This window comes from Grus americana, chromosome 7 (assembly GCF_028858705.1).
Source record: "Grus americana isolate bGruAme1 chromosome 7, bGruAme1.mat, whole genome shotgun sequence".
Classification (NCBI taxonomy): domain Eukaryota; kingdom Metazoa; phylum Chordata; class Aves; order Gruiformes; family Gruidae; genus Grus; species Grus americana.
Window position 1 is genome coordinate 6,128,257 of NC_072858.1, and position 72,089 is coordinate 6,200,345.

The 72,089-nt window shown below is 37.4% G+C and overlaps 1 protein-coding gene across 5 annotated transcripts; it reads right to left on the reverse strand.

Moving 5' to 3' along the window:
• Positions 1–4,816: 4,816 nt before the first annotated feature.
• WDR11 (WD repeat domain 11) lies at positions 4,817–49,618 on the reverse strand. 5 transcript variants are annotated; one of them, XM_054831923.1, is made up of 29 exons: positions 49,392–49,618; positions 47,887–47,998; positions 43,387–43,540; positions 39,456–39,629; positions 38,128–38,314; positions 36,034–36,199; positions 35,224–35,338; positions 34,076–34,271; positions 32,165–32,265; positions 30,923–31,099; positions 29,327–29,411; positions 24,616–24,722; positions 23,270–23,345; positions 21,676–21,784; positions 21,237–21,361; positions 20,681–20,828; positions 19,730–19,836; positions 19,134–19,248; positions 17,225–17,396; positions 15,557–15,665; positions 14,722–14,784; positions 13,382–13,447; positions 12,456–12,627; positions 12,094–12,189; positions 10,570–10,735; positions 9,699–9,796; positions 8,955–9,100; positions 8,062–8,144; positions 4,817–7,014 (listed from the first exon to the last, which is right to left on the reverse strand). In XM_054831923.1, the coding sequence occupies exons 1-29, from the start codon at positions 49,475–49,477 to the stop codon at positions 6,860–6,862; spliced, it is 3,666 nt and encodes a 1,221-aa protein (XP_054687898.1). In that variant the 5' UTR covers positions 49,478–49,618; the 3' UTR covers positions 4,817–6,859. The 5 variants fall into 5 exon arrangements, with proteins under 5 accessions (XP_054687898.1, XP_054687897.1, XP_054687896.1 ...); XM_054831922.1 differs by having other exon boundaries at positions 30,923–31,102; XM_054831921.1 differs by having other exon boundaries at positions 32,165–32,268.
• Between the last annotated feature and the right edge of the window lie 22,471 nt (positions 49,619–72,089).

The window sequence follows — 72,089 nt, forward strand, 5'->3', positions numbered from 1 at the left end:
ACTCTGTTATCTCCTGCTACTGTAAGGTGAAAAGTAACGTGAAAAACACTGCCTTTTTTTTAAAGCACCTGTTGGCATCTGGTTTGAACGGTACGTAACGCCGTCACTCAGTAACCCTCTGGAAACAGTCGCCAACAGGGAGTCTGTCCGCGGGAACCGCACTGAACTACAGTCGTTATTTGCCAGATGAAGTAGGGGTGACAATGGCATGGAAAAAAAGAAAAAAAGGATTTTCATCTTATGGACCTGAATCCCAGAAACAAAACCATTAAGTTGGGCCAATAAAGTCACTCTGAAGAAGTATTTAAGTGTCCTTGCCTTTACCACCTGCTGGGTTTGGAGTCTAACAGACAACCTGCAGCTTCTGCTGCCCTGCTCGTGAGCCGTTCCGTGACACGGGGCTATCGCAATCCCCTCCCGTCGCCCACGGTTCCTCCTGCTGCTGCTGATGAATGGCTAAGGAGGAGAAAATAGGGCGGTGGAGGGGAGAGTTCAACCTAGGAAAGAGGTCCAACAATTTCAATGAATACCATGGAAATAAACTTGGTATCACGCAACTGATTCTCTCAGGTTTTCAAGCCTGAAATTAAACTCCAGGTTCCCTTCCTCCAGCAGTCATAGGGGGGCACCACTTACCTTCTGCAATTGCATTTTGAATATGTTAGTTGGCTCCCTGCTCTGGGTAAACATGCTTTTCCTTTTCTTCCAGAATTATTGTGTCCAAGCTGGAAAGCCATCTAACACAAACAAAACCAACTAATAGCGAGTTAAACACAAATAAATCTAGAAAAGGCAAGGAATTTAAAAAAAAAAATCTAGATGGTCTAACTGAGATATATTTCCATATTTTCTATTGCTATTCTGCCAGAGCAGATGGAATCAGACAGATGATACACCAGCTGTAATCCCTCAGAAGGTGTACCTACAACCTACACCAACCCATTACTTTTTACCCTTTTCAGTATTTCACATTTTAGATGTCTGGACATTCCGTTGCCAACTCATCGCAACTTAATTTGTTCAGATGGACTGAGGAGACAGCAAAATACCAGAGCTCTGAAAAGGTCAATGTTCTTTATTTCAGAAGGTTGGAAGCCTTCTGGTAGCCGATTCTTTAAAACAGACTGTACCTATGCATTTCCAGTCGCTCTTCATCGTTCGTTATTGTTAAAATTTGCAGGAAGTAAATTAGTGTTTCCATGTAAATTGTCAGCACGTACTTTCATAGGATCCCTTAATTCACTACACATCATAAAGACTTGCCAGAAGCCAGGCGTTTTTAAAAAGGTAGAGCTTGTCTTTGATCGAAGGAGAAAAACATGATACTCAGCGCATGGACAGCAAAGTTTAACTGTATGTATTGCCAACATCTGCCCATCCTTTAGGGGAGGTAGGTTTCAGACTTACAAAGAAAGTTTGTACATGGGTTCCAGGGAAAATAACTTCAGCATGTACAATACCACCAGTCTGCTTAAAAAAAAAAAAAAAAAATTAATTTTAGATCTTATAAGGATCCCTCTTCTCCCTTTGAATCAACAGGTATGGGTAAACCACATTTTGCCTGTGGGGTAACTTAACTATTTCTATGAGATCCCACCTACACAAAGCAACATGCGACAAGCCAGCAACTCCTGCAAGTAGGTATCAAGTTGGAAAAGACTCTGAATTAGTTTTGTAGCTTCTTTTTGGGAAATGAACACATACGGACTTTGCTATTTACTTTTTTAGTGCTACAACCTTTGGAGACGTAAGTACACAGTTCCGCTGAATCTCTTTATGAATAATCCTGTATGAAATCTGTCACTTTTAAGCAAAATGTTTATGCCTTGAGTATCTGCAAATACATTAGTGTCCATCCTGATCTTGTTTTGCTGTTCTCCCATTCCTACGTTTTAACAGAAACCTTTTAAACACTTTTCCCCAGACATTAAGAAAAAGGACTTTCAAAGACTTTTCCTCTCTAGTTCAGTTTAAGAATTGTCAAGTTGTCTTCCCTTCCCAATTTCTGTTGGTTTTTATCATTCCTCTTGGAAACTTAGGCTGAGCTTTGATATCTGTTGCCACCTGCCTTTATGGAACAAGGAGGCAGAGACGGTTCTGTCGACAGCGTTGTCTCCGCACAGGAAATTGCTGCGATACCCTCTCACTGACGAATACAGCTCCATGGATAAATTTGGATAAGGCCTAAGCACAACCAATTCAAGCTTATTTGGTTTTCTCCTCTCTGATTTTTCTGACTTAATACAGGAATTTTCGGTGCCAGTTTTCACTAGATGAAACACGAAGACCATCAATGCCATCTTAAGGAAACTATGTTACATGCCACCACCTTCTAATCTCGACTCTTGCCTTTTTAATTCTGCTTAACATCGCTGCCTTCCAGCAAAAGCCCATGAGATACCGAGAAACTCTCTCAGCTGTGGCTCTTATCTTCAGTGTTTAAGTAGAAACTGAACAACTTACTGTCAAGAAGTCCCAGAAATACTAATGGGTCAGTATCAGCATCATTCAAGAATTTTAGGTCACTACTTAGGTCAATGGATGCAACATTTTTTCTCTGAACTCATTAATGAATTCTCTTTCTAGGTTCACATTAATATCAAAGTTGTGCTGAATTCTTCTTGGAAAGTAATAAATAATTATTTTTTAAAAACCCAACAAAACAAGCCCTTACTCTTTGCCAAGCTGTTTTTATTTCACTGCTCACCAGCAATTAAATTTTTGGTTGAGCTTTTAGAATACAATTTTGGGCAGCTAGTGATACCCAAATCAAAGCCATTTCCCCATTAAAGAATCTGTGATCGTCCTCGTTTTGTGTCTCTAGGGTCAACTGCTGCAAAATATTGTCTCTTAGATTATTTAGTCAGACAATTCAACATTCTGGGCCAGGTTTCCTTGATGTATAATATATGCCTCTATCTGGCTGCGAAGTCTCTAAATTGGCAGACTGTTTGCATTTTAATGAAAGTAAATTATAAATAATTTGCAATATAGTACTGATCATTTTTACACCGCAATAAAACAATTCGTTTAGTCATTTTCCATAGATTATTCCCTCAATCAAATATATGTGTCTATATAGACACACACACAATCATATAACTAAATTTTTGGAGAAGTATTTCAGGAACTGATCCAAGTTAGGCAATTTTAGACACCTTTAATCAGTATGATTAATTTACAGAGACTGCCTTTATTGTGAGGCACACCATGCACCAATTAAAAGTCTAATTAGAGCTTGCTTATACTTTAACTAAGCTGCTAGACTGTTTTCTAGACTTAATTACAGCTAAAACAAGTACATCTATTATCATAAAGTAAGTCCCAATTATTTCAGTTTTAAGAATCACATCAGGAATGGAAAAAAAATAACCTGATTTTTATAATTAAGTACTACCCCAAAAGTCCCACGATAATATTTACCAAAAGCTTCTCTCAGGTTGTAGAGCCACTAGTTGAATGTGAGCAGACAGCTCTAGAACAAAAACGTCTGCAGGACTGAACGAGCTTCACACAGCAGTTGTACAAATTTTGGAATGCTTGACTGAAACGAAGACAACTTGTGCATCCCTGTGGGCTCAATCACATGTATGTTTTTTTGTTGCTCATACAAGTCCAAAATGATTCATATAATATAATACAGTGAAAGGGGTAATCATCACTAGTAATGCTACAAGATGTTCTCCATCTAGGAGTTCTCCATCTAGACAACCCAAATGTCCCAAAACCTCCTTATTTATGGACAAAAGTCCTGGCCTTTGCAAATGAATCTTAAAAGAGCTACTACATAATCTACTCTGATAATCAAACATCACAATTAATTAATATAAGACTCATGTTCAAAGACAGATGAAGAAAGAATTGCTATACTTTGGCAATTCCTCTACCTCTTCTTCGTTGCCAAGAACGGTCAAACACCGGTTCCAGAATTATGGCTGCGTTACAGACTTTGCTGTTGACAGAAGCTTTAATATGCAAAACCTGGCAAATCCAGATTATAAATTTCAGCTGCTACTTGAACTATTCACAGTTGTTTGAGGAAGGTATTCTCCAAGGGATTTAAAGGAGTTAAAATCATATTTATTGGGAACTTTTTCAAATTCATTCAGTTCACTTTTTTTTGTTCCAAACTCTCAGGCTTGTCTTTCAAACATACAAGTCAGAAGCGTCTCACGTTTCATTCTGTACAAGCCAATTATAGATCAGATGTTTATCTGTACTTTTTTTTTTTTAAACAACTTGTAAGCCAAATGACAAAAGCATCCTAAGAGCCAAGAGGAAAGCTACGTGAACTAGGAAGGAGAAAAATGAGACTTCACTGACATGAACGTCAGCATTGCTGAATGCATTTCCTATTTTTGAGGAGCTGATGTTCCACACTGATGTAAGCCTACCTGCCTCCTAGACAAAACCAAGATGTGCAAAGCTCGCTGGCACCAGCTGAGAAGCAAGGAAAAGTCTTGTATTATTGTCTGCGGGGTAGCATCAAAACAGAAAGGAAGTGTTTTTCTTTCATCACTTATTTCTATGCTTTTAAAAAATCAGAAAGTGCAGACAATGTCCTGCTCTAATTCGACCTGTACAAATTTTATGTTTGTTTGCTAGTAATGGTTGGGAATACTACTACTCAAACCCAACATTTCATTAGTATTAATACGGAAAATGTGACCAATATGCACCAGGATAATCACTTCCGCTACTAAAACCAGCCCTGAGCATTGTGTCAGTCCAGAAGGCAAAATGAAAGCAATTACACAATCAGCATTCAATCCCAGTGCAACAGATGACATGTTTGTATTAAATAAAGACACACAGAGATTTTAAAAGTTTGGTTTTATTATTGTAGTGTGACAGCATTATTATCTAAATAAACTTTTCAATCACTTTTACAGTCTATTTTCATCAGAAACATTTCAATAGGGAATGTCACACAGTATTCTGCAACCTTCACACTTAAAAGTATATAGAAACATTCAGTATTTAAAGGCCTTTGCAATGTGTTTCTTTTAAAAACATGAGATTTATAAATCCAAGTGTATATTAAAGCAGATTTTTTTTCCAGAGACCCATTGACAAACAATTGTATGTGATCTGTCAAAGAACAAGTTTGCATCTGCTTACATTAACTCTGCAGTAACCCTGTCCATGAGTACTGCTACCAAAAACAAGAGTAGGAATTGAGGAGTGCTGTAGCAGTGAACGGGAGCCAGAATTTAGCCCACTGTTAATGACAGTTAATTTTGCTCAACTCTGTTGCTCACCAGTAAATACTTAAGGCAAATTTCATTGTATACTTATTTTTCCAAGCCAAAGTAACTATATAAGCATTGTTTGTAATACATTGAACAGAAAATATTTTATGGTGTATGCAAGATGTGGCAAGAAGAAATAAGGTACATTGCAGTTAAACCACTCTTCTATTTAGAGCAATGAAACTCACATTTTCAATTTGTATAAAAACCATCATTATTTAAAAGCCTAGCCTTTCAAATTTTATCAGAAATGCTACTATAGATCTGAACTAAAAGGTTTATGGACTTAAAGAGATGTCCCAAAGCTGGTGCTCCTCTAGGAAGGAGTATAGAACAGGTATCCACAAATTTTTGAACATACAGAGAATTCAATGGACTATTACTTTAAGTAGACAAGCCATGAATTACATTCAAATGAGAGACCTTTTACATGACGTGATCCTCTCCACCACTGGGCACTAAACTTCAGTAGCTCCAACAACTTGGTAAAAAGAATAATTTTATTTTTTAGCCAAGACTAATTTTCACATGCCACAGTCTTCAATCTGCAAGGTCAATTTAACATCAGCATCCATTCCTCAGCTGTAAAATTTCTCAATCAGTAATAAATAGAAAAGATATATCTGACATAAGAAACAATAATGAAAACAAGTAGTTAAACACTGAAATACTGGCACAAAAATAAGCAAAGATGTCACTGGTGGCATCCTTGAGTATCTGGACCGTAAGATGTGTTAGCATAAGAAGTATCTAATTAAAAAGCCAGCATTTTGGCTTTGCACAATGCCTTTTTTACCTATTGAAATTACACATTCAAATAACAAACAAAACAATAACTGTGGAGACAGCGTTAGCAGTCTCCTGAACGTTCTGCAGGAGCCTACCTTGCTGCTTTTGAGGTAGGATCTTCTCCCATCCTTTGATCCCATGAACCAGTCAACACAAGGCAAAACTTAGTCCCTAAGGTGTGCAGGGAGTGCACACTTAAGAATAACAGAGACTATAACAATACCTTAATTGAAAAAAAGGACCTTCTGTGGATTTTTGTAATGTTAGGAGACTTTCATAAGTAAAGCTGTTAAAGATTCCATTCCAGACAGTTATGAAAATGACAATACAGTAAACTGATTTAAAATAACAGTAATTTTAAACAGAAAAATTAGATTGAGAAAACACAGTGTTCCAGGAAGAACCATGTGTTATGTGATCTATATTTATTCTTTAAATATATTTCTATTTTTATAGTACAGATTGAATCATTTAAGCATATAAATACAACAGTAGTGAAGAACTATAAAGATTTGATTTTCAGAAGTAAATGGAGTAGACTTTTACACAGGTAAAGAACCCTTTCAGCACATTTTTATATTTGATTTCTGCTATAGTTGAGAAAGTTGGAAATATTCTTGTGTAATTTTATCATAGGCTTCTTTCCCCTCTCGTGAAAATGAAGACAATTTTAACATAAACAGAAAACAGTTCTTAATCTTGCCTCTGCACACATTTAACAACATTTGCTCAAATCACACATATCAGCTATTACAGTGATTCAAGAGAAAAATGTATTTTCACACAGTGGAATCTCAGTGGAACTAAACTGAAAATTCTTACTCTTGTGTCATTTCCTCTTTAGGCTGTTTGAGCTCAATCAGTAACTCTTTACCAGTTTCTCCTGCCTTTGATGCAAAAAGAATAGCTCCCTGTTTAAAGCCCAGGAGCTTCAAGCTTCTGGCATAATCTGCATATACAGCATGGATCAATTTATGTAAATGAAGCATTAAGGAAAACACAAATGAATAGCAAAATGAAAAAAACCTCAGAGTCTTTTTTTCCTTCTCCTCACTCCTTAGGTGTCCCAAGCTGAAAATGCTGAACATTGCTGCCAGTTGTGCTAATCCAATATTTTTCGGCACAAATAAAGACAGAAAAGTTGCTTTAAATTCTACTATTGGATGTATATTAGCATTTATCAGGCAACTTGCAGAGTGCTATAAACTAAACCAGATACAGTTCAGATACGCAGAAGTACCTACCATAATGCCATGCCATAACTTGCAAAAGAAATTAAGAAATCGTAAGGTCATACTACAAGATTTGTTCATTAATTAGATCTGGAGTTATCTACATGACTTATTAGTGGCTTTTTTACTTACAAGCTGACATGAGTCATGATTGCATAAAACACAATCAGGTTTCATTTACATATGCATTATTATTTATTGCATATAATAAAAAAGTTAGACCACCTCTAGAGTTTCCAGAACACCAGGTTAGATGTGCAGACTGTACCAAGCCATACTTTAGATACCTTTTAAAATACTTACTATATTTTCAGCTCATCTGATCTTGACCTTTAATTTTCTTTGTTTTCACTGTCTCAAAACTGACTCCTTCATAAAGGGCTTCAATCAGTACAACAGTATGCTGGTCTACAGAGGGGTTCAACATAGGATTTTTTTTTTTTCTTGAGATACAGTGTCTAAAAGATAACTGAACCACTGATTTCACTACACAGTCTGCAGTAATAATTTCCAAGTTCTGCAAAGAATATTTTATCTTCTGTTCTTTTCTCTCCTATGTTTATTTTTTTCACTTTTAGTTTGTTTTCTAGTGCCACTGGCCTCACAGAGCATCAGGAAGATTTAATGTTATGGATTTATGCAAATGACTCCTTTTCACTTGTTTCCTCATAGTTCCTTCAAACTACACGACCTGGAAAATATAAATAGAAATTCCTATTCCTGTGCAGGCTAGTTCATCTAGATGCACATCTAGTTGCAGATGCAACACCAGGATTTCAGAAAAAGGATATTTGTATCATCATTAACTTCAAATGCCCCGTACTTCAGACAAGCTTCAACAAATAAAGCTGCTCTATCGAAGTACCTCATACTGTTAAATGGAGAAAAAAAACAAAAAGAAAAAAAATCATTTGTTAGGGCAGGAAAACAGAGAAGTATTCGAGGACATTGCATCAAAACACTTGCACACAGGCGTTCCAAAATTTTGCACCTAGGTCTGGAGTTGCAAATCTCTTCTGCCCTGAGGGCTGAACAAGGCTTCCAATTATCCCCGAGGTCAATCAGTATTCACCATCTAGCTGCCACCATGGCACATATTCACAGTCCCACATCACACACTGTTCTCCATTTCCATTGTTGCTCCACTTTGCTCTCTACACCTTCACGCTTTGTAGGCCTCCAGAACTCACTACATCATGATAGTGCCGAATGCTCTCCTCGTGGAAAGTATGTAGGAACAGGTCACACTGTTTCACGTGCTGCCTCGTGCTCCCCTCACACTCAGTAGTCTGGCACTGCCCTCTCCCCAACCTTCTTACGTCCCCTCTTCCTCCCTGCATGCAAGGAACTGACATCTGATGCAAAATTTTTAAAAGGTCAAGATTCAACTTACTCAGAAATAATCATAGCTACTATAAATTGTTACTGCTTGGTTAATGGGTGCTAGCAATCTTAAAGCCTGCAGTAAATTAAATTGCAACAAAAAAATCAGTTCAAGCTCACAGAAATGAGGTATGACTGAGGTTAAAGTTAATTAAAGAAAAACACATTAAAATAGAAACAAATGTCAGAAGTCAAACTGCAGACCCCCTCCTTTCCTCCTCCTTGATTTCTGAGTCACAAATGCTTAAATAACATTTTTGGACAAGACAAAATACAGATTGTGCTGTTTCGTCTTTACCTGTGCAACATCTCTGCAACTTTTGTAAAGCATCCAAGTGACAAGAGGACAAGAATGGCTTTGGACTTCTGGTTGACTTGTGGAGAGCAAAGGTGATCCACCCAACGCTTTAACACATCAGCACACTCCTCTGAGTTCAAACGAACCTTTAAGATACAGGAAAGACAGTTACGAATTCTCAGCTGCTAACTAAAGAGACCATTGTGCTTCTGTTTCATTTTTTTTTCAGTGAAATACTTTGGGCAGAAGTAAGAGCATCTGAAAGTAGCAGTTTTATGACAAAACGTACACTTACCCCTTGAATGAATACAATGTAAAAGAAAATTAGAAATATATAGGTACAAAAATAGTCCACTTGGGTCACTCCGCGTTTACACGTGATTAACATTGTTTTTACCACAAAGCTTTTCTAAAACCTCAAGTATCAAGAGGTTAGAAATCTTTATCCTTTTCTAAAGACTTAAGGACAAAACATCTTTACTTTTCTTAAGAGCAGGATTCACTCATTTAGAAAATCTGGGTATGACTTTTTCCATACTTTGTGCTGCAGAAGAATCTGTCAACACTGAATGAATGGACTGGCTTGTTACAGCTTAACACATGGAAAGAACTGATCATGATACTTCAAGCTGATGTTTTAGATTTTTAACTTTGGAGAACTTCAGCACCCTCTTCAGCCTTCATACCTACATATACTAAGTAGTTCATTTATGTTAGCAAACTGAAAATTGAGAAATTACATACCTTTGCAAGCCATGCTGCACGATTCCACTCGCCGTAAGTTTGCAAGTAGCGACAGGCATCAGCAGCCTTATCGATCAGACACAGTAACTGTACACCCTCTGGAAAATAAAAAGCACACTATATAATAAGTTAAGGGAACAAAGAGTTGCTATACACGAGTGAGCAGATCATTCTTCCCCAGAAAAAGGATCTCTCCAATAACCTTCTTAGCACATGAAAATGTTGAAAAACAGTTCATTGGACTTCTCATCATAAAGAGATAATGATCTTTTTATGTTAAATAAACAGATTTCATAAATAATCCTTTATTTTAATGTTGTCCATAGTGTAATTATTAAGAGTGAATTGCTAATTGCCCACAGAGTGGAAAGTATTTTTTCCAGGCAAGTACAGACATTTGTACTTTCTCTGCATCTCTTTGAATATTTCAGTCAATCATCATATTGTGAACATCTCTTGCATTAGGCAAAATTAACCTGTACACGTAAGAAAATACACTTTTTGAAACAAGTTCCGAACTGGAAAGGAAACTAAGTCTGTCTTTCAAATTCAGTAATAAGAAATCATTTTTTAATTAATTCTTTAATTAGGAGTGGAAAATATGTAGCTTAATGTGCTCAACCTCTTTTAGAGCAAACAGTCACTAAGAGAATTATTCCAGAAATACGTTATCCAATGAAAATGGATCAAAACAAGTTGAGCTTTATAACTCAGTAACTGTTCATTTTTGTGTTAATGACTGTAGTCTACTATAACATATACAACATATAAGATCTATTACAACTTTCTGCTCCTCCATCTCCATCAGCAGCCTTCATAAGATCAGAATTACTAGTTTATAAGCAACCATAAAATTAAAGTCACAGTTTACCTGCGAGCTTCCCATTGGCTATCATGTTGGTGGCTACCAGTTTAATGGTACTTTGAGACGGACCTGATGAGGTGACAGTTGTGACCAAGCAAGCTTTGAGTGAATCGCAGTAATAATGTGCATTCTCTGAACTCGTTTCTAACAATAGCTGTACTGCTCTGTCAGTCTGGCAAGAGAAAACAACACAAATACAAAAAACCAACTTTGATCACAAAATACTCACTTTTAAACAAAAGTCCTTATATTTTTACCCTTTTTAAGACATGGAACAAGTAACAATGGAAGTTATTCTAAATCAGACTACAAAAATATCTACCAGCATAGTAATAATTAAGATTCTATTTCAATAAAGCATCCTAGTAAGGACAGCACTTAAACACCTATCATGAATATAATGTTTAATCACAAACTAACATTTCTGGAAGAGACCAAAGAAAAATTTAATTCAAAATATTTATTTCCTTGTTTACATAATCTTTTGCAGAGTTATAAAAAGAAGAGAAGCATTTAAAATAAGCAGAGAAGAAATAAAATTGTAAAGATGCAGAAACTGGCCAGGATCTCAAGGACTGATTCAATACTTGATATTTTAAAACAAAGGTAGAATTCATCCATTTAAAATGTTAGTTACAGCTTAGCACCTAACCAGTGGAGCTCACTGCACCAGCTGCAGACACCTCTCTCCGAATCGACGGAATCACTGTAGGCACGGCATCTCTGCCTGTTACTAAAATGAGGTGCCTAACTTTGAGAGAGGTCAATTTGGTGAGGTCAGTCAAGCTGATGGCTTAGATAATTACAGAAATAATGAAAAGCCACATTAAATACATATTAAAATACAGTGATTCAATAAACTGACATTTTTTAACTTCTATAAACTGGCATTTTAAACAGACTATCTACAGACTAAATATTTCTGGCATCTTGTACTGGTAACATTTGTTGACATGCTCAAATGCACAGTGGCACAGAAATCATTTAAGTTCGAGCTAGTAATACCAAAGCTATTTTTGGAGATGGATGCAGCACAGCTGCATTAGGAGGGAACAGCTCATGATATATACTGCACAAATGCAACAATATTCTTATCAGGGTCTCTCAGTGAGCAGCTCTGTACAGTGTCTCACTGCTCAGTATAGATCTGCCAAAAGCTTAGGTACATCCTTTGTTACCTAAAATTAGAGTACTAAGTGCAGACTGAGTTATCCCAAAGTTGTCAAGTTTTAGTTATTTCTGGGAAACTCAAGATGTGATTTTATTTTTCTAGTCACAAGATGGAAAGAAAGATTTTTAGAGGGTTCCCATGAAAATGGGATAGTGTGAAGCAGGTAACACCAAATATTACCATATACCATGTCATTACACAGAGTCTGCAGTGTGATAACACATTAAGGCAGCAAAAACTACGCACTGGGTAAAAGTATGAAACAATACATATGAGTTAGACAAAACTTTATTTGAATAGGATAAGTACATAAAATGGACAGCGAAGAAGAATAAAAAATTCAAATATTACCCACAAACCTGGCCCAAGAGAAGAAGTTGATCAGCACATTTCCTGGTATGATCATACGTCGATCTCTTCACTTCCTGGAGATTTACCCTTTCAAGTTGGAATTTCTGCACAAAGAAGGAAAAATATTCAAAATGTGAGACTACCATAGGAAATAAACAAGCCTTTAAAAGATATGGAAGTATTTTCAGAGTTTTTGGAACACCTCTTATGTTTAAACAACAGGGAGTGATTTAATCCAGAGTGGTTATGTTACTAATAAAAGTGAAATATGTATAGTCAAAAACTAAAGATAATAAGAAGATTACAATGCTGAACGTTTATTGTGCTGACGACAGTCTTATTAAATATATTTTTGAACTCCTTGAAATACCTGGAAGTAATAATTTTCACACAGTATGTCATAGCATATATCCAAGGGATTAACCAACTGTTCTTGAAGGATAGCTGTGTCCGCTGGTTTTGCAGGCTTGTCCTGGGATAAGCTGTGCAAATAGTGGGCAGCAATAGTCCAGAAATGCAGTTCAGATTCATCTCCATACAGTCTGAGAAGATAAATATCAGGATATGAAATATGTTTGCATTTTTTCATATGCCACATAAAAATATTATATATTTAAAATATCTTTTTATAAAGGCCATGCATTCTTGTGGGCACCAGAAGTACTTTGCATTATCAGTGGGACAAGTTGTAAGAAAAGATTAAGGAATGACATTCAGCAAGCTAAGGTAAGTAAAAGGTTGGCCAGAAGACTCTTACAAAGCAATTAAACTCAGTGAACCTTCAGCAGATAATTATGTGAAAACTGATATTTTATTATCATTTTACATTCAATTACTAATATCCTCTTTCAACTACAAGAAAGTTTGAAAAACAAACTAAAATTAACTAAAGTTTAGGTAGAAGAACAACACAGAACAAATACATTTCAAATAAAAAAACAGGCCTTCTCCTGTTTGCATATAATCTACTGTGTGTTGTGACTTTCTGACTCACATTTTTGGGCTCTGTACAGCTAAATGTAATGTAGTAAGCAGAACTGCATTTATGAAAGTACCACCAAGGCTGAAGGAAGTTCTCTACATCCAGTAAGCAAATAAAACTAAGTGTTTCAAGTAAGGTAACACTTCCATTCTTAGTCCTGAAAACACTAATCCGTCAGTAACAAAGTACTTTAGGAATTGCACTGAGTTAAAGGAGAGTTAATTGAGTACTTAAACTTCAGCACATTCGTATGCATTAATAGGATCACGATTTTATTAGGAAACATTTAATATAATTATCTGAATCTCTACTACCTGGCAACTAGGAGACATCTTTGCAAGACAGTAAAATCTGGATCAAGCAAAAGTTTCTTTATGTCACTGCAAAAAGAGAAAGCCATAAATAATCTGCAAAATACTGCACAAGTTTTTTATTTGGTTTTGAACATGAATAGGATATCTCACCTAATAATTGAAAAAAAAGCAAAACCAAAAATACACAATTTCTTTTCTGAAATGAAAAAAATGTATCAAAACAATTACAACAGGAAGTATACATAATTTGAAATATAATTGATCTCAAGGAGCAAGTCACTCTCCCAGTTTAAACAGAAAGTGAGTCTGTCAAGAACTCCTTGTGCTTGTAATAAGGAGAACAACCACAAGGGTGTATACAAAGCTATAAATTAGTCTGCAGTGATTCTACAAATTACAAGATTAATTCAATTACAAATAAGTTTGCAACTATGTAGTGCTACAGCATAAGAGATCCACATGTATGAATTTAGGTTTTCTACATATGTTTCAGACTGGGTAAAACTACGCTAAGTTATCTTTTCCATCTTACTAAATGGAAGGACAAAAGGAAAATGAACAAACTTCTGTTTACTAGCTTTAAATATTATTTTCATAGTTGAAATGGAATGTCAAAATCTGTTTTCTGTGTAAGCAGAGTAATGTGCATGAACATTACTCTGGAAGTATATCTTCTATACAATATACATATATAATATATATATAAAAAAATATACTCTGGAAGTGTATCTTCTATACAATATTTTTTCTTCCTCAGAGCTTAAGTATCTTAAACCTCAGAGCATTTAAGTAGCAGTGTCCAGCACGGTCTGGACCAAGATCAAAGAACCATACATCACCAAGAAGTACTACCTAAAAAATTACAAATGCTCAGTGGTCAGTTACAAGTTACATACTAACCCTAATCAGTATCTTTAAAGCTCTTGTTGTCAGCCACTACTATGATAAGTCAATGTTAAAAACTCAATACTGACTTCCATCACATTTTATATATCAGAATAGTACATTTTGACTGCTGAGTCAATATTTAACAAACTACTTTGAGACAGTTTGCTTATTTAAAAAAAACATTTTTGCGACTGTATTATGGTTTTTTTATTAGAAAAAATAGAAATAAAAATTTAAAATCTTCAATAAAATTAATAAAGCATCACCATTAAGAGTTACATAAAAATAAAAATTAACTGTGTTTAAAATAAAAGCTGTCATTACTCAAGCTTATCTTTAGAGAGGTAAAAAGCATTCTTTCTTCATTCAGTTGTGAATTGCCACAAATTTCAGGGGTTTTTGCCTCCTTTCAATTCTCTAGCTTACTCAAATATTAAAAGGAAAATTCTTACTTGGACAATGAATTCAACTGCTCTTGAAGAAGGTTTTTAATATTTTCATTCTCTGGATAATCACTGGATTAAAAACAGAAAAAAAAAGGGGGGGTGTTTATGTATTACCACCAAAATGACAGAATTATCTGAAATGGAAAAGTATTACTGGTAGTAGAAAAAGAAGATATATGGAAACAATCTTTCATGTTCCTATGGTAAGTCATTCATGAAGATTCTTTGTCTAGTTACTATTTCCAAAATGGAAATGAAAGACTGGTTTTGCTTTCTCTCAACCTCAGAATCAGTGCCACCAGTCTTTCTCTTCGACTTTTCTTCATTAACCTTGAAGTTCATGAAAATGACAATGCCTCGCCCATTATTACGTGACCACGAACACAATAAAGGATACAGAAAGGTGCTCCTACTATGATGTGAAGCATGGCTCACTAAAAATAAAGACAGGCATATTAGACTATGAGTTGGACTATCATTTTCAACTACACTTTAGGAACCAGCTCTGACTATTCTGATATTAACTTCTTGAACAAAGAGAACGCACAGTAGCTCTCTGAAGTAATATAACCTTGTAAATGACACAAAAACATTGCCAGTATCTTAGACAGTAGTTTTCAATAACCAAGGGCTACTGAAAGTCAAAAGAAATAAAATACTTGACTTTAAAGCCTTTTCTACTCATTATTAGAGTAATAAATAGTGAAGCTATTATCTTTTCGACTGTCCCAAAGAGTGAGGAAACTTATACATCTAACAGTTATATGCACAGAAAGACTAATAAAAGATGTAGGATTTAGTAATAATAATATCTTATATATAGACATATATTTCTTCTTACATGTTGATAATATCTAGAGAATATTTCTCATTCCACGGCTGATGCAACAAGAATGCTTTTAAAGCTAATGAAGCCCTTGGAACAAGCAGATAGGGACACCATGCAGGTTCTGAAATAAAAGGAAAAGATTCATTGTTGAGTGGCTAATGTGCAATAACACTGTGTTCAGCAACCGTAAAATGTACCACCTTGTTTGCAAGCACCAGAAGAAAATCATAAATCACAGTCTTTTCATATACACAGCATGGGTTACTAGACATAAAAGTTTACCTTTACACTCAAGCAAAAAACATTTCATAGAAGGTACACAGTTATTAACCATGCTCAAATGAGAATTTCAGGACATTCCATATTGAATTTAGCCATAGACTCCTGGAAAACCTTACGCTGGCATTAAGCAGAACTGTACATGATGATTATTGCTACTACAAGGACACGCTGGAAAATAAGTACAGCTATACCAAAATGTACCATAATGTATGTTTTAGTTTTACTTTGCAATTGTAGTTTCTACAGTATAATACAAGGATTAATACCCATCATCCCAAAAGGGTGTTTTGAAGGTTAATACGTGTCTATATTAGCAAAGGAATAAGATGAAAACTCTATTACTATCTGTTGTCATATAAATTTAAAAGTCATTAAGTCTGTATCCAGTACAAGGTTTGGATGATATGTAGTAAATGGCATCCAGTGACTTCAGAGTAAAACAAGTACCAGTCAGCTACATTATTAAAGATTCAGCAATTCCCTGTACTTCACATGCACTGAATGATGTAGGAATCTTATAAATGGGATTTTGTAATTGAAAGATTATTACAGTGTAGAGGCAGGAGGACAGCTAAATCACAGGCAACCTTAACCCAGGCGTATCCTAATTTCAGTGTGCTTGGCTTTAGAACGGTAACTTTTACAGCTTAATATTACAGAACATTCATTTGATAGTAAAAATAGCTGTGATAAATTATGCATTTCCTCAAACATCCCACACGACAGGTCCCCACATCACAATTTTGGTTATTACATGTGTCTTAAAAACATGTGGATTCTGACTAAGAAAATTCTATGAGTAAATACAGAGCAAAAAGACCAAAACAAAAGCTGTTATTTGGAACACCAGTAATAAAAAACCCAAAAAATGTAGCTTAGTTAACTACATAAATAGTTAAATATTTAAATTCCCTTCTTAAGTATATGGCACTACTATTGCTATTTTAGAGTTCAGTGGGACAATCTACGTTGAAAAGCAGTGAAGCCGTCTACAAACTGCCTTTGCTATCTGGAAATATCAGAAAAGGTTTTCACACATTAACAAATGTTTCCAAATGATGTAATGAATAGCAGTGATGTAGGTACTGATACCTAATTGATGTGCTAATGCTTTTAACTCAACTTGCTAGACATCATACAAAAAGCCCTTATTTTGTTAATTTATTTTCCGATTAAGATATGAAAAATTATAGCTTATTTAGGAGATTAAACTTGTATGAAAAAACCATCCATATGCTCCAAGCCTAAAAAAAATTTGCATGTATGAAAACCACTATAGGGACACCTAATCCTCTACATACGACCATCCTCTGTTCGAACAGAAGTGCTGAAGATTTTTATGGTCTGCTTTCAAAATGGAACATCTAGCAGCCCATAGCAAAAAAGAAATCAACGTACCTATCGAGTCCTGTTCATCCATTCTAAAACATGACGGTTTCATGGACAAGTCTAGAACTCTAATGCACCCATCATCCGATGCCAAGACCACTTTGTCTGACGTGCACCAGTCCACATCCAGGATTCGGAAATTAATGTTTCTTCCACTTCTTAAACTGCTCACCATTTGTACCTTGAAAAGTTGAGTTATTTTTCATTTTTAGTAGGCTCTCCATCACACAGTGTAAGACACTGTCACGTGCCCAAGAAGCATACCACAAAATTTGCAATAAAAGGCGAAGTTAGTCATAAATCATTTTAATGATGGTCTCTTCTGGAGAGTATAGAATTTAGAAACCTTGGAGTAGGGCACGTGGTTGCCCCAAGAACAATGCTTTTTCCCAATTGAGAGCTGAGAAAACATCCTTTTGAGCACAGCTGTACAGCTGCCTTTTAGTTATCTTTTCTAACATAAAATTTCCGTAGTAAACTGGTGGAAATTTACATTTCCTCTTTAATTCCAGTCCCTGATCTAGCATACATGCATCAAGGTGCAAGTGAGGTTCTCATTAACTCATGCTCTTCTTAAATATATACTTTCTTGATAAATACTGAACTTGTCTTGAAATACATTTAGATATATTATTAACATAACATTATGGGAATAGGATGATTTATTGTCCACAAACAATAACTGTCCACAGATAAACAAAACCTTCTAAACTGCACTTTTAACCACAGGTCAGTATTTAGATATTTTGTAACCTTTCTGTAGCATCACAGAACACTGCAACTGTTAATATAAGGAAATATTAACAAAGCCTCCGCTGCAATCAACATTCTGCTGTTCCCTTTCACTTGTTCTAGAGCAAAGCATAGAGTTAAAGAGACGTAAGGTACAACAGCTCTACAGCATGGTTAGTCTGAGCACTGAGAGAATTAGGAAGAAAATGTGGAAATATCAGATAACTGGTCGTAGGCAAAGGTGAAGTTTTAAGGAGAGATTATATGGATAACAGGACTGAGACTATAAAATATTTCTACAGATATTCTGAAAGATTTTCAGCTGAAAATGTGAATTAATTTTAAATGCCTTCATTTAGGAAACTCTTTCCCTTTTCCCAGAAAATGAGAGGGAAGAGCTATAGGAGGAATATCCCATGGCACCAAAACCACTCAAAAGTTCTTCAAGGGACAATACTCTACTCTGCCTACATAAGTCACAGTTGTTGGTCATATCTGCTGTCCAACATCAGAGAGTTTCATATTGCTCAAATTAAGTGTCTCATTTTGGATCTGGTGCTCACTACAAAGCAAACAGAAAAAAAATTAAAACTCCTGTTTCATAACCTCATAAGATGAACTTACTCCATGGGGCTATGTTAAAACAGTACAATTATCTTTCCTTCCCCATGGTACTATAATCCCTTGAAAGATCTATAAGCAAACCCCAGAAGATTTCTGAACATTACTACAGAATTTTTTAATAAGATGAGAAGCTAGACAACGTTAATGAACAAGTGTCTAGCTTTCTGGTATTCCCTAACAAAATAAATCCATGCACTGAAGAATACATACTCTTGAATATGCACAGAAGTTAAGAAACCTGTAGTAAAAAAATACTCTTTTGTCCATAGATTAAATTCTAAGATGGAGGACTCCCTCTTAAATTTTCAATGTCTGCCTCAGAAACATTAGAGTATCTCAGACACATTGTCAGCTTTATGAGTGAAAGGTACTTTTCATTGATGACAGCTTAAAAATGCTTTATAGGAACTAAAAGTCTTCTGAGAACAGCCATACAAATTTATTATACAACTGTCAGCAAGAAATCATGACTAAGTAAAACTTAATGCCTGACTCGTCCTCATTTTCAGAAGTAATATGTGCATTTTGCAAAGAAGCACATATCAAAACAACAGACACTTACCTCCTTTGAATCCCAAATTTCTGCTCCATCATTGTACATTGCAAGAAGTTTTTGATTTCCTTTCCCTGGGGCAAACCGTATCTTTTTCACCCAGCTTCGGTGTGTAGGAATACCCCTAAGAAAAGCTCAAGATTAGTATCAATCATTCTATACCTAATATTGTGGGTAGTTAAATCCCTTCCATGAATGTTGCAGATCATATTGTACAGACTGAGATACACACACACGCGCGCACGCATATACACACACACAAATGGCTATCCAAATTATCATGAAAATGAAAAAGATTAAATACTTGAATTAAATACTATAATATTTCACATTTTATCAAAAGCCATTGCAGATTTAACATAAGAAAGATATCTAGCTGTTTTAAAAACTTTGATAAAATGTTACTCCATCTGAAAACACAAAAGATGAAATGTAGAGAACTGTAACACAGTAGGCATTTTCTGAAATTTTATTTCAAAATACTTGCATTTTTGGCCTCAAACAGCACAGATGACCTGCTACAGTGAAGAACAAAAATGCAGGGGGAGAAAAAACATTCTAATACTCACTATCTCATGTTTATCAGACTTAGTTTGCATTCATACCTGGATACTCTAGCTTTCAAATCCCAAAAGTTTAAGTTTCCGTCAATGTCTCCAAGAACCAGGATATCCCCCTTCCAGGCAATAGATGTGATGCTACCCATACTTCCCTGGAAATATATAAGAAACAGAATAAAATCTTGTGATTAATAGAGCCAAACATAGAAACAAACATTTCAACATTAATATTTCATTTTCTTAAATATTATATGACATGATAGATCAAATTCTGCTCAGTTAAAACACAAATAATTCTGTGGAATATAAGCATTTATCAAGTCATATTTGCTTCAATAGACTTCAAAAGACATTTCATTGTAAGAAATTTTGAATTTAAAGCAATGGAAATCCCTTCTCTGTCCCTCGTTGCAAGGAAACACCAACATGACAGACCTCATTAAACACAATGCTAGCATAAACTAAAGAAGGAAACAAAAATAAAAGAATTCCTATTCATAAGTTCAATTTATCAAATCCATCAAGAACAACCAAAAAAAAAAAAAAAAAGATTGTTCTTCAGAGTAACTGGGGAAAAAACAAACTTAAAATTCACAAAGAGTGCTGTGGTACACTCAAGTCCTCCTTATGATGCAAGGCAAAAATCCATTAACAGCGCATAAACATGTTTCAATAACACTCTCTGTTATTCAAGCTTTTTGCATATGCTTTTCTAAAATTCTTAAAAATATGTCATGTAATTTATTCAGAAAGCAAGTCAGGGCCTATGAAGATTCTAGCTTGTAAAAAAATCATTTACTTCAGCATTGTTTTCAGTAGAAAAGGAACATGAAAAGAGAATTGCTATCATTTTTGAAGTTGGAACTTTTATTTCATATTTCAAACTATTGCATTAATGACCACGTGCCAGTACCATGCGTATCCCTGATTTTTTTTCTGGCAATCATAGCTAAGAAAAAAATTAAAGCATCAATGATACAGAAAATTGGAACTCACATCAGGAGGAATTCTTGCACTGTCTTTTACTGAGTTTCCTTCTACTGTGAGATGATAAACCTGCCCATCGGCAGCTGCAAACACAAAGTGCTCTCTGGCAGAAATGTTCTGACTCAGCTCCGATTTACTTTCAGCTTCCTGTAGCAAGCTTGAAAGAGAACACAATGAGACACAAGTATTTCTTTCTTTAAGTGAGAATTGCAATCCCTAACTATTGCACAGAAGCAGCACAAAAATGCATGTTTCCTTCAAAACAATTTACCAGAAGCAACAGTTAACTCATACGCTTACAGGAACGTTCAGGGGCCAAATAAGAGTTTTACTTCAAGAACCAGGTAATGAATGGACTGCTACATACACACCTGAGAGAAACAGGTACCCTGTTTCCCTCATTTACAGTAAACTTTGACATCTAAAAGCTAAAGGGAGGCTCATAAAGTTGTTTGCCTGGTGTGTACTCAAGAATCAGTTCCAAAATAATTCTGTTCTGTACAACAATGGCACATGGTGGGAAAACAACTGACACAGAATAGCATTAAATCAGAATCAGAAATACCTGATGACAGAAGATTCAACGCTGCTAACTTCTGTATCTGATGCAACCGTCTGTCGGGCCATGGCCTCACGGGCTGCTAACTGCTTCTTCCTCAGGCTTTTTAAGTTATGAGAAGGTGACCACTCCTGGGAAAAATTGTCCAGGAAAAAATAGAAAAGACAAATATTTAGTCCCTGAATTTACTGGGGATTTTTCTGTCAATTATGATGATTTCAATGAAGATACCTCCCCCCATCACCCAAGAAGCAGACCAAATTTTTCCACTAGTACCTCCTTTGTTCTTGCCTCTATTTGATGAAAGATGAAAACAGAAGAGTGAAAGCACTTATCTTTATGTTACAGAAATAGTAACATTTTGCTGCAAAACTGTTCATAGATTGTTATACTATATCAACATATTACATTTAATAAACAGTAAGTAACAGATTTTATTCCTTACCAAAGCAGTTGCTACAGGGAAGTTTTTAGACATTTCTCGGAGCAGAGTGCATGTCCTGACATCCCAGATCTCCAGTGGTTTATCTTTAAATAGTACAGCTAGATACTGCCTGAAACAAATTAGAATTTACTAAATCAAAAGTAATCATTGCATTCTAATTTGAGCATTTTACTTCATACTTGTTGTTCATATCAGCACTCTGGAAACCCTCAAAAACTAAGAGGAAGCAGAGTAAATTAATTTGACTCAAATCACACTCTGAAGCTTGTGATTTCCTTGAGTTACTGAGGTGCAAAAGAGTGTCTGAAAGAGAGTCCTCCTTCAAAGCTAAAAGAATGAGAAATTTCTGTCAGGTGGTACTGCTCAATTACTGTAAAAGAGACAAAGGAAGTAATTCGGAGAAAGCAGCAGCACCTCTAACTTCAACATATTATGCCCAAGCTGATGACTGCACAAGATATCAGAAAGACATACCAAGATGGTAGGTTGGACAATTTTTTTCTCTACACATGCCACTTCCCTAATCCAATGATGAACGAACATAAAATCCTCTTACACTAAACTACTCGTCAGTCATGTCTTCAGACCTTTCATCTGTGGAGCTAGATGAGTAGAACACCTTCAATCTACCACTTTTCACATGTAACTGGAAAATACAGAGAGGCTTTGTATCTATATGTACTCAACTGTACTAATCTCTATTCAAATGAGCTACCCTTTCTTGTTATCTCTTAACATGCTAGTCTCTTCATCTAAGCCCATGGCTATTCCTAATTTTTAATGTATTAAGATGACCATTATATGGTTGAACTCCTCCAAATTCTCTGGAACACAAACATACTTCTGAAAATATTCCTTTGCAAGCCAGAGAGCATTCATTTTTTTCCTCCTCCATAAAGAAAAAACACTTTTAAAATTTAGAGATAATGCCTCATTAAATCCAACACTATTTTAATTTCATTTACAGAGGAAAGTAAAGTAATCTCACAGAGTACTACTGTTATTCTTTTTGATACTATAAAAACCAGGGCCTCCCATCACACGCCTGATCTCAAAATAAGCAGGATTTGATGGTAAAAAATGCAGTCGCTTAATCAGCTGTTTTCTCAAACAACTATACCTCACATCTGGTTTTCCAGTAGACGATTTTATAAAGATGTGAAATACATACTTAGAAAAATTAATAAACCCATGAAAAATCATCCCGCCTTTAATGCCAATCTTCTAGTTTTAAGTAAGGCTTAACTTCTGGAAAAGGGAATTAACTAATAATCAACGTTGACAAAAATTGTTCAGCACTTATTCTCCTTATCAAAATGTCCATCCAGTGAACACAATTCTTAACAGAACTAAAATATTAACGAGTGGTCTTGCAATGTGATTGGGTCCTGAAGTGACAAAGTCAACCACAGAAACATTTGCAGCATTTGCACTTTGAACTAATATTCTGAAGTATTTTTCTCTTGATGCTGTTGCACATTTTTCTACACTCTCTGGAGTCTTTTTTCCTGGAATTTCTATTATAGCTATTAAGTCATCAGGATCTTCATGCAGTACAGTAAAATTTATAAACTTCACAAGGCTAATTACTTACTTCAAATGAGACACCTTTATCATTTCAATTGCTGGCTCATCATTGCCTCGCTCCCCACGAAATGTGATGCTCCTGCCTGGAGCACAAAAACCACACCGAGGAAAACAGAAATAGTTACTAAACTAAATACAAATACAGAAATAGTTTAAACACTATTCTGTTTGTAAACAGAAATCATTTACAAACTAAACTGGAACATCTCCAAGTAACCTGCCATATCTCACATTACTCTTGTCATTGTCAAAGTCTTACTGTGTTTCAAAGGACTAAATATAATGTAAACTCTACTAATCTAAGACCTGACTCACTCCCAGAGCACAAGTACTGAAACTGATGCACCATGAGCATTACATAAATATTGAGAAAGAGTTCAAAGAGTTATTCTTTTCCACTCAAAGCCAGTGAGATATACTCTCAATTCCCCAAGTAGGAAATTCATGGGTAGATTTCAAGTTTTGTAAGAGAAATTAACTCTGTCATAAACTAAGTCTGAAAGTATTTCCATGGCAAAGTGCTCATTCTACACTTAGCAGAACCGTTCTCTTTCTTCCCAGCTAAAAGAATAAACCCTAAGAACTTATAAACTTATTCCAACAAAATATTCACTCACCTGTACAAAGTTGCAGAATTACAGGTGTTATACGTATCACTAAAATAATGATCTACACACAGCAGGGTATCACAGCATCTCCTATGCAAGTGTCACTCTCCTTAGCTTGTGAGGAAAATTCAAGTTTCCAAACTTTTGCCACTCTTATGACTGCTCGTAGCTAAATTACTCAGGCCAATTACGTGAATAAATCTAGTTATCAACAATGCTACTTAAAGCTCTCATGTCAGAGGCCAAGCTACAGGAAACCTTCCAGCTCTATTTTCTTCATTAGTGATCAAACATCCTAGGAATTTTCTTCCTTATTGTTACTCAGAAATGTAAATGAGAATTTGTCAAAGGGTTCATGAAGTAAATACAATAAAAGTATCCAATTTCATTATTAAAATATCCATTTTACATTCATACATACACTCAAATTCTGGCCATGCATCTGGCCTACCTTGAGAAGTTATCTGTTGCTGATACAAACCACAATAAATGGCTCAACGCTATTTCAGGCACACGTGAAACGGTGGGCGTAGACTGACAAAACACATTTGGAGATAGATGCATTTTGTGGACATAGAAAACATTACGTGGTTTCACAAGGGCAGAAGAGCAGAACTAGTTAAAACTCCTCTTTATAATATCATGATAACAGAAGAAAGAAAAAAAAAAAGTAGTAAGAACTGCTGTTTGTCACTTCCCAACAAATCTGTCAGCCTCTCGTACAAATTTCTCAGGAAATACTAACCTGTTGGTAGATCTACCAGCTGCAGCTCATTCCTTACTAGCCCCAGATTGTTAGGAGTTGATGTGGCAAAGGAAATAAACCCAGTCAAGCTTATCCACTCGATTCCCCTGTTATCAGAAGACAGTACACAGAGCATATTAGCCAAAATATTTGAATGGCTAGAAAATAGCCTGGACTAGCATGACTCCGACTAAATCAGTGGTTTACCAGATGGGAAGAACTATCAAGTAACTCAAATTTGCCAGCATACAGAAAGAGAAAAATATTCCTAGGGACAGCAGAGTGCCAAATAATTGAGTGCTTTATCTGTGAAATAAATCAAGGAACTGATCTAAAAGAAAATTAAGACTGCTCTAATACATACATAGGCCCAAGTTCATTTAAACATGGGTAAAAGGATTTAGGTTTTCCTCAAATTCTTCAAAAACAGATTACTTAAGAACTATTTCCAGTACAACTAGGTCTTCTGTTACATCTATTGTAAAATCCTGGTCTCTTTTGCAAGAATATATGTGAAATACGAGAAAGATAAAGAACAGTATTTATGATTTACGGTCAGTAAATCCAACTCACATTGTATTATGTAGAAGTTTCCTAAATGCAATGTGGATAGGCAAAAGCAAAAAATATTCCTATAATATTTTGCACATACAAGTTACACCCATACCTTTATTTTTTCTAGTTCAAGCTTTAAAATAAAATAGGAAGTTTTTTTCCTAAATCCTCAAGTTAAAAATTTAGGACCCAATCCTTTTCCCACCAGGACCTATGAAAGTTCAACCAATGATGTCAATCAAAATGACAAGCATTCAATTATTAATTGAAACATTACAGCAATGATTGAATAGAAATCTCCAATTGCAACAATGTGTGACACTGCAAGTCTCTGAAGGGTCACAAATACAGGGAGCTTTCTGAAATGGAAGAAATATGAATTCTGACACCATTCTAATTTTTATCTATTATTCTACTATGTTTTTTGGAAAAAGCATAGAATACTCATAATGCAGTGGTGAATAACCACTGGCAACAACATTCTCATTCAAAGACCTGAGGCGTTTTCTCTACTTCTTTCATCAGCTCAGATTTAACAGGACAAGTCCTTTATCTTTGCTGCCGGCTGCCATCTGTCAATACCAACAAAATCTTACAGAAATCCAAGACACTCATCATCCAAAGGAAAGCTTAGTTTAGCTAAAAGCTTGCACCTGAAAATGTAATTTTTTTTTATTCTCATTCATGTAAATTGAGAATCTGAAGACAGTGTTTCAAGTTTTAATGAAGGAAACAAGTAATGCTTTCCGTATTGAAATATCTCCATTTGCAAAATTTTCTACTAAAAAGAAATCTTTGTCTACTAGAATTAAGGGTTACATTCAGCTGTAAACTATTTCTCAGGCTGGATCCTCTCTTTTAAAATATGAAATTCAGGTTTCTATACATTCAACTTGCCTCAGTTACTTCAGGGGTAAGATTCAGTTGTGTTGATTAATATTTCCAATGCACAAAATTACAGAGTGCACTGAAGTGGATAAAAACACAAATGACTTTTCTAGTTGGGAATGGATTGTTGTGACTTTATGACAAGGCAGCTGCTACTCAAATTAATTATAAGAATTACAAGAAAAAGAGAAAGGAAAAATTGGAAATGAAACCATATTAATGAAACTGTATTAAAATCTCAATCATATTATGAGAAAATACTCTCAGCCTCAAATTTTATTATTTAAAAAGAATTTTCCTGGTACTTCAAAAGTATTTGTATGGTCTACATGTCCAAAAGTGAATGTCAGCAATGGAACAAGTTTTTCCTTTTTAGGAGGAGGAAGGTTAAGAAAAAGAAGTTACAAATAAGTGCTTAACACGGTACATCGGAGATAATTGTACATCCTGTAATGGAGACTTCAGATTTCAATTCCAAATACACAGGATTTCATTGCAACACTGCCTACACTTGTCAGGCAATGCATATTTACTAATGCACAGAAATAAATCTAGCACACCAACACCTGCATGACAGAAATGGCAGGTATTTTTCATTCATCTTTCTCTGTGCGAGGTAAGTTTTTTTTTCAGGAGGTGATGAATGTTTGCAAAGCAGTCTCCCAAAGGGGAGTCAGCTTAAATTCAACTGCTAAAACTTGGATGTAATGCAATAATTTTCAAGTTTTGCCTGCAGGCCATATACGTTCTTGTTACAGTCAGTGAGATTTTAATTTTAAAAAATTAACGCTGTTGCAACCTTGAACTTGCTGAGCTTCAGTGAAAAAGAATGAGAAGCACTGCTCTAGTCAGTTATCCATCTATCAGACTAAGCAAAAGTAGCAGTGACAGACACTGCAAATGCACCACTGTCACTGAACCAGAAGCTACATTGCAGGCATTTTATTTACATGTCTCAAAAATATTCTCCTCTGCATTGAAGATGTATTATCATCTCCTCTCTTACCAGAATAGCTTAGATTGCTCCACTTAAAACAGGTATCAGACTTAGTTATTTCATGGTTCTTCTAATTCCTCTCAGTGATAAGAATTAATTGCATTTCTCTGTATCCTGAAGGAAGAAAGACTGACCTCCTGCTCACAGTTTCTTTCAGCCAGCACACATGCTATAGTCTCCCTCTGTTCTTTCCCCTCACTTACGCTCCTAGCAGTAGCCTGATTGACTTTTCCTCTCTGTGTGCTCTGAAGCATTTCTGCTGCTTCTTGCCTCGGTCTCCTAATAAAAACCAAATTAAACTCAAAGGAAAAGTATTTACTCACATAACTCTAAACAAATAGTGAAATAGGTAAGTAATAACCATGGAAAAAATGAATATTCAAGGTTACTCATGAGTATGAATATCTTAAATGTAGGACAGAAAAACAGTTCACCCTACTCCTAATCACAATACAGAATTGCAAAGTTTAAAAATAATTAAAAATATCAGCATGTGACTACCTATGTAGGTTCTAAAAAAGAACACTTTAATCTCAAAAAAAAGGCAATTGCTAGCACCTAGACAACTCAATGGCCATTATTTCAGCACAGTTGATATGTAAAGGACAGTTGCCATTCCAAAGACCTTAAACTTAAAAGGCAATGAAAACTCTGCTGGCCTTGAGATGCAATTTCAGAGTATTCTCAATTACGTACTAAAATAATGGAGTTCCCTGAAGGTATATTTTCAGTTAAAACTGAAATAGAGGCATTATCCAATCTATCTGCATTTCAGAGGTAAAGTAAGAATTCCCACTGAAAGAAAAACTGTTGCATTCCATGAATATTAATTTAAAAAAAAAAATTACTGTGCCTTATTCTACATTGCTTAAAGCACTCCCTTGAACTTGTAAAAATTATGCAGAAAGTCACTCAGACCATTAAGAGCGGGACTGAGGAAATTAAAACAAAAATTTGAAAGACTTACCCAGGTAATAGCTTATGACTAAACAAAATTCACAATCATTTTAATTTTGTTCTAAAAATACCATTTGTGCAGGGACAGTTCCTAAAAAGACCATGTATTGAAAAGTTGCAAAACCTTTTGCAAAGTGAAAAGTCCAAACTAACAATGTTTCCAATAATACATGAAGCCTAAATAAAAGAAATACTTTTTCAAAAGTGCATTTCTTCCTGTCTCCCCATTTTCTTTTTTTTTTTTTCTTTAATCCGTGAAATGTTAGTAGTGGGTTTAATTTTGAATTCTATAACCACCTCAATGAGGGAAAAAGCAGTATCCCCTTGTGCTGCATAACAGCACGTAAAATGAAAATAATTTTGTAAGTAGTTAATGGTATGAAACAAAAAAAACCAACCTCAAATGGTTTAGAATGGAAAGGGAAAATCTATTCTTACAGTGCCTACCAATCACACCAGAAATGTAAATATACTTATGTGATTTTGGTGGTAGATTCAAAGCAGGTTTCCATAATGAACTTTTAGAGTTATCTATTCTCAGACATCCTTCGTACCTTTTTGTAGAATGAACAGTAAAATGAAGACCTTACCCTGACAAAGGCTTCATGCCACAGCTCTGGTACAAATTTTTACTAATATTACTACTAAAGATAAATATTTTATTTTCCATGCTTAAATCTGTCTAGAAATATGTATCCAGCAAGCACGTTTGCCATTAGCTATCCAAAAAGTTATGCCATTGTGTACACACAAACACACAGTACAACAGCTTTAAAACTTACTCTGTTCCTTACTTAGGATGGATAAATACTGAGTCCTGTATTCGGTCTTTAAAATCTTTAAAGGTAAAATTATTTTTATTTCAGTTAGGAATAGAACTGTCTCAACAGCAATTTCAGCCTCAAGGGGGCAAAGTAAATAAACCTTGGTGTACAAAAGGGCATTATTTCAAAGGACATAATCTGAGAGTCACGATGGTTATATAAATAAGACACTGTAATAAAGTTTCTTGTGCTAAAAAGCCTTCTTTCTACTAGAATACACTAAAGAAACTGGAAGTAGTTGATACGCATCCTAGATCAACAAGCACAGATTACAATTCAAATATTTAGTTCAATGTAATTTTCACTCTACTTCTGACAGTGTGTTACTGCTTATCCATAGCAAAGACACTGTTAAGGTAGAGCACTCAACATGCAATTTTCTTAAGCATCATCAACTATGAAACCAGACATCCACATTGCTCCTACAATGTTAGTTAGAAGTTTTAATGTTTGTCTCCCAGAAAGATTATAACAGGAACTAAAATCTTACTTGACTTCACAGGAATGGATGCTTAACTCTTTGTGTAAAAGTCCACTTGTAAGATGAAACACCAGGACAGAGCCATTACTTGTACCTATAAAGAGTGATTTAAAACAAATACACACTCATTTTATTCTTCTTTTCCATACTTTAGTGAAAATGCATGACTTACAGCTACTTCTCTCTTTTTTCTCCCCCCCCCCCCCCCTTTAATACCCGTAACATATTTTTAGAAAACGTATTTTGATTTCTAGTGCTTAAATCCCAAATATTAAACCCTCCAAGGTTCTCTGCAGCCACTGAAATCCATTTGGATCAAGATATTTTCCTGAACCCACTTGTAGGGCCTGTAGAAAGGAAATGTTTCTTTTTATTTTGATTACTCAAGATGAGTAAATGCCTCAAAGAAGAATATTAACTGTTATCCATCAATAATCCCAAGGGAGAATCATGAGTAGATTTTACTGAATCATTAAAGCTTTCTCATCCCTGAAATAATGACCTCTTTCAAACTACAAATCAATAACTTAGTAGCTACTAGCTTCAATTAGATCAAATATCTTCTGAAACACTGAAAGTTACAATTTTTTATTAGACACTAGGAAGACTTACTTTTCCATCTCTTTTTTCTTTATATTCATAATCAACTTTATTAAATACAACAATGCATATCTAAAGAGCCATTCAGGTACCTTAAGTGCAGAATGCTGCAGACCTTGCTGTAAATGCACTTTATACCTACCTATTAGTTTCCTCATCTTTATATTTCACCTGTTTTAACAGCTACAGCTTATGTAAAATCTATAGCACAGGCAACCTTAAGAATAACAAAAATCTCCTAAGTCTAACTAGTGACACACAGTCTTGAGAGGGCAGTCCAGAATCAATTGATATCTTAGATATACCAAGAGCATGTTGGAATAACTCAAATCCCGAGCTCTAATTTTATAACCTACTACAATCTTTAAATTACAGCATCTCTGTGCCTACTGTTCCAGTCCAATGACTGCAAAGACAGCAGCCTGTATGGATACATTGTGAAATTCCTGATGTGGTGTGAAAGAGCGTGCCAGAAAAACCACATTTAAATAGGGAGAACTTGGAGGTAATAAATCAGGTGCTCACTGGCAACTATTGTAGTATCTAGATGAGCTTAAATACCTTTCTAGTAAGACAGAAAAAAACTTATTCAGGAAAAATAACGTGCTTGAAGTATATTTTTTAGGTACTTTTATCAGGACAAAAGTCCAGTCTCAATGTTAAGGTAATTTAGTTATTCTAGGAATGCAGTGCTGCAGAAGTCCATACTTATTGATGTTTAGAATGAAGTTGGAGCAGCATGTAAAACACTGAATGTATCAATGGACCAATATCACAGTAGATTAAAGGATAAATACAAGCTTCCTAATATGTTGCAATTTTTGAGGTAGCATTACTTAATCCAAGGCAGGAAGAAAAAGAATCCAAAGACTATCGTGGTTGCTAACTAATACAAGGGTCACTATCTGTGATTAGTTTTTTTTTTCCTGTATTAGCAACTATATTGGTATTTATTATAGAATATATTCTTTTCAGAGCAACGAATAAACGATTCAAGACACTTACCAACAGCAAGGATTGGCTCATATTGTTTAATATTTTTTGTCGTCAGAGGTGGGCACATGCGGATAGCAAATGGAGGCAAAGGAAGTCCTGAAAGAAGTCCAGTCAGCAGAAATCTGAGGTGCACTTCTTGCAGAAAAGAACTTTTTAACTGTTCTTCTCCAGCAATTGTGCCTTGCCCTGCTTAAAAATGAAAGCTCTTGTTAGTATTCAATATTAATCAGAAATGTTATGGAAAGTTATCAGGCACTGGAGTGCACTTCTGTTAATTTCTCCAATAATAACTTTCTTTCCTAACACTAAGGAAGGGGGAGGGGGGTGAGGAGAAAGGAAGGAAGAGGAAAAAAAGTGAAGTGCAACCATTTCAGTCTTCTTCCAGAACGCAAGGGTAGCTTTTACTTATTTTTTTCTCCTTTTTTTTTTTTTTTAGTTACAAATATTTTAAAATTACTAGACCAACTGAAAGACTTATGGAGGTATATATAACCCTAAACAGTAAAAACTGAGTGTAATCTACCACTAGAAATACAGTGAATTTGCTCAGATACAACAATAAAGATGGGCAGAAAAAAAGATGTGATTCCACCACTGTATACTTTCTGCAGGCAGCCGTACCGGTCCGAGTGACGTAAGGTAAAAATTAACAATAGCTATGATGTTGGTAACTACAGGAAATGCAGGTAAGAGAAAAATCATGCCCTAAAGGTCATATTTAAATACATGAGGTAAAGAGCAAAAGAACCTCCCGCAGTGGTAAGCTGCCTGCACCAGCTAATACAGACAACTTTTGGTAAAAGGAAATCCAAAATCTGCACCCTTGCATCTCTGAGCAGCAGTAGTCACTTTCCCAAGAAAAATTAGTTTTAAAACATAAAGATAACCATCTTTATGGAACATTTCTCAGTCCTGAAGTGTTGGTTGCTATCTAGATTTCACAAAGATGGGATGTGTCAGATAAATTGTCTTCATCCGTTTAAGATTACTTCTAAGAAATGAAGGAGTTTTGGCCAAATTCCATTTAAATTTATTTTTTTCCTCAGAGAAACTGAAGTTTGAACATTGGTCCTCAACATAAAATCTTCAAAAAGATTAATTTGCTAATTTCTTTAGCAAATAGGAATTCTTTTCTTTCAGAATTACTATTTAAAATGTATACAAAATAATTCTAACATATGTAGTTCCTAAGATGTACAATGATTCAAAAAACCTAAAAATGAGTAGTAGTATTATGAATAAAATTCTTACCTATCATGTTGTCTAATGAGAGGTCTGGAAGTTTATTTTGGAATGCTCCTACAGGAATTCCACAGAATGAGACTGGGGAATACAAAGGTGATGCACTTGAGCTGCTGTAAAAGAAATTAAAACAAGTTCCTAATACAAACTGTATTGCCTTTTGACTGAGGTCCTCGATTTTCTTTTTTCCCCAGGTTGTTCTTTCAGTATTCCTACCACTTATTACTTGCACAATATTTTGAGAAGATTATTCCCAACATCAACTTCCACGAAAAACTGTACCAGGAGATAATGCACACAAAAACGTACAAAATTTAAAATAACTTTCATCTTCCTTAAAGAGATATTTGTAAGTAAGAGAAAAACAGACAGATGCATCCCTTGCTTGGAAGCGTACCTACGCACTGAATGGAAGCTTTTCAATATATTGTGTATTAATATGTACAGCTATGATAATGAATACAGCTAAGGAACAATCATAAATATTTTGACACTTAAGAACAGATTCCCAAACTTGGGGAACCTTTTTCATTAACCTGTATAAACATCTTGTATAGGTTCCAGAAGACAAAACCCATAACTGAAGCAATGCCTTTACCCAAACATACAAAACACAATTGCCTTTGCATATACAAAGCTACAACAGAAACTTAGGCTGTTACCTATATTTACAGTCTTGTGTGACATCTATGCATCTAAAAGGGACTCAAACAGCCCGTGCAGCCTTGTCAATCATATCTTGGTGGGCTGAGGACAGGTGTCTGTCATAAGCAAAGACCAAAGGCTACTGACTGCATCCAGCTGCACGCAAAAATCTAGTTTAAAGCATGTACAAAGCCTTTTTCTTTAAAATCTCACTTTAACAGACTTTGAGTTCAAATTTTAATTAAGACAATCAAATCTAGCAGGATCAAGAGCTAATGGAGGAAGACTCCTTCAAAATCCATTAAAGACTTTGTGCCAACTGGAAATATCCTTTACTTTTCAGAACAATCCAACTATATTCAGAATCCTCTAGGCTCAGTGATTTTTACATTATTTTTTATTATTTTTCCTAGTTACATAATCAGGACAAAAATCAGTATTTTAGAAATGAGCCTAAGAATCCAAGAAGTAAAACCCAGCAACACAGGGATCCTAAACAGCTCTCTTGGATATGCATCACAAAGAATCCATCTAACAGTATTTTTGAGAACATCAAGAATAAAAACATTAAATCACTGATGAGCAACAAAAAGATCTATGCTGAAAATCTGGTACTTCTGACATTTAAAAGTCTACTAAGAATTCTGTACTTCTTTTACGGCAGTAAGTTATTTATTTTATCAGTAGTACATTTAAGGTTTATTGCAGCAGAATGACTGTAATACACTGAACATTCAAAGAACTATACTACTTCATATAGTATTTTTAGAGACTGCTCAAAATCTAAAACTGCAAAGGCCTTGTATATAAAAATATTGCTTATACCACCATATTCCATCCACCTACTATGCAGCCTCATATTGCTCTGTGTCAAATTCACACAAACCTAACAGAAAACCTTCCCCCTACTTAAAACATATTCCTTCCATTCCTGAAGGAAATTATATCTGAAGAAAGCCAAATTAGAAGAAAACATTACTACAAAATAATGTGACTATTCATTCCTATCTTTCGTTTCCTTATTCCAGCCGCTTAGTATGGAATTATTTTTTAAAGAAAGAAGAGCAAATACTGATCCTTCACTTCCCCAAAGCAAGGCAACTAATCTGTTTGGGTGATATATTTTGTTCCTCTTCCTTTCATTCATACCAATGTATAGCACACGCCGCACTACCATATACACAAGGACATCACTTTTAGAATATAATTAAATACTACACACCACTTGTAAATGTAACAGATGGAAGCTTTGATAAGAAGAATAAATCCCATTACCTGTTACGCACACTTCTGCCAGAAATACTGGATTTTAATTCCCAGATCATTACCCTGCCATCACTGACTATGAGAGCTGCAGAATTCTCATTCACTGGGCAACACACCATACTGAAGGGTCGAACTGTTTTTGTGACCCTGATTGCATCACACTGACTTCTTAAATCATAAATCAGCTCCTGAACTGGGTCTGGATCTGTAACATCAATGTCCCACAGAGGACAAACAATTAGAATGGAAAACATACGATACGATCAATCAACAGAGGTAAATTTACAGAATGACTGAGCTCTTTGGTTGAAATCCACATGCTTCCTGTGCAACAATTAGGAAAAATAATCAAAAACAATATACTGTTGATCTTGCTGTATACAATACAGCTTGGAAAAGTTCTCCAAAATGTAACTTTGTCTTTAAAATATCTTATTCCACATGAATCTTGCAAAATCTAAAAAATTACTGTTGCATATCTGGGCAGAAAATGCATCTGCTCTCCACAATCTAAAACTTGCTTGGTTTATTGGTAAACTTGGAAACAAGTAATGCAGCTCACTAGAAACTACCAAACTGCCAAAACCAAAACAACCAAAACAAACAAAAAATACCCCAACTTATTTACATTGACAGTACTGTGTTTTCCCTTCTTTTTTCCAGTCTCCTTCATTATATTTAAAAGGCCATTCTTAGTAACATTTCAAAAGAGAGACAAAGGTTTAATAATTTAGATTTTAATCTAAATTTAAGCCCATGCCTTTGTTCTAAAATCAATTCTTCCAATTAACCAAATGACTTCCAAAACCTTGTGCTTGCCTGAAAAAGATGGTTTTTCTTAAAGATAAAAAGAACAAATCGTCTTTTATCTAAAACTTTCCTGTATATGTGACTGTTAAGTCACTCCGTAATTTAAGTATTATTTAGTGATAAAAGAATTATCAGGATATTAATATCTTTTTTTTGCACTACACTGCAGGAAAGTAAAAAAAAAATTTGGGGACAATGCAGCATAAATTTAAATTTAACGTATAAAAAAACCCCTAGAAGTGCTGTCATTCACCACCGTGTATGAGGCATGATGGTTAATATTGATGTTAAAGTATTAATTAATATGCTTCAAAGTTCATTTCTGGACATTTTGACACAAAACTTACCTGGCTCTTCATTTGGAGTTCCAGTTATACTGCAGTTAGATCTGCGAACTCTTAAAGTTATACAACCATTCTCATGTAGGCAAAATAACCCATCACGCTGAAAGCAAGGAATGACCTAGGTAACGAGATACCACATTGTATCGGGTTATCAAAATGTTATCCTTTGCAAAGCACACTTGCAAATAAACACACAATTTCTGATGTATAAACAAGTCGCTACCATTAATGCAACACTCCAATGAACTTCTTTAGCTACAGTACTTGTGAATAAGGAAGTCTATTTGAGAAATTCATTGAAAGCTTTTGTTTGAATTGTTTGCTAATTTGGGGTGGGTTTTTTTAAACATTGATGTACTCTATATATTCTTTTTAGCTGGTTGTTTGTTTCTTTAAAAAAGTGATAACTTTCTTTTTTGGTATCAGAATTCAGGATTCAAGAGAATAAAGTTGCTTCACTAAGACCTCAGACTAGACTTAGCTGTCTAATTAAGCAAAGGCAGATGCTCAGAGAACTAGTATTAACTTGTGTGTAAGCAGCTTAACCACGAGAGAAAAAAAAAAGGTCCTTTTTACATAGCACTGTTTCCACACTGGTAACTTTTGTACCACCACAAAATGAAGTGGGTTTGCTGCAGAGCTCAGAAAACTAAATTAAGCAATGCTTGGTTCAGAGGACATTTTCCCCCCCCGGTGAGCTAACTTCTTTTCATCCTCTAAAACTAATTAAAACACAACTGTCAGTGGGTCATGAACTTACATATGATCTTAATAAACTATTACAATGATAGAAACCAATCAAATTTTCATTACCTGCAGAAAAGGCACACCTGTTCTTTCAATTGCAATCACACCCACTGTCTGATTCACTTCCAAGTCAAGAATCAAAATTTCTCTGGGATACAATAACAGCATGTAGTTTCTTTTGGAAGGCAAATACGACAACTGAAGACAGTCGTTGAGTGTTACAGATTCAGCACTGCAAAACATCAGATATAAACTTTAATCAAGTTCAGTATCAACAAATACTTCAAGTTCAAAATAAAATTAACGCTATAAATTTTCCTGCAGCTGCGTTTTTTCAAGTATTCCCTGTTTTCATCGCTAGGGAAATGTAGAATTCGATTTAATTGCTAGAGCAGTGCAAAGCATCACTGACCTTTAAAAGACATGCAGTCTGTTGACTTTTGTCTAAATAAGATTATAGAGTAATTTTAAAATAATATGTAATTCAAATGGAACAAGTGTAATTCTTGCACATCTCAAATACAAAGCAATTCAATTATGAACAGTGCTAGCTGCCATGACATTTACTGGTATTCATGGGAAATTACCCTTAAACATACTGCTTGCTTCAATTTTTTTATATAATTATGCATATTACTTTATTTTGAAATGAACAGAACTAGCCTATCAAGAATATCAGTTTTCAAACTCAAAGAATGTAGCAAAGAGCAATTGTCATTTTGTTGATTGTTAACAGGAGACTGGCTGCAACGTGAAGAGGTTCATTAGGTATGTGCAATCCATTGAATTATATTTAAATCCCATTGAAGAAAGTCATCTTCATACTGCACACAGTTTTGAAGGTCTCTGAACTGATTTAATATATCATCCCTTTGAGGGGTTTGGTTTGGATTTAATCTCCTCATTCTACCACACACTAAACCCTCCTTACACTATTGTTGCATCTCATTCCTTGCTTCAGGAGTATAATTCACCTTTTCTCTGCCATCGCTTCCCTGACAATCTCCTGCTCCTCTTTCCCGAAGTTTCCCTAAACTAATATAAAACCAGATAAATCATTGCTGCTACAATTTTTTCTTCCCCTTTTCCCATTCCACTCTTTTCAAGTGTTCTGAATGGAAAAGGAGGGAGAAAAGAGAAGACTATCACACCCTTGGCAATATTTATATACAATTTAAAATGCAATCAGGAGAATGCAGAAAAATCGTATCTTTGCTGATCGGCTGTTATTTCAGAGTACACATAAGGCTGCAGCAGCATATATACTGTCTCAGTATTTGCAAATCATTCTGTCCAATGTATCACAAATTAGGCATTGTAGAACACAAAATTATGAGATCATGCCCTTTAACTTCACACAAAAATCACAATTTCTTAAATGATTACCAGAGGAAACATCATCTCCTCCCCTGTTTGCAATTTAAACACCTTATTAAAACAGAGTATAAATTTTATATTTGCACTACATTTTGGTGTCAAGTGCTAACTGTTAATACAGTTAGTTTGTTCTCACATTCTCTAGATGCTTGAGAAGTACTTTTATTCCTCAAAGTACAAAAAGAAAAAAAGAATTACGCTACACAAGAGTGATCTGGAGAATTTCTAACAAAAAAAAAATTTCAAAATACAACAACTTTAGTTTTAAAAGCTCAGAAAATAGACAAATGTATAAATTCTAATTTTATTTATACGCTATTAACTTAAAAAATGCCTCCTACTGCAGTATCATGTACAACATCAGAATGACAACTCTTCTCAGGTATCAGTACTTAAAGAATTTTTATTCTCTTATTATATCTCTTCTCATTCCACAATTGAAATTAATTACTTTAGCTCATTTTCATCTTCCCCCACCCTCCCTATCCCCCAAAAGATATTTCTGAATTTACACCTGCATGAAAAATGTCAGTGAAGGGAAAACGTTATGTCATTAACTTCTGTAAAACATGCTGGGGTGATATGGCTGTTTTTATGAACAGAACTGGATGAATGACTGCCAATATTATATCCTCACATAATGCCCTCATATAGGATATCCAACCATCTGCCTACCCCAATGAATTTTCTTTTTTAAAACTAATTATCTTATAAACTTTAATTATATCTATAAAATATACAGGTATACAAAACGTTACCTGAGAAGAAATATTTGCAACCTACCTTGGTTTTTCATTACTGATTAAGATTTTTACTTTATCAAGGGCCTTTTTGGCCCCTGTAGCAGCAGCCAGCTTGTTGTGAGAAGGACTGGAATGGGGACTAGAGATGTAAACTTTCTTCCCTGAGCTGGCAGGAGCTTTGGAAGGAGAGAAGTCAGAGATGAACACTATTCCTTCACTGGTGAGCACTGTACCAAGAAAAACAATTGTTATTATAGCAAAATACGATGTGCAACTTGATTGTGATGTTGCATTTTAATGAAATTTTAATGGGGAGAACTGCTAATAATTTTAATAATACTGTATTATGTAGAAAACTCAGAATTCTAGACAACAGCCACCATCTACTGAAAGAACTGCATATGGTCTGTAACAATTAATTATATCCACAAAACTCAATTTTTCAAAATTAAGTCCACACTAAAAAAATACTGTGGGGATTACTGGCAGAAACCTCTTGTTTCTTCAGTACAGTTATCTCTCATCAACAATTTTTCTTTAAGCTTCACAATCTAAATAGAAGGCAGGGTTGACCACATTGGCTATTTCACCATTTTTTGTTCTTGTGCACAGCATGGCTCAAAGAATCATTAACTCACATTATTTATGTTGTAGCATAAAGATTCAGCTAAGCTATAAAGATGTAGCTAAGATTTTACTACATGTTTATACCAAAAAAAAGTTCTCTTTTTAGGTTGAATGGTATGGCAGATTAAAAAAAGGCAACTACAAATTCTGGAAACTGCACTGTCTCATTATAGATCAGGAGTGATCAAGCTAAATTAAAAAAAATGAAATGGTGACTCATTTCTCTTAAGTTTCTTTCTGCTAAAACATCAATAAATCTGCACTACACTCCCCCTTCACATTTGAATTGCTTCTGAAACTGATGCTCACATTCTATTCCTTTAAAAAAAAATATCCACTCTGTTGAAATTACCATTTATTCTTGGTCTACTCATCTCACTGGATTCTCCCTCAGCATCCATCCTTTTATAGCTTATGTCAGTTTAACAGGGTTCTCTATACTTGGCTTCCTCCAGATCCCTATCTATACACTTTCCACCTTCTTTAGAAAAAGTCTCAAACATTTATTTTCAGATCTCTAACTTCTCTACTCAGGCCTACTTTTCCCCTCCCCTCACACAATGGCATTTTATTTTAGAAGACTCCACATTGGCCAAAGATTCCCCTGTCTTTGTTTTGAGATGACTTCTTGGCATTACTGACATTATTCTCTCCAATCCATTACTTTAATCTCAATATTAACATTTTAGTTCAACATTTTTCCTGGTCACACATATTCACGTCACAATTACACAAACTTACAAGCTAAGTGTGATGGATCAAAGGGGTCAAATGAAAAAGACAGAATATTTTCAGCATAACTCTTCTTCCAAAGTTTGGTGCCCGTGTCTGCATTCCACAGTACAATATAGTTAGGTGGATGAACAGCAAGCAGTAAATCTCTAGAAGCATCTTGATTCCACAACCATTGCATGTCTGTCGAAAGAAGGAACAACAGTGAAATTAATTTTCAAACAAAGTTTGTTCTATTTTAAAACTATTTTTCTTCTGTAATATCTCATCTTTAAAGAAATGATTAGTGACTTGTTAGGAACAAGATGTTTCTCTTTCAAAATTCTAAAAACTAAGTTCCTTTTACAGCCTGAATTTATGTTTTTAACAAGCAGCAATACCCTGGGTTACACATGTCGATACCCATGCTCACAACCCACACGTGATCTGAAGAAGTCAGATCTTTTCATACAGTGAATTCCTACCTGAAACAACATACTGTATCGTACAGAACTACTGCAGAGTCAAAGTGAAAAGAAACATATAACATACACAATCCCAAATGAATATCTGAGATGGTGTCAGTATTGGACCTGGAAACAAATGTCTTCTCCACTTCAAATACTTTTTAACAAAGAGTCTTAAGAGTAAAATGAAATCGAGTGTACACACAATCAAGAATACAAGTACAGTGCTTAAAAGCTAGGTCCAGTCTGAAGAGGTATGGTTGCCAATCATCACGGCTGGGCAACATTTAAACATTCAAGATAAAGGGACATAAAAGACTACGTTTTCTGTCAATAGGAACAGGGAGCCACCTCAGTTACCTGAAAGGAGCTGTATTACAGCTATCTAGATGCTGCATGGGACAGCATTAGACAACAGAACGGGTCAGGCAGGCAGTAGATAAAATCCCCATCCAGGGGATTTGTTTTACCACTCATTGCATGGCCTCACAAAGTCACAGCTTCTCTACAGCATGTTCATATATATTAAGATGTTGAAAAAAACTTCCTTCCTCAGCTATTCTTCTGTTTTATCAATTCAGGTTTTTCAGAGCTGATAAGTGCTTCTCACTGGGCTTCAGAGAAAAAAAATGCCACAAACCAGCCATGTGTCTCCTGATCAGTTACACTATAAGTTAACAAACGGTTAACTCCTTCCCAGGTGAATGCACGGTTTGGATGAAATAAAGAATAGTGCCTTGCACTGAAGCACCACTTTGCTCCTTATTGAAATAGTGATGCTTCAGCTGTTACCCTAGAAAGCTCTTGCAGATAACACTCCGAGAACCAGCAGATCACTCCAATCCTCAATCTCTGTATTTGCACTATTTTCTACAGGCTTGTAAAAAACAGCCAGAGGCCTCAGAAACAGATGGAAAGGAAAAGAAGCTGCTTTTGTTAGAGGTTATTGCTGAATGAAATCAGGGACTGAGAACAGAACAGAATTTTAATTAAACCCAGCAGATTGGAAAGCCTTCACTGGGTCTGAAAACGTGGAGCAATCTTCAAATGGCATGGTCAAAACTCCACCAAACATTCAGTGAATTGCTGTCAGCAGTAAATAAAATGCAACTTGTAACACACAAGGAACACAAAAAGGAAACAGAACTAATACAATTAACTGCAGTCAATAGTGGGACACCAAAATTTATTCTATCAGACTTACAATATTGTAGCTACTTTCACAGGATATATAAAAACAAAATAATAACGAAAAACAAACAACCTAATTTCTGTAAGTGGGCTTTCATATAATAGAATACAAAATAAAAAGCAGGTATAACACAAGCATCATCACAAGTTTTCAAAATAGTCCAAATAAACTATAAATTATTCTTAGAAAGCCATTATGGTCTCAGGACGGGGAAGGGGGGCAGGGAGGGGAAGTGGTCTAAACTTTACCTCAGAAGTAATTTGTAGACATATTGCTACATGGACAGCAGTAGCAATAAACAGAAATCCGTAACATGCAGCAGAACATGCAGATGCTGCTGTACGTGCAGAGTTATCCCTCCCAGGAAATTCTGAAAGAGCCAGTTTGGTGCTGGAAGCAGTCCACTGGCAGCACCAGCTCAGGTACAAAGCTAACCAGACCCCACTGCTCCAGCCAGCTCCTGGTCAGCTCTGTTAGGAGTGGTTCCAACAGACAGAAGAGTGCCTACCACAAGTAATTAGAACCAAAAACCCAAGTTTTACAATAGTAGGAAAGTACTGCTATTGAGTATAAAAACTGCACCAATTAAAGCAATAGTAAAAATGATATTGTGTGTGTGATGCAACAAGGAATGAAATCTAGATCTTTTGATTCTCTTTTCTGAGTTCTAACCATTACCTTTTTCACTGATGAAGTACAAGATGCTACCTAACGAAAGGGCGCATTTGATGGATGACACCTTACCAATAGATGAGCACAAAAAGAAGCAAGGAAAAATACAATTAGTCATTTCCAATTTAGTCTCTTAATTGTGTTATACCTGGCCAGGTATATATTTTCTGTTCTCTACCCTTCATCAGACCAATTAAGATAGTACTGACCTCCATGCCAGGCTTCTAGACGTTTCTGCCTCTAGCAGAAGAAAACAGAAATCTTCTGTAGCTTACAACATCATAATGCATGGCTCCTTTCTCCACACTTTTTTGTTTGTTTGGGTTTTTTGGTGGGATTTTGGTTGGTTGGGTGGGTGGGGTTTGCTTTTGTTTTTTATTTCCTCCAGAGACTTGTGAAATCCCTGAATAAGATAATGATTTTTTTTTCTGGTAGTGGGCACAAACTGGAACACAGGAAGTTCCATCTCAACACGAGGAAAAACTTCTTCACTCTGAGGGTGACCGAGCACTGGAACAGGCTGCCCAGCGAGATTGTGGAGACTCCTTCTCTGCAGAGATTCAAAACCCACCTGGACGTGATGCTGTGCAACCTGCTCTAGGTGATCCTGCTTTAGCAGAGGAGTTGGACTAGATGATTTCCAGAGGTCCCTTCCAACCCCTGCTGTTCTGTGATTCTGTGATGAAGAAACTTCAAACATCTGTCTGCCCAGAACTGTTTGGGTAGAGTTTACTGGGTATTTTTCAGACCTTCCCAGCTGCACTGGGCTACCACCCACAGAACTGAATCAAAAGCAGCAAATACCGCTGCTAAACTATCTTCTCAAATGACAGCCACAACCAGTTATTCATACAATCTCAAAATTTCCTCTTTCTCTTGACTGCATTAATTCTTACTATTTATGTCCACTTAATTATACTTGAAACCTAATTCAAACATGGCACACTCAGCTTCAAGACTTCCTACCGCTAACTCCAACTATATGTGAAACCTACCTTATTTACAACTGTCTTCTATGCTAAAATTTACAGTCACTTTTCACATCTTAATATTGCTATGCATAGAAAAGCCTCCCTGCTCCTATGAATAAGACAAATGCACAGATGCTCAGAAAACCTTCTCTCTCTAGTTACATTGCAAATGTATGTTATCGTGCTAGTATATTTGATCAGAAGCAGCTATATAATGTACTAACTAAATAATCTTCAAAGTATACGTGCACAATCAAAACTCTTAACTTACAGCAATGTAATAAAGTACTGCACCACTACAGACGACATTAACATTCAGGTGCAATGCAAACTGTACTACATCCTCAGTTCAAAAGCCGGAAGATATCCTTGGCATTGTAAATATTATTTTTTCAGTCAATAACATTAATAAAAATAGATTGTAACTTTTTGTCAGAAGACCTTGGAAAATATTACCATAATGAATTAAATCTCACAGCATCCCTCTGGGAGACAGCAAGTCTTACGTTTACACAGAAAATGAGTAAACAGAGAAAGCTAGTAATCCCAACAGTAAAATTCAATGGCAGAGCTGAGTATAGTTTGCAAAACCTAGTTGATGGATTTGTAATGACATTCCATAAGGTAACTTCCACACAAACATCATGCACTACCATTACCTTGAATTGGTTTTGTATGTTCTTGTATTTCACAACGTGCTGTTCCTGTTGCCACATCCCATACAATTATTTTTCCAGTAACATCAGCAGAAGCTAAACGTAAAGAATATGGAGAGCCAATATTGTGATGGTAATTTTCTTTAGCCCATTTAACCTGAAGATACAGATGAAAATTGGTCAAAGGAAGCAAATATACATATAACAAAGACATCGTACTTCATATTTTTTCAGATGGATAATTAATTCAACAAAAAGATATAGTAATAGTTAACAGTTAATAGCATCTGTCAGCATATGTTTAAGCTACCATCAGTTGTGCAAATTTAAGATATGTTGCAAATGTGGTGCATGACTGCATGGTTGATATTTTCAAATTACCTTCAGGAATAAGGATCGTTGATTTATGTAACTACAACAATCCATAAATATATGCTATATATATATATAAAAAGCTTAACTCAAATATTTAGAAGAAACTAAATGGCAATGTTCAAGGTTCTGTGGCATCTACAAACCTATACCTACTGATTTTCAAACAAACAAAAGTTGAAAATTTACCATCCAACTTTTATATACATGCTAAAATATGTCATTTTCCTAATCTGTCAAATATATTATAGTACTGGGGAGGAAGGACGGTTAATCTTTCTTCTATATGTTGTGTCATATCAAGCTATTGCTGACATTTGCTATCTTTTTGGTCCTTTTCAACGTGTCGCCACCACTGATTTCCACATACCACTTTCTGGTTTGGGATTTCAAACTGCATCAGCTTGCAAGTTGGCTATACTTATGAAAACTATGTGTCTTGAAAATTGAAAGACTCTGTCTGCAAGTCCCTCAAGATTATAAGGCGATAATACTGACTCCTTCCTCATCTTTTCAATATGAATTTGTTTTGCTATCTGAACTTCTGCCCCTAAGAGAGACTGAAGACACTAACAGATTCAAGAAGCCTTAACGCTAAGCTAATGGAAGTTTACCTACTACAAAAATTACGCTGCAGCTAGCTAGCTGTGTGCTGTCACAGTACCTGATGGAGAAAGGGTGAGGCCAAACACAACGCTTTTTGCAGATATTGAAAGCATGACATTAAAAAAAGAGAAATAGAATTATCATCAGGCACCGCTGAGTTTGCAACATGAATTAGATTTATAACAGCATTCAGAGCACTGTAGCCACCTTTGTGCTACCCCTTTCAGAGGTGTGACCAGAATGTAGCTCAAAAGCCTAGCTGAATAAACATTACACATGCACAGCAAGCAATCTTCAAGCACCTCTAGCTATAAACCCAAAGTGTCTTTCTGCCAGAATAACAACGAATTCTTAGGAGAGTCTCCTCTACCTGCAAATTCCAGTTTGACAATTCCTGATTCCCTGCTGTTCCAAAAAACTACCCATGAGGAAACCTGCATGTAGGTATGTAGTTATTAAAAAAAAAAAAAAAAAAAGTAGTTACGGAAACCTGCAAAGCTCTTTCTTCCTCAGTTAAATAGAAGCAAATTCCAAGTCTGGAAAACATAATTTCCCAAGGGAGCTGCTGTCACCAAGATATGAACAACAACAAGGAGACCTTTAATGCGATCAATCTCAACCAGAGCTCACGCAGCGCTCTCACACCATAAGCCTTCTTTTCTCATCATAGCACTGTTCCAACAAAGTCCCCACACATCCTCTCCGCTAAAAGAAATTATTTTCTTCCTACACTGGTCACTGCCTCTCTACTCTGACTTCAAAATACAGCAGCACTGGTCAGAAACAGGAACGAGAAGTGAAGGGGTTTTTTTATTTTTCATAATCTAACTCACCTGATTGAAAGAACCTTACTATCACTGTTTATTAACATATCAGAACAGACACAAATGAAATTTCGATCCTTGAGCAAAAAATTGTTCCTGTAATTACATTTTGTTTTGTAAAAATACTCTTTCAAGTACTCTTTGTAAAGGTACAAAGAAAATCAGATATAATCCACTCTGTACAAAGTTATCAGCACGCCACAAACACCGTATGGACACACTGAGAACTAACATGGATCCATTTTCACTGAAACCATTACCTATTCCAGACAGAGTTATGACAGCCAAAGGCCAGTAAGTATTTAAAGAAAAATAGTTAAACAGACTCCAGAAAGATTATGAAACAATTGCTTTTCTCTTTGCTTTTTTATTGCAGATAGTGGTGTGCTTTGAAATTTTTCAAATCTGAAGCACGGGTTTTGGGGGGCAAAGATCCCCTGTAGACTGAGTTTGCTGGTGTGAACTTCTGCAACAAAGAGTTTAAGTCAGGTATACACAGCAGACTTCTTACAGATCCCCTCTAGCTTATTTACGCTCTTAGTGTTTACAAACAAAAAAATAAATCAATTAGAAATTGAAAAAAAATTCTTACAAATGCACATAAAGGTATCTGCAATGATCATGGTGTCATAATAATTTTTCATATAATGCCTACTTCTTAGAGCAGAATAGAATTTCTCTTCATTTTTGCTCCTCATAAATTAGTCATTTTCTTACAGTCTATTTCTGTTAATAAAGCACCAGCTGGTGTTTTTGAAAAGTTACCTTATAAATTATATAAAAACTATTTGGACTTCAGCATTTGGTTTCCTATTGAAATAACATTACTTCTCAAAGCTAGTGAAGGTAACTGAAGCATATTCAAATTCTATCATTATATGGATCAAAAACTAATTTTGCTACAACTCATTATTTAAGTGGAAGTTTTAAAGCAGAGTCATCATTATAGCTGCTACCTCTGTATCGCTTGCATTTTCTTTTTTTTTTTTTTTCACACAATTATAGCCATTGGAATTGGTTTCTTCATTTTAAAGGGTAGCCTAAAGACAACTAAAGCTAAGGGTATGCTTATCCAAACAAGTTTCCAAAAGGCAAGCAAAGATATTGATTCACAGTGTCGCTTACTCTGCGGTTGCTGTCATGTACCCACCTTTGCTCTGAGATAATTGAGAAATAACCTCACACTAAAAGTCAGCTAAGTTGCCTCACATTTGTCACCAGAGACTATTCATAACAGCAGCACAAGCCCTAAATTGACAGCAATGTTTGGGCAACCCTGAGAATCCTCAAACTTACACTGAGAGATTTGGGCAAGTATACAAACATGCTGGAAGAAATCAGTTTTTGGTCCTTTGCAACATTTTAGCATTGTTTTTAAATGCAGAAGTCTCAAAAAATGACATAAAGTATCTATTTTGAAACTGAACCCTTACACCTCCCTTTTTTCCAGTCAGTTTCAAAATTCTCTCTAATCAAGCAAACCTAATTCCTAAACTTTACAACCATTTTTAAAAGCTACAGTGTCATTATCTATATGGCTCTTGGCCAAGATCTTGTATGGATCTGTATCAGTTTTGCCCTACCCAATATTTTAACCCAGGATTTGAACAGTTTGTTTATTCTGATGGAAAAAACCACACTTAATTGGACTCTGTAGCACAGGAATACATTGTACTATACAAAGATACAGAAACACCACCACCTGTGCAACTACAGACTATGCTGAAATACCAAAACCACTCACCAAAAAATTGAAGTTCTTTCATGTGCAAAAGATATCATGAAAATATGATGGCTCAGAAATCGGTAAATTATCAAACCCAAGACAAAATAATTGTGTTTAATTTTAAAATACCAGAGTGGCCACATCTGATATGCTATTACTGTATCTATGTGAAGATGGTCTACTTAAAGAAAACTACACATGGGAAAAAATAGTGTGCAATTTCCAGAAGGCACATTCAAACTTTTTTTTCTACCACAAAAAACCCCCCCCACAAAATCCCCCTAAAGTCTATTTTACTTCAAAAATTACTGACTGCCTTCCAACATAGCATTTCTCTAAACCCTGACTGAATCTGTCATTCTCCACAGTCAAAGAAATGATGTATCAAAGAAATACATCCTGTTCCACACTTGACCCAAAGTCAAACTCTCTGCAATTTCAAGTCAAGGACCTTCAAAGGAAAGTACAAGTACCCTACACTTAAGCTTAAATTTTAGCCCTTTTTTATGGCTAAAATAAATGTTCAGTTTTATCTGCTATTGTTCCTGTTCTATAGGTAAGAACAGAAGTAAAAACTTAAAAGTAACTTTCTGGTCGAATGGTGCACTGGTTACCCCCACAACAAGAAAGATCAGCTAGGGCATCAAAAAAGAGATTCATTTGATATTTTGTAATGTTCATTTGAAATTCTGTCATGTTAAGAACTTTCTGAGAAACATTTTGTCTGTGTTCTATAACACTACCAAATGTTTCCATATATTCTATACCTTCCATAAAGTATATCATCAACCTCAGCTCAAATTTCAGCACGCATGGTTTGATTTAGCTCTAAAAGAGATCGTGTAAAATACAGGTATTTTATAACAGATTTTATGTGAAAATCAAATGCAATATAATGTCAAGTTCTTACAGTGATTTAAAAAATAATACATACACCAGAATCAAGTAATATAGCTTAAAACATGTACATCTCACCTTGACAACACTAGCTTTGTGTCTTTCCAAAACCTGTAAAGTCTGAGCAGTATTGGCATCAATTATCAGCACAAGAGAATGGCATCCATATGCAATCAAACCTTGCCAGCCCCTAGAAAAGCATGTTACATTACCAAACAAGTGAGAAAGAACAAAAAGCACTTCACATCAAAAATGAGGCTTTTTTTTTAAGTTGAACACATCTATTAGACACAAACATCACCCTGTAAAAACTATATAAAAACATAAAATTCAAAAGTGTTATAAAATGCCATTGTTGCACTGTCTGCTCAATTATTTGCTGATACAATCCTAAGCCATCGCGAAGCACCTCTCTGTGTTCATCTGTAAAAATCCTCTTCTCTAAATTTAAGACATCACATAGGAATTAACGAAGAGCATTCATAAATTTTATACATAAGTACGCAGGTAAGCAATATATTTGTACTTATATAATTAATTGCATTTTTTTTTTTTTTTGAGACAAAAAAGCAGCATGTGAACAATGATTACAGTAATAGTGAAAATCTGCTGAGGCCTGTCTGACTTCAGGAAAGATTAATGCTGCCACCAATGACAATTATAAAGCTATCAGTGAACACCAAGCAAGCGGGAACAGTCAAAGGAGAAAAACTAAGTTTCAAACTAAGAACTTCAGAGTACTTCAATGTTCACTGCTTTTCAAGCTGACAATCCTAAAGGCCACGTTTTTAAAAAATGACTTGGTCCAGCTCATTCATTTTCTCTCCCTAAAATTCAGAAATATTAGGGTAATGCTTTACAGCACAGCTGTATGAACTCATTGCTCAGAGCAATGAATACAAAAGCCAATATATGGCTTTGTACATCAAGTCTCAAAAATAACAGAAACCAGAAGAAGCTGCTCTGATCTCTACAGTTCGTTGCACCAACAAGACCTCTGCTCAGAGAAGCAAATGTCACTGCAGAAGGGACTGGCCCACGCTCCTCTATGGCCATGGCTCTTGCTTGAGAGCTGGACAGCTGCAACTCCACCGGGCTCCCTGCCTGCCTCCCCAGCGAGGAAGGGAATGTCAGCAGCATGCACAGCGTGTAGTAGAAGAGGGTGGACACAGCACCACAGCATGCCCATTTCCAGTAACAAAAAATGACCCCAGTATTTGCGGTGACCACCTCGGCCAAGACGGCAGGACGCGATTCCCTCGCAGGAGGGCACAGCCGGCTCCCCGCAGGGATCGCTACCACCGCTTTACTGCACGCCCGGCAGCTCCCCGCGCCGGTTGAGCCTCGGCACCCGGGCGTGTGACTGGATAAACGTCCCGTCAAAAGCGCAGGCTCCCCTGGCCGGGGGAAAGCGGGAGGAGGCAGACCTGGGGCAGGCAGCGGGAAGCCCCAGCCCGCGGCTGAGGCGAAGGAGCCGGAGGGAGCCGCGGGGAGAGGCCCGGGACACCTCTAGCCGCCCCTCTCCCCTCCCCGAGCCCGGCAGACCGCCGCCGCCGCCACCCGCCCGCGGCCCGGCCCCTCACCAGTCCGCCGCCCCCCTGTTCGGCGCGCTGAGGGCGCCCGTCAGGGTCCGCGCCGGCAGCTTGATGTTCACCGTGAAGCGCTGCATGGCGAGGCCGGGGAGCGCCGGGCCCAGCCCGGGCAGCCGGTGGCCGAAGGCGCCGCGGCCTTGCCCAGCACCTCCGCCCAGGAAGCGCCGCCTCAGCGGTGCCCCCGGTCCGTGCCGCCGGGGTCCGCCAGAGCCCCGTGGCTGGTGAACGGCAGTTCCGGGCCCGGCCACGCCCGCCGCCGCTCGGAGGGCCTTCGCTGGGCCGCGGCCCCCGCCCCGCCCCGGGCCGGGCCTCTCAGCGCGGCAGCTGCCCGCCACCCGCCATGTCAGGCACCGGCCCGGGGCGTCTGGTTTCCAGTGGTGCCTCCGAGCAATCCCAACCAAGCCGCCTGGGGACACGGGTTCTGCCCTCGCTGGCTTTAAATCACCCAGTCTGGACAGAAAACAGGCCGTGGGGATGCCAGAGGCCCGTCTGCCTTGGCTGAGCAGCTCCAGGGGAACCTGGGCTACTTGGCAGTCTGGGGCACCTGAGGGCACCTCGGCACGCACAGGGCTCCCTGTCAGGTCTCCGGGTCTGGGGGTGCTGCAGCACCCGCCACTACATCCAGCTGAGTTCTTTCACCATAGTCATTTCTGCTCCAGAGTTACCAGGCGCATTACTTGGCATACATGCACTGTTTGGGGGGGTTGTTTCTCTTCAAAAGAGAGGTGGCTAGTAATTGTTTCTTTGTTAAGTGAAAAAAATGCCACTAGATGGCCAAAGTTGGCAAGATCGTAATGCCAGCCACACATTTTTTGCCATGCCGCAGTGTCACTTTGTCACAGAAGATGCAGTAAGTGCTGTTCCTTTTTTTTTTTTTCTTTTCTTTTTAATCACAATTGAATTGCGGCAAGTGGGAACTCAAGAAGCAACCTGCGCCTGATGTCTTTCCAGCTCTCTTCTAAAGAAATCTTGTGAAACAGTACATTGCTTAATACCATTTTCAGGTCACTTTAACATTGGAACCTATTTCTCAAAACGTCCTTCACCCAAAATCTCTCTCTTTACCCTTAAAAGCTGAAAAATCAATTTTTTCAAGAAGTAGAGGAATTTTTTGTTCTTTTTATTTGCTACCTTTTGAGGACAACATGATCTACACCTTCAGAGATCAATTTTGTAGGAACCAGAGCAGCCACTAACCTCATGAATTTTAGTTATTTTTTACTAATTCTGTGTTTCGTTTTTTTTTTCTCTGTGTCCTTGGACATCCTGCTGCTACTCATGTTTTCAGAGGGCTTTGGTTGTTTGCTTGGTTTCTTGAAGTGGGGTTTTGTGAGAAGGGAGCTTTGGAGCTTTTTTTGCACAACAGAGGCTCTTCTTGACAATTTTCCATCCATTTTCTTAACATCAGAAAACCAAGGGATAAACAAAATGCTTAAAAGAAATAGATTCACAGATTCACAGATCGGTAGGGGTTGGAGGGGACTTCTGGAGATCATCTAGTCCAACCCCCTGCTAGAGCAGGATCACTGAGAGCAGGTTGCACAGGAATACTTCAAGGTAGTTGAAGATAAAGACAAAGGTACCAGAAGAAGGAAAGGAAAAAAAAAAAAGGAGGAACTGAGGGCTGTGTCACTAAATGATAGGTTAAAAAATTAAGAATCTAAGAATGGTTTTCAGGGTCAGATAGCGGCGTGAAAGTCAGAGTGCATCAGCCAGATGAATATGTGCTGAATATTTGTCGGAGGGATAGAGAGGAGATGAGGAAGAGGTTTGGGAACAACAATAAGGATCATTGGAAGAGTTGAAAGGAATAGGAATGTTGTGAGATGCCAGAGGGGAAGAGGAGCTGTGCAGTGGATGAACTACCAGTGATTCCTGTCCACCTGTAGCTACTCAGAAGCTGATGCACAGCAAATGGTGAACTAAAACCAGAGATGCTAACATTGTGTTTGAGGTGGTTACCAGTATGCACTCTTTCATATAATTTTTCATTAAAGTCATTGCTAAGCAAGAATGCAAAACACTCACATCAGGGTACTTAGTCTTCTCATTCATCTGTAAATAGCGATACGCTTTTGATTGCTATACAAACAATAAATATCAAACTTGAAGCTGTTTAACTGCATTGTCCATAATTCTATTAGACTCACTAAAACCTCTGGGACTAGCAAATGTCTAAGATACGATACTCGGTGGGAGAGACTTCATTCCGGACAGCTTGAGCTCCGTTTGGCCTCACAAAGAACTTATGGAGAGTGAGGTTGTAGGTCATCATAAAAAGCAATAAAGCAAAAAGCTTCAGATTAAATAAGTAATGAGAACTATGGTTTTACATAGCTTTTGACTCATGATTCTAAATAATTTTTCTGTGAGTTTGAGCAAGGAAAAGTGGGACCAAGGTAGAGATATGTGCACAGTCTCCCTCTTTTAGGTTTCTCTTTTATATAATAATTACTGCAGGAATAATCCTGTGAAAGCTTCTGGGACAACTTTAATTTCTATGGCCCTAAGGTAGAGCTCTAGGAGCTCCTGGGATCCACCAGCGAACCACCACGATTCAAGAATGTGCGCTGTTGCATTCCATTATATAAAACCCAGTTTGAAATCAGGATACGTGACTAATTCATGTATGCTGTCGGGCAGAGTTATATTTGCCTTACAAATTACGTTGTTATTGCCTTAATGTTATCAGTTCTACTCCATGCATTTCTCTCCTAGTTAAGTGTCCCTTGTTGAACAGGGGCCGAGAGTGAAAGCTACGCACAGAACTGATGCCGTTCTCTCTATCAGGACTCATGCACGGGGCGTGAGACTTGCACCGCTGTCCTTTGCCCTGCACAGCCTCACAGCTCTGTGTTTACGCATCCCCAGCTCCGTGCCATGTCCCCTGCCCCCATGGCTGGAGCCTCCTCAAATACCAGACAGCTCATCAGGAACAAGCTGCCCCTCTGCACCAGCAGCTTGAGATCATGGAGGGTAAAGGCAGATACGTTACAGCCGTGTCCCATCACAGACTCTCAAAGAAACCACACAGGAAGGTATTTCCCTTGAGAAGACATGTTCCCCATCACTTGACCTGACCTGACACCATCTTATCTCCAGAAAACAACCCAGAGGTCTGCATATAGAATCAGCAGAGAATTAGGTCCGCTTTCAGCGAAGCACTCCTCTCCATCAAAGAAGTGTGAGCAATTACAGCCTTATTCAGCAAAGCATGCTGTGCAACAAAATGCTTCAGGTATTTCTAAAGATGCACTAAAGAAAGGGGACGGAAACATCTCAAGGTATCCCTGAATACCAGTGGAATTCAGTGTGCCCTCCCTTTTTTGAGTGTTAGTGTGGAAAACTTTTTATTTAAAAAGTCAAGCAAGTGGGGCTTGGGGTTTTTGGTTTTTGGGGGGTTTTTTTGCAAAGGGAATGTATCTGAAGTCAAGATTTATTTAGTCACAGCCTAACTTTATTATCCTCATAGGGATCTTTGTATTTCATCTTGTATTTTCAAAAAAAGATTAAATAAAATGTATTGATGAAAGAGGTTCTATTTCTGGGACTTCAGAGTTCTGCTAAAATTAACATAAAATCAATATGAATTTCAGAGTGTGAAATATTTGGCACCTAGAACCCTATCAGCTTTATGCAAAACCGGATGTTTTTGACCAAAGGCTCAAATACTTTTCTCCCTTCCCAAATGCTTTCAGCTCAAAAGCTCAAAAACTATCCAGAAACTCTCCTCCAAGTGAGCGTGTGTGGTTTATCCAGTTCCAGTGAACTTGCTGGACATGTAAATACAAACTTTCAGAGGCAGTGGAGCGAAATATGAAGAGAGCTCTACTGAGTGCCTGCAGTCTCACTCTGTTTTGACTAAGTGTCATCAAAGGAAAAAACTTCTCAAGCAGTCTACTGCTTTTCCCCAAAAAATATTTTCATAGAATCATAGAATCACAGAATGGTTTGGGTTGGAAGGGACCTCAAAGACCATCTATTTCCAAGCCCCCTGCCATGGGCAGGGACACCCTCCACTAGACCACGTTGCCCAAAGCCTCATCCAACCTGGCCTTGAACACTGCCAGGGGTGGGGCATCCACAGCTTCTCTGGGCAACCTGTGCCAGGGCCTCACCACCCTCATAGTGAAGAATTTCTTTCTAACATCTAATCTAAATCTCCCCTCCTTCAGCTTAAACCCATTACCCCTTGTCCTGTCACTACACTCCCTCATAAACAGCCCCTCACCATCTTTCCTGTAGGCCCTCTTAGATACTGGAAGGCCACAATAAAGTCTCCCCGGAGCCACCTTTTCTGCAGGCTGAACAAGCCCAACTCTCTCAGCCTGTCCACATAGCAGAGGTGCTCCAGCCCTCTGATCATCTTCATGGCCTCCTCTGGACTCTCTCCAACAGCTCCATGTCTCGTACTGGGCCCCCAGAGCTGGACGCAGTACTCCAGGTGGGGTCTCACAAGAGCGGAGTAGAGGGGCAGAATCCCCTCCCTCGACCTGCTGGTCACGCTGCTTTGGATGCAGCCCAGGACACGGTTGGCTTTCTGGGCTGCAAGCGCACATTGCTGGGTCGCGTTGAGCTTTTCATCAATCAATACCCCCAAGTCCTTCTCCTCAGGGCTGCTCCTAATCCATTCCTCGCACAGCCTGTAGCTGTGCTTGGGATTGCGCCGACCCACGTGCAGCTTATTTTCCTTAAGCATTTCTCTTTTTCTAAGGGTCCAAAAAGATGATGAAATATAGAACAATTTATTATATTACTCACAAATTAAACTTAATTTCTATAGTGCCAGGTTTTTTTTCATTTCTTTCTGATTTCTTCCTAGCCTCAAGTATCCGTGACCGTTCTGCGACAGAGGCTCTGGCCCTTTTGTCTCCTTTTGTGTCCTTTCTTTGAACACTTCTACTGGTGAGCATTCACCGACCTCCCTGAAACATATTGTTATAACTGAGTTCACAGCTGGGGTAATTTTCATTAAGTTTAACTGTTTGGATTTCAAGTGTGATTTTAGGAAATCTCATTTAGGGACAGCTAGTAAGAGAACAGTCCTCTGACCAGCGATGCTCCTCTTGTGTCCGGTAAGAGTAATGCTGACAGCCTCCATCAAGGCTTCTTTTAGCCATTTTGGGTCAGAAGTCTCACCCCACTGGTGTCTGTTCTCAGTGTGCAGCTCAGTAGGTGTCTGAGGAGACCTGGAACGAGAGCGGGCATCTGGCCAACATGAGCACGTTGAGCAGAGGACAGGGTGAGCTTCCCACCGCTGTGTTGCTGGTGGTTCTGTGACTCACGCTGCCTGTGGTTGCTGGACATCCTGCACGTAAGAGCAACAAATCATGTCCTCTCTCTCTCTTTTAAACGTGGACATGTGTATTTTCCGCTTCTGTCTGGCTTTGGTAGACTTTTGTGAAGGGAAACTCAAAAACTATTTAGGAGTTGGAACCACACAGTGTAATGATGCTGGATGACAATATTGCGGTGGTTTAATCCTCTGAATGAGGGATGAAATGAATCATGAAAGATTTAAAGCTTTTGTAAAAAGAAGATTATTCTGTTACCAGGCAACATCTTTTCCAAGTATTAGTGTCATGAAATAATTAACTGCAATAATCTTGAACAGGTAAATTACTGCTGCATCAACCTTGACTGTCATAATAGTTTGTTAAATACTTTGAAACACAGCATCAGAGAAGTCATAAATAAAACAGAGAGGGCTAATGAATAGGATCGAGACCTCAGTCTGATTCTACCACAAACTTGCCAATCTCTAAATCGTGCCACCTTATCGAATGCTGACCGATGCAGTCCTATGCATTAAGCAGTACCCAGGGGGAGTGAGTTTATCAGAATCTACATCTTTGTCTCATTTCCTACCCAGTACAAGATAAGGAAACACTTTTTTTCTTGCACTTTTCTCTTGTCTGTTCAGTTGATGAGGTCTTGAGACAGGGTTTGTCCATTACTCTGCATTTGTACAGCGTCTCCTGTGCTCAGAGCTCATGGAAGGTCTGAGTTACATTGCAACCCAGAGGCCCTACGTGAAAATAGTAAGAGTAACAGTGTACCCATCAATCCTATAACATCCTGTACATTGACAATGTGAAAAATGTCCTGAGAAATACATTAGATAAACAGACATCGATCTGAAATATGGGTGTAATCACTCGCAGACACAAAGGGGAATGAGAATGCTAATCCCAGAGATCCACATCCAATGCCCATTTGATTAATTTGGACTTCAAAAATGAGGGTTTTTTCCTAAGAAGGGAAATCAAAGTTTCCACTAACATAACCCTGAGCTTTTTTAGTGGTGACTATTGCTAAAGTTCAAACACTGGCTCTTGTACACATGTATCTGCTGCAGGTAAGCACGGGGGGGTTTGCGCCTGGGATGCCAGGCACTGTGCAATAGATATCCGTGCCACTAAATGATCCAGCGAATGGGTAAAAGAAGAGAAGCTCGGAGTATTTTGGAGTTTTGGAAATGTCCTAGCAACCTGAGAAAGCATGTATTTAGTATTTTATTAGGTATGTACATAAAGTAATGGGTTTTTTGTAGCTAATATGCAATTTATCAGCATCAGTGCATTTTACTCTAAGCAACAGGATAAGAGTAACAGTGATGTGAAGCTGGGATTTGAAATCTATGTGAAACGGTGCAGTATTTTCAAAACTGATAAATCGCTCAGTGTTCCTGACAACCCGATATTCCATGACATGAGTGTTTAAGGAAGAAGAAATCTCTGAGAAGACATGCTTCATGAAAAAAAGTCATTGAAAATGAAGTAAAGACTGGTTTTAAGAGCCATCTGCAACTCCGTGACTACAGCTAATGAAAATGTGAACATAGTAATTTATTGAATTTGGTGAAGTGTATATTGAGAAATAAATGTGTCCTCATGTGTATTGCATATTAAATGGGTGGAAAAAGTTTTAATCCGTGTTAATATTTTGAGTTATGCAGGTTTTTTTAAACTTAATTCAGAAATTCAAATGTCCAGAAACCACGGTAACCATCTATGTAACATTTTCATTAAATGGTTTTCACATTCTTTGGAAAATTATATATTAGGACTTGTCAGATTCCAATATTCAGTGCAGTTTGGCAGTTGATGTCAAAGTATGGCCTTGCTTCAAGGGTTTAGATGGAAGACATCCACGGAAAATCTCAATATGGCGCAAAATAACTGTGTATGATTCAATATGTGGCAGTGCAATCTGCATGTGGCAAGGAAACAAACAGCCTGGCATATCGGCCCCTTGAACCAAGATGATGCCTGCAGCACTGTCTCTCCTGCACAGACTAGGATGTGAATTCTGTGGTCTGGGCTGGTTGATGACTCAGTGATATTGTGGAGCTTTGAGCCTCTGAACCTCTTAAAAGCTTAAGGGAAACTGAGGATGCCGAAAGCTTGGTAAGGTAATACAATATAAAGAATCAAATAAAAGGCTAAGATGACCTGTGAAAGTTAAAGTCCCTGTTTAAACACAAACGGCGTTAGCAAGCGGACAGTGCCATTATTTAAAGCAAGATTTTGTTCACCACATTTGATGGGCCTCCAGTCCTCGTGGCAGTTAGCAGCTATCAGATGATACTATGAGCAACCACTGCTATTACACGTTGTGGATGCATTCCCACCGGTTCCTCTGAGACGTATCAGTGGCTTTAGGTTTCTGATAAGTCATTACATATTCAATCTCAGTAGTAGCTTTGTAATTGCTCGGTTTTTTCCTAATAAAATAACTTTTAAGAGTGTTACACGTTTTGCTATGGGATTGGGGTTCTTTGGTGAACCTTACTCCTCTATTTTGAAATGCGTCCTGGAAAATGCCCTGACCTCTTTCGATATATTGATATATATTAGGTGGAGGACCAAAGCCTTGCAAGTAAACAGAAGCAAAACCCAGAAGTTTCAGGAAAATTCTGGAAATATGGTGCACAAAGCTTGCTTTCCTTCTTACTTGGCACAGTGAGGACCTGTGTGCCATGATTTCTTTTTCCTCTGTAGTAATTATAAGTTGATCACAGGCAGGAAGAAAAGACGCAGGTTTTGGAACACAAATAAGTGCATCAGAGCTCCCGGTCAACTTGATTTGGGATTTGTCACCTTTCCAGTTTAAATAAAGCAAACAATGATCACCTCGAACCAGTCTGTAAGAATCAGAAAATCATGCAGCGGTCTGGCAGAACGGAATTATAAACTATGCAATCTGTGTATTGGCAGCAGAACAAAACACCCAGATTTGTGGCAAAGACAGTAATTCTACACAGCTGCTGGAATCCAAATATTAAATAAAAACGTTTTAAAAAATCGGCTTCTGAAGTTGGTTCACTGATGATGCTTTACAGGCTGCTTCACAGGTTGTGGCTCTTGGCCGTGCAGGGGAAGGATGCTGCTGGATCCTGGAGGAAGGAATAGCGAACGACCCTTGAGGTTTGCTTCAAGGAGGGAAGATGACTCTGGAAAAGGCTCTGCAAGCAAACGAGCGCCGCGAACAGCACGGAAGCTTGGGGCGCCGGTGGTTTGGATGGCCTCCACCTCATCGGAGGGGAACACGTCGCTCTGTGGGACAGCAGAAGGCAGCTCTGCAGATACATCACACGTGTGAGAATCAGAAAGAAGCGGAAGTCGATAGCAATTAGTTTAGATTAGAGTCTGGGAACCACTGGAAAGGGAGAAAGACGTGGTCAGTGGAGTGAGGGCAGGTCGCAAGGGATTTTTCTTCGTTAAGGCTGACTCCTGCCAGGGCCGGTTTTCACACTTTAAACTGTTTTCTCACAGGGCATTAAGTTACTGAAAGAAATCAAGTGATTCTTAGTACTTTTTCTGTGGTGGTTTGTTACTGTTCAGATTTCAGGTTTTAAAGAGCTTGTGTAAATGTTTCCCATAAGTACAGTAATTATTGGATCTGACTTTGAAATAGTGCTGAAAAAGCACGTTTTATGATCACTGATAAAGGTAATGTAGAGGTAAAAATCCTCACAAGACCCATCACATTTGACATGTAAAGTGTCCTGTTCCTATAAATGTCTGCAGGGTAGGAAATGACTTGGCTGAAATATCGTAACTATTAATAGACAAATACCATGTATCCATATATATGAAAATCATCCTCTGAAGAGTCCATTAAAAAAAAATACTGACGTTGTAGTAGAGATCAGCTCACCAGCTATGAATAAAATGTGTGCTTTCACAGTCCTGTTTGAGCTGTATGCGTTGGTTTATATTCTGTGGCATCAGCAGTATTCATCTATTTTTCCCCTTCAGTGAAAGTAGGAGAGAAAGTTGTGCCTTTGTTTTATTGGTGATTTTCTAAAATGTTCCCTCTTCTTCAAAGAAGATTCTTTAAAATGTAAAATTGTTCTTCCAACATGCAGTGGATGTCAGCGAAATAATAGTAGCTGTTGTTTTAGTTCTTTCTCAGATATGCAAGACAGTTTGACTGGCTTAAGTTGTGCGATAAATTGACTTTAAGGCCCTCCACACTGTGGCATTATTCCCATACTTGACTTTATTTACCTTTCCATTTCTGACTTTTCTTTCTTCAGCACAGAAGAAAAACAAAGGCAGATTAAAAAGAAAAAAAAAAGCACACACACAGAAAACCTCAGGCCTTCGGGGGTTGGCATGAAATTCTTTTTAGGGGTTTTATCGGTTAAAGACATCTCATGCCTCAGAAGTATGATCTCTGTTCAAGTGGGAATTATGATGAAATGCAGGGCTAAGAAATCTCTGAAATCTAGGACTTCTACAAGGATACACAGTGTTCTTCCACTCCTCATTAGGCTTGCCTGAAATGACCCAATCAGTGTAGAAAAAGTTCAGAAAAGATAAACTACTTGAGGTTTTTTTTTAATTTTTTTTTTAAACTTGACTCATTGTAGGGTCATAGAGCAGAGCTATAAGAAATGCGTGTGGGAAATTAAATTTTCAGGGCAATTTATACAGCAATGCACAAATGTGTAGTGATTTTTTCACACAAGTAATATTTGGAAGCATCTGACAACTGCTTTTTCAAGACAAACTTATGTGGAAATAACCTTTAAAAGCAACACTGCATAAGGTAATTTAAGAGGCCAAATTTTTCCAGAGCGGAATGTGGCTGGGGAATTTAAAATCTATGGTATTAAGTGGGATTTTGTTACTCATGAAAATGTACCTCTGTCTCTTGCAAAACATTTTCAGATTGTTGCCTTGAAATTCTGCCATAAAGGAGTCACCGTATTCCTGTACTGCAAGTACTGGGGATGATTTCAGGTTTTTGTTGTTATATTCAGTTTGAAAACAATCCTCTCGGGCCATACTCACAATAATATACTTGATGACTGGCATTCTTAATGGGACATAAATTGTGAGAGTAAGAAACCTTTATTTCCAAATACTGCTATATATAACTATTTCTTTTTTTTCCCACAAACCAATAAAATTCCACTGTAAGCCAAATCTTCAATTCTGACAGTGCTGTGTGATAACAAAAGTACTTCTTTCCATTAAAATTACAACTGAACTTTTACTTCTGTATCGATGATTTCTGTATATCTACATCCTAGAGAACGTACCCTTTGTGCTGCACGCTTGGGCTGGCACAAAGCAGCACCCCGCTCCTGAGGTCCCTACTGCTGGACCCTGCCCATCCAGCTTCCAGTTGGTTTTCCTAAATTATGAAAGTGCTGACAGTAAGTTGAAGACAAAGCAAAACTGTTTATCTTCCTCTATGGAGTAAGGGGATATTTTCCTTAATTTAATAAAGACACAGTTCACTTATGTCAGTTTTCATCTCATTTTGTGATGCATTTGTCTGCAAACTTTACCAGACCTTGCATGTTTAGGTAAAATATTTTGATACTTCATTATGCTAAAACTCCCCAGATCCTTTAAAATGGGAATTTCACAGTATCTCCAACATGGGAAGCAAGAATATTCTTTTACTAGGGACTTGACATACATTCATCTTCCCCTGAGAAGGAAGTAATTGAAAATAACTGCTGCCAAAATTAGTACAGTTTAAGGACTATCTGTTCCTTAATTATTAATGGATATCATTTGATAAGTATATGTATTGATGACCGTGTGACATCAGTACACTTGAGGGTTTCAGTATGGGCGAAATGACTTTTCTAAGATCGTTAGTGCTCTTGATGGTTGTCGGAAGAAGAATATTTCTTGAACCCACTTTGGGAAAAGCCAGCGAGTTTCGAGGCTTACTTGTCTGTACTAAAAGCACAGTGTCTGCTGTCTTCAAAGTTACCATCGTCAAAACTTTAATGTGCAGCAGATGTAAACAACAGCTGGCTGCTTCTGGTAGCAATGGAGAGAATTACGTTTCTGCATGCTGCCTGTGATGCAATGCTTAACGCATGAAGCATTTCTCACGTACTTTTAAGAAGCAGAGCCTACCTCAATCCCTTCTCCTCTTTGACAATACACGTAAAGTATGAAAGAAAGGAAGCTCAGTGGATTTGAGAAGCACCAGTCTGCAGAGCATTCAAATGAAAAAGAAATCTGCTCATATTTTATCACACATTCCGTTACCTATTATCAATGATCTAAGCAATATTTGATACATTAAATGACACACATATCAGAATGCTGGTGCCTCCTACATACTGCGGGAAGATGACCGGTTCTCTTCAGTCCTGGGATGATGTTTCTTCACGTGACGTCATTTGGGATTCACGGAGTGCCCTAACTTGTCGAAGTCAGTGGCCTGATTTCTCTCTGAATGTACTCCTAGCCACACAAATGGCATCAGCCTGTTTTAAGCAAAGATCAGTTGTATGATTTTTTTGACAAGGTAAAAAGCAGATCATTGCAGTACCAGAATAAGGATATGATTCCCTAGTCTGGAGAAACGCTCATGCTCTCTCTCTGCTGAGGAGGTTATCATTTCAATAGGGAGCTAGTTGCCTAGAGCCCAACATTTCCCTTCGATCATCATTTCATTACCAAAAGAGCCTGATGTCATGGTCCATTGTTAGAACTTTGCACTCGGAGCTCAACAAGCCAAGCTCCACAACCCGAGCTCCTAAGAGGTCACTGAAGTATTAGACAAGAGATGGCAGGGAAGTTCAGAAGATGGAGGACTACAAGAAGACAACGAAGTAACGCTGATCAACGTGATGTAAGATTTCAGCTGCTACCAAAACAGGGGAAACATGAGTCTGTGGTAAATGTGATTTTCACAGGCTAAGTCCTCAGCTACTCTTGAAATGCTTCCTTCATTTTATTTCCTATTCCCCTGCAAACTGTTTCTTCCAGCGCTTTTGGAATTTCTAATACGAGAAGATCTGCTATTCAGTTTTAATACAAATTAAACAGGCACTTTTTCACTTTCAGGATGAACAGATCTAAAACTGTGAGCCCAAAGCACCTCTTCCCTGCTTATCAATTCTGTTCCATCTTCATCCTTATATTTTCATGTTCCTTCTTTTTGTCTCTGTCTGCCACATTTTGCACATACTGGGGAATACAGATGTTTTTCATATAGTGGATTATTGTAGATGAGTTTTTCCATGATAAAACAGTTCTCTAGCTCCCTATTCTCCACAGAAGTTTAAATAAAATATCCCTGATTTGAAGACAGAATGATCAATCTGAATCACATCCCAGACACGCAAGCTTCAGAGCAGAAAATATAAAATAAAAATTAAATATTTAGCATGAGTTATACAATATTGGAACCAAAGGAGGATTGAAGTCAGTGGTGATTTTTACAAAGCGTTCTTGATTTTGATACCAAAAAATGTTTAACCTCTTAACAAATAATTTCTCAAATAGAACCACAAGTTCCTGTATCTAACTGTCTAACTTTGTGCAGAATTCATCTCTGAAATTTTAATATGTAGTGCTCAAAACTTCTGCCTTGCATTTGGACAGGTTAAAAGCACATTTTACATTTAAGTTACTTTTGCTTTGTGAGTATTCTGACTTTTTAAGGCTTTCTAATAATAAACCTTTTTTTTGTTATACCAGATATAATATTGATAGTCCTTGCAGCGTCATTTTCAGCCTAGAGGGAGCCACAATCCTCCTGTCCCTAGCAATCAACTTCTGGGTGCTTACTTACCCTCCGGTGGGTGCTGAGGTTTCTGCTGCAGAGAGCTCAGGTGCAAAGACCATTCGCTCCATTATCTCTTCAGTAGAACAAGAGTTGCTTTCTCTCTGCAAGAAGAAAGGCAGCCAAGCTACTGTGCCTTCCATCCCCAGGAAAGGAGGAGACGCCTTCCAGAAAGAGAGAACGTATTACCCCAGGTTAGTCCTCCTCTGATTTGGCCTGAGTATAACGACCTTTCGTGCACGCTACACAGGCCGTATTGTTGAGCGCACAAAGTGTGCTATAGAAATTAGGCGATGTAGATCCATAAGGTTTTGTATTTGTCAAAATTGTTTTAAGTATGAAGTCTTAAATTCCAGAAGATTTTCAGTCCCCTGACTTTCCAGGGTGTAGAAATGCTGATTTGCTTGTAAAAGTCAACAAATTGGATAGACGCAGATGATTTGCATGGCCAACAGTCATGATTTCTTGCACAATTTTAAGGAAGAAAGACAGTTTTGAAACATGATCTTGTATTTTGTAGTCCTTTGTAAAGTAATTTAAACACAAGTAATCTCAAAGGCTTGATTTTTACGTGGTATCAACAAGCATGTCTGATCCATTGTGCTACAATTTACTAAGGGATAATTGCTCATTTACAGATTAAAAAACCCACAAAAAACCTTAGCCATTTTTTCCCCTCTAAATGATGTCACATTTCTTCAATTTTTGCTTTATTTTCTGTGTTTTTAAAACTTAAAAGGACTAGTTATGCGACTCAAGAAAGTATTTTTGCAACAGACGAGACTAATGATGCTGGCGCTGTGAATATTTACACTGTACTAGCCCTCTTCATATTCTTATTTATGCACTAAGCGTTGGACAGTAATTTAACAATTATTTTAGCAAGATTAGAAATTACACAAGGATGGTGGCAGAGAGGAATAAGAAGACAACCAAATAGAAACCTGATTATATCAGACCATTGGGATCGTATAATTAAGTGCATTCCTCATTTCATTACAAAGTTCAATGAAAAGAACAACTGCATTATTCTTAACAGTCAGCAACCTTTTTTTTTTTTTTTTCCCAATTTTCATGTTGATCCCCTCAGTCCTCAGAAGGGCTACTGGGCAAAATGAGTTCTTGCATCTTTGATTAGGTTGAAAGCAATCTGATTTGCAATTTTTCAATATCTGTTCTATTCAGTTGAGTGAGTCACTGTCTGAGACACCGTAGCGTACAACATGATTTAGTAATAGGCAACGCTGTCAGATTGCAGATAGGTCACAAAATACTAGTAAATGTGTGTGTGGTGGGAAAACGATGGGTTGGTTTGTTTGTAAGTAGCTCTGAAGCAGGAGTAGAAAACCTGTGCCACCCATACACTTTGTTTTCCAGTAAAGGAAGCCTTTCCGGGTCAAAACTCAGCAGTACCCTAGATACCAAAAAGTTTGCCTTTGGTTAGTTGTGATTCCTCACGTGATACAAAGTGGTAACGGCAGCGGCAGTTAGCCCTGTTCAGTGGTTGCTGCTGCTGTGCATCGGTGTTAGTGGCCTGGCAAAGGCATTCACAGGAAGGGATCAACAACGGACATCTGCGTTAAAGAGAAAAGGTTGGTCTTCTTAGAACTGAAATAAGAATACTGTATTGTACTGCACTTAAGATTCCCTACCACACACGTTCTAAAGGAAAGAAGTATCATGATGCTTATTTCGCTGTAGGAAAAACTGTCTCATGGGAAGATGAAGAGGTTCATCCAGGTCATCCAACAAACTGGTGGCACAGCTCAGAAAAATGTGAGTCTCTCATGTCCCAGCCTGATGCCCTATCCGTGTTCCCTCAAATAAAAGAATTCACAAACAGCAGGAGGCTGTGCAGCAAGAAATCCTCATTAACTGATGCATTGTGGATTTCATATCAACTCTTCTTTGAAAATCAGTATTTAGCTGTAAGTAACCCAGGCGTTTCCCATAAAAGTACTTGTAACACTGAAACCACTTGCAGCTACTGCGATACAAAGCACATCTGTCAAAAGAAAATCCTCATTAATAAAGTATGAGAATTCTGGCTCTATTACAAAGCCTTAATGTGACACAAACCCCCTTCTCACTGCTTGTGATAATTTTGCCTTTGAAAAGAATGAAGTTTTCTAATATGAGCTCACATCAATGGATTTACTGCAGGGATGAATTTGATCCGTTCTTTTCTCTCTTAACAGCAATGAGAAAGCAGGTGCAATGAGAAGAAATAGCTGCAAAAGACAGGGGAAAGCAAACAAGCTGTTCTAGCTCTTCTGGGTTTTTGCACAGACCACGGAAGCGGAGGCGACGCTGTGCAGAGACTGGGATGTGAACGCTCGTGGCACGCACATTTGGCCACTCTCTGCCTGGAAACAGCATCTAATTCATTTGCTCATGGCTTACCGAAACGCAGCCTACATCTTAATATTTATCATATTAAGTAATCTCAGCCTTGATATTCTGCTGAAAAAGTACAACAGCAGAAAATTGTTTCAGTGAAAAATTTTGCCTTTTCAACAAAACTTCCAAATTTCCACAAGAGCAATTGGTATGAAATGTGAGGCATTTACATTTTTCATTTTCCCTTGCCACGACTGGTTTTAATTAACAAAAATTACGGTGGCAGTGACTGGCACAGATAGATGCTGGAACTAATTGCTAAGATGGCATGAGTTAAGATTTAAAATGTAGATTTAATTTTGGAAAACAACAATATAAAAAAAAAAATCAACCCTACAGCCTCTACAACGATAACCGACTGCACCAGTGAGATGACCTGTCTCTTACCGGAAAGTGAATTTTGTCAGTATATTTGCATGCAATACTTTGCTATATTTATTGCAGCCTTTCCCAAAGGAAATTGCTCATATATTTGCAATTCCTATCCATCTCTTTGATTAAACAATTGCACTCCCTTGTAGCTTTTCTAGTTTTACATATTTTGATCCGTCTGGCCACTGTAGGGATACGTTTTCAAAGCTGTCTAGAAGTATGCAAAGACTTTTGGAGTTTTGATTGTACCGCCTGGAGTCCTCAAAGGCAATGACAGCTTCTAATTAACAAACGGCTCCGAGTATATTAAAAAAGTATCCCCGCAAGTTCATGGTTGAGGAAAAAAAAAAAGATTTAGAAATTCGCTTGACTTGGCTTTTGTTATGCTTTATTGCTCTCGTGTTTTTATATAGCAGGTCTTTTCCAAAAGTCAGCAAATAGGGAAAGAAAGAGACTGGAAGCAAAGTACAAACAGAAAGAAAAGGAACAGAGAAAGGACTAGAGAATATTTCAGTCACATCTAGTAGTGATAAATCAAAGGTTTCTAAAAAGCTAGGTCGAATATGTTTGTCGTTTCCCCTGCTATATTTTACCCATAAAGTCAGCAAGCAGCTGACTATTTTTCTGTGTAATCAGTGTAAATCATTTGGGTAAAAGTCCTGTTTTGTGGACTAGCCATCTGTTACTATTTCTTAATACCTCAGAGTTAAAAAGTTTGGATATTAGAAGTCTCTTCTTTTTGTTGAGTTTAAATCCATATTCTGCTTATCGATTTCACAACACGTGCTGCAAAATGTTAAATTTATATTCATGATTTTCAATTCATTTTCTGTGTTCCACAGATGACTTTTTTTGGTAATGTCTCTTTTAACTCAGTCTTTGAAATAGTCGGTTTTTTAAAGGGCAAGTGGCAGATTCCCCAAATTTCTCCTGTTCCTAGCTGGTGTTTAAGGTCCATGAGGGACGAGGAGATCCGCTGTGTCACACTCTGAAGCCACAGGACTTCTGAGGGTAAGGACTGGATAGTCACAAGTCAGAATGACTGTTCTGAATGCAAACTAAACATCTCTCTCCTCTTTGCACCTCAGAACAGAGTTTTCCTTAAAGTGATGGAAGAGTAGCCAGGATAACCTTCAGGGCACAAACTATTTTAGAAAGTCTCATTCTAATATTGCCCAAAGCACTAATGGTAAAGGCTGCCCTCTGGATGAAAGTGCATCTTTGATGAATTTTAACCGATTTCGCCATTTCATTACACTGAAAAATATAACATTTAGATTAACACCTATCATCATCATGTTTTCCAAAAGTCAGAAATTATGCCAGTAATTTCTAACTTCTGACAATTTTATATCTGAGATACAGGCAAAAGCACTAGGTTTAATAAAAAATTCTAATCTAATCATGCAAAGGATGCAATCAGCGTGAAGCATGACTTTATATTCTTTTGCCTTTGCATGATTTCTTATATTTATTTGGTTGCATGAAAGATAATAACCAAACCATGACCTACTAATTTCTAATGGACTGTAATCAATGACCTAATAGTAGGTCTCTGGCAGTTCTCAAGTGGACTTCAGGGACGGAGGAGCTCAGGCTGCTGATCCGTAGTGCAGCAAATGTGCATTCATTTCTTGGCCCTTTCGTAGATATCTGCTATTGCCTGATACTGGGGTAGCATTTCCATAAGCAGCTCATGAGAAGGAATTAATCAGTGATACTGTGGGGATGGCACATGCATCTAAACTGATCAACAGTGTAAAGCCATAGTTGATAGGATTAAGCAATCAAATGGCAATCAATCTTTCCGCTGATAGAGAGGACGTATGGTAATGTTTTGCAAATTCCCGAGGTTTTCTGAGTAGTCTGGTTCTCTGTCAGTTTGGAATAATCAAACAGATTGGTGTTTAAGGATAGCGAGGAAAACGTATTACTCGCTATAATACTATGAAAAAAATATAAACTTATATAACATAATTATTCTTACTGTCAGTAACGCCTTAATTCTACAGACCCTAAAGGGTGCAAGAAATTAAACCGTCAGAAGAAATGACTGTCTCGTCACCAAAATGATCAGGCAGAGGAAACAACCTGCAGCTCACTGCAATGGTACCCTGCAATTTCTTTATTAATATTACTGTTGTAATTATAATGTACAATAAATCTTCTCAGCCAGAGAGAATTTGATGAACTGATGCTTACATAGTGTAAAATGATGTTCCTCTATTGAAATGAATGCAGCTATGCTGAGTCATATGCGAAGTGTAAATTAGCTGATGATTGTGAAAGTGGAAAAGAGGAACAACGGCGGCAGTTTGGGCAGACAGAAATTGCTCAGATTTGAGGGGTGCTAAGTTTAAGATTCTAGCATGTGCAAAGATTGGTTTTCACTTTTTCTCAACCACAGCCCCTCGTGAACTTGACTGATGCCTCTCACAAATGCAAACACTTGCTAAATCATGTTAAATCATTCTCTAGAAGTCAGGAGGAGAGCGAAGGGTGCTGCCCCAGACCTGACCCCGGTGTTAATTACAGTGTGTTTCCCCACAAGTCACCCATCCCGTTTTCACTTCAGAGAGTGGCCACAAATGCCTCACTCTGCCGGGCAAATGGCGCTTTGGGGGTTGAGACAGTCTTTAAGCAGGAGTGTTTATAGCCTTCTCAGTCAGGGACCACTAGGCACTACTGGAGACCTATAAGAAATACAAGCTTAGGAAGCTCAGGATATCTTTAAAAAAACAATTTTTTTTTTGCCTAGAAAACAAATCCCTTTCAAGGACATTTGCTTAGTGAGACATCCTCTCCGCTTGCATCCTCTTCTCTGCAGGCAGAGCTCATGGTGCTAATGATGAGGATTACAGCCAACCCTCTAACCCCTTTTAGGTAAAAACCTGAATTTCCCACTGTTGCGAGATACAGCAGAAACTTGTACCATTCACCTCTTGACTGGAACAGAATGGAAATTTTCCTCTTCCTTTACAAGTGTTCTCAAACTTTCTTATTTGCCTAAAAGCATCCCCTGTGAAGTGGCAGTCTACCCTCGTGCTTGTATTTATCATTTCTTTAACGCCTGTAATGAGGATAGACATCAACTGGATTTTATTTTTAGATAAGCCTTACTTAAATCCTGATGTTCACTCTAAGCGACAAATTAGTTTATTAAAACGTCCTTCCTTACTGGCTCTCTTAAGGAGTACAGGTATGCTCACCAGTGCAAACACTGCCATTGTCATCTTTTATGTTGCACAAAATATTTTAACTTCCACCACAGAGCTGAAAAACAACTCAACATGTCTGTCTGGCAAATTCAGTTGAAATGTCCCACTTTCTTGCCAAGAGCTCAGTTCTCTCCTCGGAATTCTGAAATCGTATTACATTGAGGAATAAATTATAGAAAGCGCTAAGAACTGCCAACAGCCAGCACCAAAACTTTGCAAGCCCCTTCTCGTACAGATGAAGATCTGAAACTCCTCCAAAACAATACATAAACCCAACATTCCTACCGCAGATTTTAATCATCTGAGAAAACTAAATCATTTCACAAATCTTGGAGATGTTATGTGCTGGATTTGCATGTATTACTATTCCTGAGGAGCAGTTGCTCCCCAGTTGCAATCTACTAATAAAAATCTATTCAGAGATATTGTTGTTAGAATACAGAGTTTTGGTTAAAAAAGTTGACCTAAATCAAAACACATTGCTATAGCTGATCGAGTTTGTTATACTATGCTAATAGACATTCAGCTGGTGCACAATGCTTTTTTGATGTTGTGATTTTTAAACAAAATCAAGAATAAACTTTATAACAGCATATTAGTTCCTAGTCCATGCAATTTGCAGAACTTAAGATTTGGGGGAAGAAAATGTATTCAGAACTGCTGCTTTTCATTTCAGCAAAGGTCTCCTGTAAGATCTTCATCATTTTGCACAGCTCAGGACTGTCGGCCCTGACACCGATTACAGCACGAGCAAACCTTGCAAGTGAGGATGACCACGTTCCCGCTGACCGCAGTGGTGCTGCAGCGTGCACCCCGGAGATTCTGGTCCTGTTTTATCTCTTCCTCTGCCCTTTGCTACCAACTGGAACAGCGGCTGTTCAGGCTGGGTTGCCTAGTTAAGTGCTCAAATCCACACCTGATTCCCAAGTTCAAATGACCTCATTTTCCCACACGTTAAAAGATAGTGAGTTTGCTTAATGCCTTTGGAAAACAGACTGTCCTGACACGGTGTGTATTTATAGGTCTTCAATACACAAGTCTGAAAAATGTTGGCTGCCTTCTTTGGCTGAAAACTGGGTTAATCATGAGAAGCATCTGTCAATCTGGAGAGCACAGTTCTGTAATCCTGGCCCTGTGGCACATGTGGCGTTAAAGACAAAATCCAACAATATAAATTAGGAAGAACATTAGGGGAAAAGTTATTTAATTATAACAAAAATGTCAAGAAAAATCCTTTCTTTTTCTTTCTGAGATAAGCTGTTGGAGGTCTCAAGACAGAATTTGTGACGCACAGAGGGTAATTCAGGTGAGCTGGCTAAGATTCCCTTTCTCTGCCCCTACCAGACCGCAGGTTCCCAGCCAGCAGGCAGGCGGAACGAAACCGCTCTACGCTGGCTGCCTCTGCAGTTCTTCTTCTGCCATCCCCACTGATCAAAGCAATCAATCCAGGACCCCACTCCTGCACTGAGGGCAGGAAATCCTGAGAAGGCAATGCACAGGTAACAGCCTACAGGTTCCCTTACTCGAGGGTGGTGCAAACAGGGAACGTAGAAGAAAGATATGGTGCTGATAAATTATCTGTGAACGGTAACGCACACTCTACACAGGGGTGGGCATATGAAGCCCCCATGTCTCTCTCTTTCTTCTCCTGCAAGTAGATGGCACAGCAACTCCAAAACCCCAGCATTTTGTTTTATAATGAATAAATCTTTAAGTTCTGTAGAAATGCTTCATAACCCTTCAGCAAAAGAACAGTTGTACATCCCCAAGCACCACAGGCTGCTTTATTAAATTGCTTGGTTGAAGTTTTGAGAAATCAATCTATTCCTTCTGAAAGATACCGCGTTGAACATCTGGCCAACAACCTTGTGAGCTTCCCTGCTCTGTCCTGTCTCAGCTGTAAGCACTGGTAGAGATGGGAGAACAGTCTTGTGTTTAATCTCAATAAGCTGACGACAACACTTATTCAGAGTGTGTAGTGCTAGGTTTTTGCTAAACAGTCATCGAGGACATGGTTTTAAAATGGTCGCTCAGAATAATTTACGTATAAAGAGTATGAATTTAAAACTTCTCATTTCATTCCATGATGAAAGTCCTATATAGTTGCAAGGAAACCTCTTTCCTGAAAACATTTGCAAATGCTTTTAAAAGATAGAATGACCTGTATGTAGGACATCATCCATAAACATGAATGCAAAATCATGAACTTTGCAGAACAGGCAACATCAGGAAAAAGATTAACAGGTGAAAATATCATTCGAAATACTGGCTAAAACCCATGGGCATACAGCTGTCTTGAATTTGTATCCATTGTAATTTCATCTCAATCTGAATATTCAAGAGAAGTCCATTTTGAAAACCGAATGGCAGATTTAGATTTCTGAAACAATTCAGATTCAAACTGAGTTGCAACTTTTTCCTTTTTCATGCTTCAGCATTTTTTATTCTACTTACTAGGCAGGGATTCACGGGGTGGGTGGGAAGGCAGGGGCGGCCGGGGGATTTACTATAGCGAGCATTTCTTTATACAGTCTGCCTCTGGGCACTTCGTGGTGCCTGTGCTGGTCGCAGACATGTGGAAACTGCAGTTAACGTGCAATATTTTCCAGGTACGCTGTACCAGTACCATTCTGTGCTATTAACAGGAAGAGTAAATGTTAACCAGTTCATTGGGATTACCCTTTCTTTAAATAATGAAAGGAGCTCTTTTCTCTTTTATATCTACTGAAGCAGTCCCAAGGATCAAATAGACAGCTCTGCTTAATTAATGCATATCTTTTCCACTATGACTTTTAACCTCCCTATGATAAAATCTAATAAGATTAAACTATGCCTTAATTCTTTGCTGAAAACGTATAGCGTTGGTAGAAAGATGCTAAATCTTTATTTTGCAGAAGCGGGTAGTATATTTTGAAATCTGATACAGCTGCTATTAAAATAAATTGTAGTCCCAAGAGTTTACAAAGTGAAAAAACAAAACCAAACCCAAAAACATTAACATGAAAATTTTGCTAGAGGGCTATCATCATCTAGATGCCTATTTCTTTTCTAACCATTTCATTTTCTCCTTATCAGTGACATATATTAAACATACACCTTCCTGAAACATAGAAGGAAGAGGGGGTGGTATTGCAAGAACAGTAAATCATTTATGACAGAAAACGTCCTATCTTGATGCTATAGGCAAAATTAGAGGTAGTAGGAGAAAAACATCCATATGGGTAAAATGAAAACTATTTTCCACCACCAAAAAAACATGCTGTTGGAGCACTGATAGACACAAAGCTTGGTTGAGAAGATGACGACTTTGGCAGCATTTTAATTGCATCTGTTATCCATGGGTGTGTGTAGCCTAACAAACCGTATCCAATAGCTGCACGAATATTTCTTGAAAGTCTTCATTAACTGATGACATTAAGCTAATGATAAAATAATGATCTATGCAGGACTAATGTTTTTTACTGTAATTTAATAACCCAAGAAGAGTATATTTTGGATCACTTTGTTATTTTCTTTAAATAATTTCTAAAACTGTTTGATTCTTGCTAGGCTATTTTCTTCTGTCAGAATGTCCAGTGAAAGCAAATACCGTGGCATGTCCCCTTTCCCGTGTGCAATGCACTGCACTTTGATAAATAGCTGGTTG

Bases quoted from the DNA above. Each gene is read 5' to 3' on its own strand.
- WDR11 (XM_054831920.1), bottom strand. From the start codon at position 49,477: ATGCAGCGCTTCACGGTGAACATCAAGCTGCCGGCGCGGACCCTGACG. The intron at 43,541-47,886 runs GTGAGATGTACA...CTGTATCTTCAG, and splicing joins ACAAAGCTAGTGTTGTCAAG to GTTAAATGGGCTAAAGAAAA. The intron at 23,346-24,615 runs GTTAGTATTTCC...TTTGTGCTCCAG, and splicing joins GCTGGTAGATCTACCAACAG to GCAGGAGCATCACATTTCGT.